Here is a 70,209-nt window from a genome sequence, read left to right as displayed (position 1 = left end):
GTTCCCGGACTTTGGATTGGAACAGTACTCTGCAGTACTCAGGACGTTTCATTAGGACACAAGAACGCATATAGAGAAAGGGCCAATGAGTTGAGGTTGTCCTTCTCTTTTTCCTGGTAGATCCCAGTGGAGCCTCCTGTGTCTTTGGGTTGGAGATATCAACTGTGGGTTGGAGATATCAACTGTATCAGTAATCCCAGTTTATTGATCTGGTGTTGGGAGAGAGAGTTGATCTGAAGCGCTGAGGAGCAGCGAGAGATAGACAGTCATGACCTTTAAGTCACCATCACAGACAGACAGAGACTGTCTTCCTTCCCCTTCAGTCTCATCTCAGGGTTCTGTCTCCTCTCATAACTAGTCCCCATGTTTTAATGTTCGTTGAATACAATAAGGAGGGTATGATTCGTCTGAAAGCATTTCTCTCAGGGAATTTTGACTAAAGTGTTTCTTCTCAAGGAAGACAAACGCTTCTGGGTTTCTTCTATTTATTATTTATTTTAGGGTTAAAACCTGAAGCTCCAGATTATCTACAGACCCCCAGAGAGACCCACAAAGACCAGTATTTGCTCCCCGAATGTCAGCAGGTATTTAGGCTGTTAGTCAGATATCCAGCTCTTACTGTGGTGGTCTGAGGACTAAACAGGAAGTAATTGTGAACCTGTAACCAGAAGCCACAGAGGGACTTTTAGTTGGTGCGACCACACACAGAGAAACCCCGCCGTGGTTAGAAGGTTAACATCTGAGCTGCTGCTCCACCCTGCTTCTTGTAGAAAGAGCTAAACTGGTTACTGACCACAGGAACACAGGGCGGAGCTACTAATGCTAACTCTACTCTCTGAGAACACGTAGCCGGGTGGAGCAACTAATGCTAACTCTACTCTCTGAGAACACGTAGCCGGGTGGAGCAACTAATGCTAACTCTACTCTCTGAGAACACGTAGCCGGGTGGAGCTACTGATGCTAACTCTACTCTCTGAGAACACGTAGCCAGGTGGAGCTACTAATGCTAACTCTACTCTCTGAGAACACATAGACGAGTGGAGCTACTAATGCTAACTCTACTTTCTGAGAACACATAGCCAGGTGGAGCTACTAATGCTAACTCTACTCTCTGAGAACACATAGCCGGGTGGAGCAACTAATGCAAACTCTACTCTCTGAGAACACGTAGCCGAGTGGAGCTACTAATGCTAACTCTACTCTCTGAGAACACGTACCCGAGTGGAGCTACTAATGCTAACTCTACTCTCTGAGAACACATAGCCAGGTGGAGCTACTAATGCTAATTCTACTCTCTGAGAACACATAGCCAGGTGGAGCTACTAATGCTAACTCTACTCTCTGAGAACACATAGCCAGGTGGAGCAACTAATGCTAACTCTACTCTCTGAGAACACGTACCCGAGTGGAGCTACTAATGCTAACTCTACTCTCTGAGAACACATAGCCAGATGGAGCTACTAATGCTAACTCTACTCTCTGAGAACACATAGCCAGGTGGAGCTACTAATGCTAACTCTACTCTCTGAGAACACATAGCCAGGTGGAGCTACTAATGCTAACTCTACTCTCTGAGAACACATAGCCAGATGGAGCTACTAATGCTAACTCTACTCTCTGAGAACACATAGCCGGGTGGAGCTACTAATGCTAATTCTACTCTCTGAGAACACATAGCCAGGTGGAGCTACTAATGCTAATTCTACTCTCTGAGAACACATAGCCAGGTGGAGCTACTAATGCTAACTCTACTCTCTGAGAACACATAGCCAGGTGGAGCTACTAATGCTAACTCTACTCTCTGAGAACACATAGCCGGGTGGAGCAACTAATGCTAACTCTACTCTCTGAGAACACATAGCCAGGTGGAGCTACTAATGCTAACTCTACTCTCTGAGAACACGTAGCCGAGTGGAGTAACTAATGCAAACTCTACTCTCTGAGAACACATAGCCAGGTGGAGCTACTAATGCTAACTCTACTCTCTGAGATCACGTAGCCGAGTGGAGCTACTAATGCTAACTCTGCTCTTGCGTTCAGAGAGGGTGATGTCATCAGCATGTAAGGAGAGAACGAGGCGACAGGAAGTGTGTGTCATCTGAGTCCTAAACAAACAGGCCTGGGACTTGGGAGGAGACACACTCACCTCCCAACTCCCAAACACACGCTGTCTCAGGCAGCCAATCAGTTTTCTTTTTTGTATGAAAGAACATAACTTCTCCTCTCCTCCATTAGCACAAAGTGAATTAGCGTTTATGAGTCAGCCCATCTGCTGCAGCCTTCATAGTGCCCTGATCTCTGACTGATGACACGTCGAGGAATAGAACAGAATTCAACAGTAACCGAGCTGGCTGCACCTGCCTCTCTTCTTCTCTGGGGATCGGATGCCACCAGAGAGGGAAACGAGTGCTCTGATTGAGATTCATATTGATGATTATTATGAGGAGAGGCCTGCACCTGTTCCTCTCTGTGAAGAGGAGCTCCGTTTGGCTTCCTCTTCCGGTAGAGCATCCTATTACTCACTCACTCAGAAATGAAGCTTTAAATTGTAATATTTCATCACAAACAAATGCATTCTAAATCCCTGCAGAAATAAAATGTTTCCTCCTTCTCTCGTAGGCGTTGGAACAAGTTTTTTCTCTTGTTGAACTAAACCTGGTGCAAAAGAAATACCTTCACGCACTTGTTATATTATTATATTTGCATGTGTACTTTGGGGGTTATTTTTTTAATTCTTTTAAATTCAATTGTTAATTTAATTGTAAATTATTGTCTGTTTCTCCAATGTCATGCATGCTCCACCCGCCATCAGAAATTCCTTGTATGTCCAACATACTCTGCAAACAAAACAAATGATTGCAGTGGACTCCCGTCCAATCACATCGCTCTTTCAGCGCAGAGCGAGGCCATTGATTGGTTGGGTGCTGTGAGAAGGAGCGTGAATTTACTGATTTAAACTTTTTATATTGCTCTGGCAGCGGTGTATACACAGACACACGCACGCACACACACACACACACAAATTAGTCAATAATCAGTATTTCATGGTCAGATATTAACCGCGGTTGATTGGTGTCTGATTGGAGGAGGAAGCCTCACACCTGGTCTCAATGCGCGCGCACACACACACACACACACACAGATATCCACGTTTCCTCAGAAACACACAGACACAGATAGGGCAGCAGCCTTAGCAGAAGCATTAGCAGCATTAACATCAGCAACAGCAGCATAATTATTAGCTCTTTAGAAGAAGCAGTATTAGCAACAATATATTTAGCAGTTTCTTGTTCTTCTGAGTCCGTATCTCTTTGGTTGAAATGCACTTATTGTAAGTTGCTTTGGATAAAAGTGTCAGCTAAATGACATGTAATGTGATGTAATTGGCTCTAGCAGCACTAGCGGTAGAAGCCCTGCTTCTCTCTGCCTCTTTCCTCCTGCAAACAAACAACGGGAAGTAAAATAAACAGACGTTTAAAGGACATTTTATTTACTGCTCTCCCTCCTCTGTGTTTCCACCAGGTTCTTAGCTTTCAGAGGGGGGGCTGCGTACTGGAAAATTAAAATGTCAGTCTTGCTGGTAGGGAAGCACTGCTCCTTGTGTTTTTATTTCAACTGGAGAAGCATTTTAGGAACCAAAATAAACACAAAATGATTCATGTACACAAATAAATACCATCTGATAGTAGTATGTGGCATGATTAGCAGCAGTGCTTAACAAAGTCAAAGTTTAACTGTCATCTTGTTACGTTAGAGACAAGCTAATGTAGCTTTAACTCACTGTGATACTAACCATGGATATTGAACTGTTAGCTTAAACAAGCTAATGTAGCATTAACTCACTGTGATGCTACACATCAATAGAGTTCTATGAGAGCTAAGACAAACTTATTTAGCTTCAGCTGGCTGATGCCAACCATTTGGTGAGTTCTTAGAGTTAAATTACTCATGGTACATGCATTAGGAACATTGTGTGCGTCTGCCTCAGCAGGGGTTGTTTGTGTGTCTTCAGTAGCAGCAGCTGGTGTGTGCACATGCACGGCTGGTAATGTTAGCGCTGTGCTAACAGGTTTCAACCTGCCAGAGAGCAGAGTAATGGTTTACTCTGTTTATCTAACTGTTTGACCCCAGAGTGTGTGTTTAGTGTAACTATTTAATGCAGCGACTCTTAACTATATGTGTGTGTGTGTGTGTGTGCGCACGCATCATCACCTTGGGGAATGACTTCATCTCTCTTTGTCTCCTTTACCTTATTGACCGTGTTTTACAGCAAGGACAATAAAGTTTGTCCCACAGGACGTTTTTTAGCTTGGTGTCAAAGACACACACAGGCACGCACACACACACACACACACACTAGTAAAACAGTGTGTGGTCCAAATGAAAAGTGTGCGAGTGTTTCTGCTTCCTCTCTTTTATGGATTGTCTGCAAAATGTGCTATAAAGTGTGTGTGTGTGTGTGTGTGTGTGTGTGGTGAGCTGCAGCCCCACCCAGGCTAAATGTGAACATGGTTAGACTGCTGAAAAACAACACTGGTCCCGTAAGTGATATTTTTATTTCCCTGGATGGTGACGTGGGGACCCGCCCACCTCTGTCCTTTGATTGGCTAAGCCAGATGTCCTGGCCAATCACAGGCCTCCAACCAGTGAAAGTAACGAGTGCCAATCAGAGGCAGAACAGGCCTTCATCGTCCTGGAGAGACAAATTAGAACGCTAGATGTTTAATTGTGAATGTTATCTGACTGGTAGTTTTTTTCATGGGTTCATGTGTGTGTGTGTGTGTGTGTGTGTGCCTGCCTGCCTGTGCCTGAGGGGTTAAACCATCACTTGGTGGTCTCAGGGTTGTGTACTGGGGGATTGGTTGGAACTAATAGGCTTAACTACCACCCCCCCCCTCCCCAGGCCTGTTTCACCCTTCACTGCCCTTTGTCATTCTCCCCCCCCCCCCCCTCCCTCTTTGTCCGGTCAGGCCTCGTGTTCCATAGTGAAACCTGAACGATGTGAATAGTCTCATTCAGACAGACTGGGAGCAGAATCCTCTTTCTAGTCCACTTCATGTTCATGTGTGTGTCTGTGTGTGGATCAGTTGCTGCTGTGTAAGGCTGATAATACCAATGCTGTGTATTCTCTGTAATCAAGTTGGTTTATCTCCGATGATACACATGAGGAGCTCGCCTACACACATACATACATGTGTGTGTGTGTGTGTGTATGTGTAATATATATATATATATATATATATATATATATATATATATAACTCATCTAGGAGGTATTGCATTACAATGGAATGTCGGGCAGCTGGCTTCAGGCGTGTGTGTGTGTGTGTGTGTACATTACATGTCATTTAGCTGACACTTTTATCCAAAGCGACTTACAATAAGTGCATTTCCACATAGAGATACAAACTCAGAAGAACAAGTAACAAGAAAGTACATTAGTGCTTAAATAAGGTACTTTTTAACAGCAGTATTCTGAGGACCTGGGACCACTGGGACCTCAAGAACCACCAGGACAACCAGGAACACCAATAAAGGATAATAATATTGGATAGTTAAATATCTATACTTCTGTTGTACCTAATCTCTTCCATTTTGTAATATCTTTTTTTTTTTGTACGTACTTTTCTCTCCAAGACGCACAATCTGTTGTATTGTTGAAACTCTCACCAGTCAATCACAATGGGCTTCATTGGCTACGTATGCTTACACACACCAATAGATTCACTCCAGGTTTCACTTTGTACTCTGCAAGGTGCTGACTGTTTGAGTCCAGGCCACAAGAACCATATCGCATATATGTATAAATATTAGGGCCGGGACTCAATTAGAAATATTAATCTAATTAATTAGAGGCTTTGTAATTAATTAATCGAAATTAAACTTTTAATTGCATAAATATTTGACCTGAGAACGGTGGGAAGTAATTTTTTGGATAGTTAACACAAATGAGTGAAGACGCCACCTGACGTCAATAAAGTGTCGAGCGTTTCCACCGCCAACAGTATCTTACTTGATAGGCGCGGTATTGGACGGAAAGTAGATTGACGTCATTCGATCGCGCAAAAACTGAAAGCTAACCGCAAACAACAATGGAGACATACAGCCGATCCTGTTCTTGCTTCTCGATATGTGGCTGTTAAAGTAAATGCTGCGCGGCGACGGTGTTGTAGTTTAAATATAGCGCCTCGTGTGTTGTCTTTCCCCTTGCGGCCCGCGCAAATGACGACACTCTTTCAACCAATCAACGGTCTGCAGTGAGTCTAGCTCCACCCTTTAGTACTAAACAACTGTGCCAGGTACCCCAACGGAAGGGTACCCAAAAAGTGGTACGGTGCTGTCGGATTTTTGGTACTTTTCTCAGTGGAGACACAAATAAAAGGGTACCGACTCTCTGTGGAGAACCACGTTCGGTGGAAACGCACCATAAGCTATCCTGTTCCTTAAACCAGTCATCTGGTGCAGTGTGGGTTGGGTGTGGGTCCTTGTACGTCCACGCTAGCTGCTAATTGTTTTGCGTTGAGGTGATACTTGAGGCTCGATGTGAATTCCTTGTTGCACAGCTTGCACACAACCACGCTCTTATCGACGCTTCCATCCGTGTGTTTATTATAATAAGATTTCCCATTCACGGGGCCACCCGACACGGTCTCGTCAGCTTCTTTGTTCATGTTCACTGTGGTTTGTTGTTTTCTGAAGTCATGAACGCTAGTTGGTGCTCCAGTATAATCGGTCCCCCCGAAACTCATCCAGTGAGAAACGTTCCGCGGTGCAAAAAATAAGTGTGTGTATATACGTACGTATGTATACGTACATTACGTACGTACGTATGTATATGTTATATATATATATGCATATGTATGTAAATGCACATATAGGGCTGTCAATAGATAAAAAAAATATGAACTAATTAATCATTTAACGTTTTTCAACTCCATTAATCTTGGTTATTGGCGATTAATGAATGTTTTTCTAAAAACTAAATCTTAAAAGTAATAAGTAATCACTTTGGAAAACGTGTATTTTAGGCACTGTTGTTTAATTGTTAATGCTATTTTCAACACAAAACTACACACATTTGATCATCTTGGAGGCAGAATTTCAACCTGGTTGAACTAGCGACTCTTCCAGCTAGCTTAGCATAGCAGTGCTTTAAGTGGTTTGCCACTCGCCCCCCTTCTGTTTGACACGTGGAGTAATTCCTCTGCTCAGTTTTCTGCTGTATGTCGTGTCCCTGTTTTACTTCCAATGCAAAAAGCTCTCTCCATCTTGATGAAATGTGGTCTTCTCCGGGTAGAAATGATTCCTCGTGTCATAATTTGAGTCACTTATCCCCAAGCTTTGATGTTAAATTCTGTAGTGAAAAGTGACGGATTACAACTTTAAATCCATTTTCATTGCTCAGATTAAGGAGTGTGTTGCTTTCGCCGTCTGCTGCAGTGTCCTACTTTCAGGTCTCCTCCTCCCTCCCTCGTGTGTGTGTGTGTGTGTGTGTGTGTGCACCGCCCGTGAAACAGGATTGAATAACTGGGTTCTGATGCAAGTCAGACCTGCTGCATCACAACTGTGTGTGTGTGTGTGTGTGTGTGTGTGTGTGTGTGTGTGTGTGTGTGTGTGTGTCGTCAGTTTTAATGAAGCTCTGCTGCTTAACGAGCAGACAGCTAATTAACACACACACTCCTTCATCTTTTTCTTCCCACTTCCTTTCCTTCCTTCCTCTGGTCTTCTTCCCCTTTTCATCTACTCTCCTTTTTCTTTCTGTTCATCCTTATTTTCGTCGGTCTTCTTTTCCTCACTTGTGTTCGCTTCCTTCTTTCTGTTTCATCTCCTTCTTTCCTCTTTTCCTTATATCCTTACCTCTTATTTCTGGCTCTTGTCCCGCTCCTTTCCTCCAATCTTACTTTTCCTAATTTTCCTCCTATTCCTCTCTCCTTCATCCTTCCATCTCTCTTAACTTTCCCTCCTTCCTTCTGGCTGACTTATTTTTTCATTCTTGCTCCTCATTTCCACAATCTTTCATCTCCCCCCTCTTTTTACCCCCACCCCCTCCTTTCTCCTCCTCTTCCTCTGTGGTGTTTTTCTGGGTCAGACACAGGGAAGGAGGCTGCACATTCACAAAGAGAATGTTCGTCACTATTATCGTCCTCATCATCATCACCATCATCTTCATCACATCATTATTATTATCCCCATTGTCCTCATCTATATCATCGTATTATCGCCGTCATCACAATCGTCCTCATCGTCACCTTCATCACAATGATAATCACCTTGATCACCATTGTGCTCATCTTCATCACATCATCATAAATTAAATAAATTATTTTTAATATGTTTTAATCCAATTAATTTATCCTCGTCCTTGTTTACTTCCGTTGCTCACGTTGGGAGGCGGAGATTGGTGATGGTAGTGGTTTCCGTGGTTACTTGTGCTGGGTGCTTTTGATGTTAACGCTGTTCGGAGCATCTTGTTTGATTGAAAACTCTTTTATACATTTTTTTATTTATTATTTTGTCATATTGATAGTGAGAAAGAAACTTGGTTGGCAGATTTAGAACAGAAGTCTGGCTCAGGTCACAATGTCATGAGGTCACAAGGTCAGTAGAGCTGCAGCTCTGCCTGGACCTCCTGATGGTCTCCAGTTTTTAATCTTTGGCTTTCTGTTGATCCTCCAGCTTGTTGGCATCAGGTTAACCATTGCTAACACTCTTTGTGCTAGCGTTCCTCACGGCTCCCTGTTAGCATCAGGCTAACCATTAGGCCCTTTGTGTAAGCTACCTCGGGGTCTTCTGTTAGCATCAGGCTAACATTAGGCTCTTTGTGCTAGCGTTACTCATAGAATCAGGCTAACCATTAGGCTCTTTGTGTTAGTGTTCCTCATAGTGTCCTATTAGCATCGGGCTAACGCCTTGTTTCTACTGCTTGTTCCAGATCCGTGTGGATGGGATTACCCCGCCGGCCCAGAATGCATTGCTGTACGAGACGGTCATGGTGGTGGAAGGGAAGCCGATCCTGAGAGACATGGTTTTCAGTCCAGACCACCAGTACATCTACCTGCTGAGTGACAGACAGGTGAGAAAGCACCATACTGTGTGTATGTGTGTGGAAGCAGAGTGGAGTTAAGCTGTTACTAAGTAATTAGTAATAAGTTTGACTGTCCTCCATGAGAGATGCATCATGGGTAATGCTGTCCAGAGACATCAAACTTGTTCTTTTTTTTTATACAGACATTTAGTTTGGTTGAATATGTTCATTTGCACCTTTGTGTTTTTGAAATGAATTTAACATGCTACACACGGGTCACTTGTATATATCACGTTATTGGACACGTGTGTCACATAAATTTCATCTGCCGGGTTTCTTAAAGGAACATTTAAATAACTCATCACTTTAGAGAAAAAACTGAATGGATGAGGAGGAAGAACTGCACAATCAGCAGGTTAGAGGATGAAGATGCAGCCTCACTGTCCCTTTAAAGAGAATGAGGTCAGAGAGGAGACAGGACCCCTGTGTGTGCGTCTGTGTGAGACAATGAATGTATTCATGTGTGAGACACAGACGGACACTTGTGTTTACTGTCTCTGCTGCAATGGCCTCTGGGTAAAAGACACGACAAACACACCCACATTGACTGACTAATGTGTTACACACAGCCCGAGGCCTGTGTGTAACACATTAGTCAGGTAACACACACTGAAGTAACGTTGAGTGTTTTTGATGAAATATGAATCTTACTTTCTCAACGTTCGTCAGGGGAGGCGTTCAGGGGCCGTGGGAGCGACGTACGCTCACATCGAGAAGCTGCTCCTGGAGACCTTTGTTTCCATAAATGTTGCATGTCATTGACCTTTGACCCCCTGTGACCCCCTTCCTACCTGCTCCAGGTGAGCCGGCTGCCGGTGGAGAGCTGTGAGCAGTACAGCAGCTGCTCGGCCTGCCTGGGGTCCGGAGACCCCCACTGTGGCTGGTGTGTCCTTTTCAACAAGTAAGACCCTCTGCACCTCGAGGGGGGGGGGCACAGCAGGACCCTCTGAACCCCCGCCAGGACTGCAGGATAAAACATTTAACTTTATATATATCAATTCCTATCATTCTCTTCTGTGTGTTCACTCCTGGAGGTTGGATGCTTATGTTAAGACACTAAAAGCAGCATTTTATTGTATGTTCAGGAGCTATGGACATTAAAAATGAGATATGAGAAATTATATGATTGCAATTTAGAAATGAATGAAGAGGTTAATATTGAAATCATTAAAAAAGAAACACCAATCATTGAGGTTGGATGCCCTTTCACCCCCTCCAGGTGCTCCAGACAGGAAGCATGTGACAAGTGGGAGGAGCCTCAGCACTTCAACACCCGGCTGGAACAGTGCGTCGACATCACCGTTACCCCGAGCAACATGTCTGTTACTTCCCCGCAAACACAGGTACATACACACACTGAGGAAGGTAGTGATGAGGATGAGGATGGTGGTGGTGGTGAGGATGATGATGATGAAGATTCCCCTCTCTCTAGTTGACCCTCTGGGTGAGGAACGTCCCGGCCTTGTTGGGGGGCGTGTCCTGTGTCTTTGAGGAGCTGAGTGAGACCCCCGGAGAGGTGCAGGCCAAAGGTCAGGTGATGTGTATGTCACCGTCACTGAGAGACCTGCCCACACACACACACTCCTACGGTGAGAGACACACACACACACACACACACACACACACCTTTGTGTGAACAAATGAATCAATAAAGTTGTATCTTCCAGGAGAGAAGCGAGTGGTCCATCTCAGTCTGCGCTCCACTGAGACGGGACTTCAGTTCATCAACACCAACTTCATCTTCTACAACTGCTCTGTGCTCAACTCGTAAGTCTGACACTGTTACTCCTACCTCCTTACTCCTACCCTCCTTACCCCTACCCTCCTACCTCCTTACTCCTATCCTTCCCCCCAACGCCAACCCTCCTCACTCCTACCCTCCTCCTTACTCCTACACACGCCTTATACATACTTCCTTACTCCTACCCTCCTTACCCATACCCTTCTTACTCCTACCTTCCTCCTCACTCCTACCCATACCTTCCTACCTATTCACCTCCTACCCTGTCTCCCCCTTCATCCTCCTCTAGTTTCTTCTTTGTTTCCTCCTCTCATCTTGCTTCCTCTCCCCTTGCATCTTCTCCACCCCCTCGGGGGAGCAGATTTATAGGGGTAACATAATCTGTGCGGCAGACTCGCAGGTTGCCATGGTAACAGCAGCTCTGCGCATCAGACCCAGAAACGCCTCACACGCACACACATGTGCACACACACACACACCACTGGAGATTGGCGTCTTCAGTAGGAACCAATGAGACACAGACAGGAAGTGAGACGACCATCATGAGATAATAGAATACGATTTATTCTTGGCGGTTTTGTGTTTATCTCCATGACAACAAGCGTTTTTACCCCCACCTCCCTCCAGGTGTACTTCCTGTGTCAGCAGCGTGTTCCCGTGTCATTGGTGTAAATATCGTCACGTCTGCACCAACAACCTGCAGGACTGTTCCTTCCAGGAGGGACGGGTCAGCAGCATGGAGGTACACACTACACACAGACACACACTGAACACTTTAAAAGGTTCAACTCATGAGGGTCACATGACATCGTCACGTGACCCTCGTTGAGCCCAATCTGCTCCAGAATTAATTGGATTCTTCATCAGCCCAGTTTCCTTCAAATCTGGACAAACAAACATCACTCCTCAAAGGGGGCTTCAGAAGGTAGTGATCTCTGATCCTCCTCATCATGTTGACTTCTTCTCGTGTGTGGTTTAATGGTAATAAAATAAAGTGAATTATTAAGAAGAGATGATGACATGGATTTTCTTGGTAGGTTCATCCAATAAGTTTCAGTAAACCTCCCAGTATGATTCAATGCAACAAAACTGTTTAACATAATACGGACATCATAATACCATTCAGTATATCAATATATATGTATAAAACTATTCAAAATATGATGACCACCGTATCGTAACTATTATAAATATCATATAATACATCTATTAAGGGAAATGTATATATTGAGACGCACCTATGAACCCAGTGTGTTGAGGAAAGACTCAAAAGCCATTTATTATTTTGGATAAAATGTGCCCGAGCCCAGCTGAGACAAGCAGACAGGACAAGCAGATATCTTCATTTACAAATATTACCGGGTTGCTGTCAATAGATCAAAAATAATACATTTTTAAGACTAATTAGTCTCACATTTAGAAATTCATTAATCTCGATTAATGAATGTTGTTGTTTTTAATGAATGTTTGTCTTTCTTCTAAAGACTAAATCATACAAATAATGAGTTATCACTTTAGAAAGCGTGTACTTTAGACACTGTTGTTTAATTGTTAATGTTATTTAACAGCAGCTAGCTTAGCATAGCGCTGCCACAGACCCCCCTTCTGTGGGGACAACTCCTCACAGCAATATAATAAATACAATTAATAGTAATAATACATTGTTTTGCTGATGGTGGGGCCCCATTGCCCTCTGTGGACCGCTTACTGCTAAAGAGTGATGGGCTGCTCCCTCGTTAGCCATCAGGTCCCTGAAGAAGTGATTGGTGCTCGGTGACATCGCTCACTAACTACCTCTAATTGGCTAAATGGCCAATGGAAGATGAATAGACACTTAATTGACACGCAAGCACCTGATCACAGTAATTCATGTTAAATACCAGGCAATTAGTGTGACTACAGAGAGAGAAGACACACACAGAGGGACAGGAAACGGGGGGACTTTCACAATAAAACAGGATCCTGGGTAGAATACAAAATAACATTATTCATTCATATAATAAAACAAAAATAAATTAGGCTTTCAATTGATCTGTAGGTTGTTCATCACTCTTTTACAGTCTCACTTTCCTCCTCTTCCTCCTTTTTTCTTCCTCCTCCTCTCCCTCTCCGTCCTCCTTTTCTTCTTCAGAACAAAAATGGTCTCTAACAGGTGAGCTACTGTTCAGAGCCACAGTGGGTCTTTATCTTCAAAACACACACACACACGGTTCGCTGATGGCGTCCGCTGTGTTCTCAGCCACTTCCTGTTGAGCTGATGGTCTTCCTGTTACTCGAAAGGCAAATAATTACCGCTGCGACGCTCATTAATAAAGATTTCACCCACTGTGAGATGCAACAGAGTGTGTGTGTGTGTGTGTGTGTGTTCAGTGATGGACAGCTGGTGACACACACATAAAGACACACACACACTTTTTTACTGCATGTTACGTTATGACATAAAACACAGAATTGGATCCAGAATGTATTCTAAATAATCCACATAAAGATTATTCCCAATATCAAATAAGTCTGTCAATATAACCTTCACATTGTCTTTAAACCCTCGTTAATAATTGAATAAACTCACCGACCCTCAAGCCACAGGTTCTGATTGACAGGTCGGTTGATAGAAACACATAAAAGGGTGATTAATAATTTGTGATGCTGCCGCGTTCAAAGCTTCTCTGATCAATAATTAATCGATTGAAGTGAAAGTGTCTCACTCCTGTGCCCATGATGTCATCTCTTATGCATCAGCGTCCTTTTATTTTTACTTATTTAGGTATTTATTTTAGATATAAATGATTTAAGAATAAAAAAGTGAAATAAAAACCTCAAAGGTTGGCTGTAAAATAAATAAATAATTCATTTGTTTGCATACTAATTACTAATGAATAATAATTTATTTGTTGCGTATATTTTATATATATATATATATATATATATATAGTATTTATATATATATATATATAAATACTTGCAAGTCAAAATCCTTGTATGTCTGATCTATTGTGGCAATAAATTAAATTTCCTGACTCCTGAAAATCAATCTGCACAATTCTTTTTTTATCTATTACTCATTTATAGATTTACGATTATAAGAAGTAAATCATTAAATGAATGAATGCCTCAACTAAATAAATGTGCAGGTTAACATGAAAATAAATATACAAAGTTCTATACACTATATTAATTGAAGTGTCTTTGTTGCTTTGTTCTTTAATCCTTTTATTGAGTGGTTTCTTTCTTTACAATAAATCAGTGCTCCACATCAACCTAAAGGCAAAGAGATGCTCTGAAACACTGGGTTCTTTTCCCCCCCAGGGCTGCCCTCAGATCCTCCCCACCTCCGACATCCTGGTCCCGGCCGGGATGGTTCGACCAATCACGCTGCGGGCCCGAAACCTCCCTCAGCCACAGTCGGGTCAGAAGAACTACGAGTGCGTCTTCCACATCCAGGGGAAGGTGCAGCGCATCCCGGCGGTCCGCTTCAACTCGTCCTGCATCCAGTGCCAGAACACCTCGGTGAGCACGCCGCTACCCAGCATGCACCGGGCCGGGGGGCGGGGCTCCTCGCCCTTCATCTTCTTTGTGTCGGCCGGGGGCTATTGGTGTAGTAGTAGTAGTAGTATAACAAGTAGTATAATCTGACTCCAGAGTAGTTTTATTAGTGGAAGTATGAGCAACTGTAGTACTAGTGGAAGTAGTAGTACAGATAGCAGTACTAGTATTACATATTGTAGTGTTAGTAGTACATATAGTAATAGTATCACAGATTGCAGTAGAAGCCCTCCTTCTCTGTGGTTGACCTCTGACCTCCACACACACACACACACACATTGTTGTCTCCCTGCTCAAACTCATTTCCTGTTCTGTCTTCCTGTCGGTGACACACACACACACACAGATGGTCACTTAGTGTGTGTCTGTATTTAATTAACTTACTATTCCCAGAGGAAATTGGCCATTAGTACAAGAGTACACACACACACACACACACACACACACACACTGCTCAGACTTCAAAATAAAAGCCCAGTGTTTTCTTGAGTTTTAGTTCAATTTGCTGAAGTGTTCTTATAGAAAGGGAAATTCCTCTTGAGGATTCAAGTCACTTATGGTCTCAGTCTCTAGTTTCAAGTCTTTTTCAATACAGAAGATTCAGATCATTGCTTCCTCTTTCCTGGTTTCCTCTTCTTCTCCTTTTCATATGAATAAATACATTATTTACTGTTGATCCCACATGGTGGTGAGTTCAAAGACAGTTGGACAGTATTAGAATGATCAATAATGTCAATCGATGGAACATGAAGCAACTGGACGTTTTTTAAGCATTTAAGTTTCTTTACATCTGTGAATGATACAAAAAGCTTTCTAAACGACGCGCATACACACGTCTGCTGTTGCCGGGTGCCTCTGACCCCACAGCGACATGCCTAGCGACCAAGCTGGAGTTACCATGGGGACGACGGATCCGCTCACACAGGCCTGTTACACACACACACACAGTGTCCAACAGCTCTGTGGAAACGGCGCGCACACACACACACACACCCACGATGAACAATGTGGTTGTTCCTGTGTGTGTGTGTGTAGTCGACTCAGGTCTGTCTTTTCATCAGCGCTTGGAGACGAGCCCCCCCTCCTCACACACACACACACACACTTTGTTTATCTAAGATGAGACCAGCAGGTGGATCAGGTTCCCATCAGCTCCAAATCCATTGTGTTGTTTCTCTGGCTGCTTCTCATTGGTTGCCGTGGAGACAGGCAGCCGCCACTAGAGTGTGAGTGTGAGTGTGAGTGTGAGTGTGTGTGTGTGTGTGTGTGTGTGTGTGTGTGTGTGTGTGTGTGTGTGTGTGTGTGTGTGTGTGTGTGTGTGTGTGTGTGTGTGTGTGTGGTAGCCTACTGTACAATAATATGTGGTAACATGACTTGCAGTAGAGTTGTTACACATTTAAATTGTCACACTGGCTATGTCCATCTACGGTTTATTTATCCAGAAGGGAAATATTTACACTGTTTGTCATTGACTTGCTGGCCCTAAAGTTTGCTTTACGTTAGCATAATGGTATTTTATTCCTAGCGTTAGCTCAGCGCTAGCATGTTAGATGATAATATAAGGTTTTATCTCTTATAACGTTAGCATGAGGCTAGTATACCGTTAGCCTAAAGCTAGCACATTGTTAGCTCTCTCATAGCTGAGCTCCTGTTGTGAAATCGTTTCTAGGGTCTGTCTTATTCGCTGGAGCAGTGGACGATGTTTCTATTGATGCAAATATCATAAATAATAAGTATTACCACATATCAAAGTTGTCTTAAGTCTGTCCTCTGTGTGTATCCGTAGTACTGGTACGAAGGGGACGAGGCTGGAGACCTCCCAGTGGACTTCTCCATCGTGTGGGACGGAGACTTCTTCATCGACAAGCCTTCATCTATGAAAGGTAAATAATAAATATGATTAAAAAAATGTGCCAACAGTATGACAGTAGTTCAACTTTAATGGATAAAGAGATTTAGAAGCCATTGGGGGGGGGGGGCGTAGACCACAATGCAAAACTCTCCTCAGACCCCCCATCGAAGCTTCAGATTGTGTCATTCCATTAAAGAAGTGTCTCCCCCCGTCCCTCCCCAGCCCTGCTGTACAAGTGTGAGGCTCAGCGCTCCAGCTGTGGTCAGTGTCTCAAAGCTCCCACGGCCTTTGAATGCGGCTGGTGCTCTGACAGCAGGCGGTGTCTCCTGAGGACACACTGTCCCTCGGCCGAGCAGAACTGGATGCACCACGGCCGACACAACCTGCGCTGCAGCCACCCGCGCATCACCAGGGTATAAATACCTGCTCTTCTCTTTGTGATCTCTATTACTGGTTCCAGATCATTCATCTGTGAACTACTTTCATCCTAAATATACTATTTTAAGTTCCTTCCTGACTTACAGCCTGTGTAATAACTGATGAACCTCGTGCCATAAGCAACATAATCATCTAAATATTTAACACGAGTTGCAAATGTTGCAAATGTTATTTTGAAGAGTTAGTTCATTATAAAAGGTGAAATTCACAGAGGCCCTGTATTGATTTAATAAGCTATAGATCCTTTGATCCCTGCCGAACAATCAGAATGGAGTATTGTCAGTGTGAGTGAATTGAGAGCAGGTGATCAAACATTATTGATGAATGGTTGCCCCCCCCCCCCCCCACACAGATTGACCCTCTGACCGGCCCCCGGGAGGGGGGCACGCGGGTGACCATCGAGGGAGAGAACCTGGGTCTGCAGGTGAAGGAGATCGCTCACGTCCAGGTGGCCGGCGTCCGCTGCAACCCCGTCCCCGCCCAGTACATCAGCGCCGAGAGGTGCGTTGCTACGGCCATGGTCACGTGATGAGGCTGCCTGTTGTCCCCCTGTCTGACGCTCTCCCCACCCCTCAGGATAGTGTGTGACATGGCTGAGGCCCTCCTTCCTCACTCTCCTGGAGGTCCGGTGGAACTTTGTATCGGCGTCTGCAGCTCCGAGTACAGAACTCTGTCCACTCAGACGTACTCCTTCGTGGTGCGTCTACCCTTATTATCTCATGTCAACTACTCAAGAGATTACTATAGATTACCAAACCGACCAGTGGAATTGATGACTCCCTCTTCTTCTCCGCCCCCAGAGCCCGGTCTTCACTCGGGTCCTCCCCGAGAGGGGCCCCGTCTCCGGGGGAACCAGGCTGGCGGTGACAGGCCGTAACCTTGACGCTGGCAGCTCGGTGACGGTGTTTATCGATAAGGAGGAGTGTCTCTTTGTCAAGTGAGTCCGGCCTGTCCACTTATTGATACTAAACCTCATCCATACGCCATCCTGTCAATCAATGTCTGCCTCCCTTCCAGACGGACCAATCGGGAGATCATCTGCATAACTCCCGCCTCCCTGTCGGGCCCTGGCCCCGCCCCCATCCGCCTGATGATTGACAGGGCCGAGGTGACGAGCACGGAGACGAAGTACGTCTTCACCGAGGACCCAACGGTCTCCAGCATCGAGCCCAACTGGACCATCCTCAAGTAAAGGCCTCCCGAGGACTAATCGCATCGCCAATCCGAGTGTTGATCTGCAACTGACTGACTGTGTGTGTGTGTGTGTATGTGTGTGTGTGTGTGTGTGTGTGTGCGCAGTGGCAGCACGGTGATAACAGTGACAGGAACCAACCTGAGGACCATCCAGGAGCCCAAAGTCAGAGCCAAGTACAGAGGCGTGGAAACCAGCAACGTAAGGACCACCTGACACTTCACACGTGGGGGGTTATCTGCATGAGGCGCGCGGCCCTCAGGGGTCACAGGATACACTTGAGGGGCCACAGGCAGAGAAAAAGACAGTATTTACTCTTAATATTAAAGATACGGATTTAGTGCCAAAATGCTGAAATAAACTCTGGAAAAGTGTTAAGACAACCTGTCAATCAGTGTGTAGCCCCGCCCTAAAACATGCGTTACGCTTTGTTCATTGTGCGCACGAAGAAGGCAGCTTTAACTGATGACTCTCTCTAGTTCTGTTCCGCCCTGAACGACACCACCATGACGTGTTTGGCTCCCGGTCTGATATATGGCAAACCCGACCCACCAGAGGGGGCGCTGCACCCCGATGAGTTCGGCTTCATCTTTGACCAGGTGACACACACACTCACACAACACACACACAGGTCCATGGGTCAAGTCAAGTGGCTCCAGAAGTCCTTAACAAGGTCCAGTTAGTTCAGTAGTAGTATTAATAGTAGCATTAATGGATTTGATGATAGTAGTAATGATGGTAGCAATATTGTTAGTAATGGTGGTTGTAGTAGCATTGTTAGTAATGGTGGTTGTAGTAGTATTGTTAGTAATGGTTGGGGTAGTAGTATTGGTAGTAATGGTTGGGGTAGTAGTATTGGTAGTAATGGTGGGGGTAGGAGTATTGGTAGTAATGGGGGGGGGAGTAGTATTGGTAGTAATGTTTGTAGTAGTATTGTTAGTAATGGTGGTAGAAGTAGTATTTGTAGTAATGATGTTTGTAATCGTATTGGTAGTAATGGTGGTAGTAGTAGTATTTGTAGTAATGATGATGGTAGTGGTATTGGTAGTAATGGTAATGGTGGTGGTGGTGGTGGTAGTGTTGGTAGTAATGATGTTTGTAGTATTGGTAGTAATGGTGGTGGTGGTGGTGGTGGTAGTAATGGTGGTGGTATTGGTAGTAATGATGTTTCTAGTAGTATTCGTAGTAGTGGTGGTAGTAGTATTGGTAGTGATGATGTTTGTAGTGGTATTGGTAGTGATGATGGTGGTAGTGATAGTATTGGTAGTAATGGTGGTAGTAGTAGTATTGGTAGTAATGGTGGTGGAAGTAGTATTGGTAGTAATGATGGTGGCAGTGGTATTGGTAGTAATGATGTTTGTAGTAGTATTGGTAGTGATGATGGTGGTAGTGGTATTGGTAGTAATGGTGGTGGTAGTAGTATTGGTAGTGATGGTGGTGGTAGTAAGGATGTTTGTAGTAGTATTGGTAGTAATGATGGTGGTAGTTTTATTGGTAGTGATGATGTTTGTAGTAGTATTGGTAGTAATGATGGTGGTATTAGTAGTATTGATGGTGGTAGTGGTGGCAGTAATGGTTGTGGTGGTGGTGGTAGTATTGGTAGTAATGATGGTGGTAGTGGTATTGGTAGTAATGATGTTTGTGGTAGTAATGATGGTGGTGGTGGTGGTAGTAATGATGGTGGTAGTGGCATTGGTAGTAATGATGATTGTAGTAGTATTGGTAGTAGTGGTGGTGGTAGTATTGGTAGTAATGCTGGTGGTATTGGTAGTAATGATGTTTGTGGTAGAATTGGTAGTAATGATGTTTGTGGTAGTATTGGTAGTAATGATGTTTGTGGTAGTGGTATTGGTAGTAATGGTGGTAGTACTAGTATTGGTAGTAATGATGGTAGTATTGATGGTGGTAGTAGTATTGGTAGTAATGATGTTTGTGGTAGTAATGGTGGTGGTGGTAGTGGTGGTGGTAGTATTGGTAGTAATGGTGGTGGTGGTGGTAGTAATGATGTTTCTAGTAGTATTGGTAGTAATGATGATGGTGGTAGTGGAATTGGTAGTAATGGTGGTGGTAGTAGTATTGGTAGTGATGATGTTTGTAGTGGTATTGGTAGTGATGATGGTGGTAGTGGTATTGGTAGTAATGGTGGTGGTAGTGGTATTGGTAGTAATGATGGTGGTAGTGGTATTGGTAGTAATGATGTTTGTAGTAGTATTGGTAGTAATAATGGTGGTAGTGGTATTGGTAGTAGTGGTGGTGGTAGTGGTATTGGTAGTAATGGTGGTGGTAGTAGTATTGGTAGTGATGATGTTTGTAGTGGTATTGGTAGTGATGATGGTGGTAGTGGTAGTAATGGTGGTAGTAGTAGTATTGGTAGTAATGATGGTGGTAGTAGTAGTATTGATAGTAATGATGTTTGTAGTACTATTGGTAGTAATGGTTGTGGTGGTGGTAGTGGTATTGGTAGTAATGGTGGTGGTGGTGGTAGTAATGATGGTGGTAGTGGTATTGGTAGTAATGGTGGTGGTGGTGGTGGTAGTATTGGTATTAATGATGGTGGTAGTGGTATTGGTAGTAATAATCTTTGTAGTAGTATTGGTAGTAGTAGTGGTGGTAGTGATAAAGTATCCTCTGTTCCAGGACTAGTAGACTCCGCCCCCCCCCCACTTCATCGGCATATTTACTGTTCATATATATGTACCTGTACACTGTGTTTTATATCTGCATTGCACTTCTTAGTTTAGTACACTGCACGGTTTTGTCTCAGTGCCTGTACTCTGTGCAAGGACAGTTGGATCTGATATTCCGTCCCTGATGTCCTCTCCAGGTCTCCTCTCTGCTGGTCCTGAACTCCACCTCCTTCACTCACTACCCCAACCCCACCTTTGACCCCCTGGGGAGCTCTGGCATCCTGGAGGTAAAACCGGGGTCGCCAATCATCCTCAAGGTGAGTGTAGTTCTTTATCCTATACTTCATCTCAGAGGTACATGTAGTACTTTATCCTGTACTACATCTCCGAGGTACATGTAGTACTTTATCCTGCACTACATCTCCGAGGTACATGTAGTACTTTATCCTGTACTACATCTCAGTGGTACATGTAGTACCAGAATGTAGTGCTTCCCTCCTACATACTCTGTTCTGTGGTAGAGTTACCTGTGCTGTAGTAAAAGTACCTCTCGGGTCCCCAGGGGAAGAACCTGGTCCCTGTTGCCCCTGGCAACAACCGGCTGAACTACACCGTGCTCATCGGGGAGTCTCCGTGTCTCCTCACCGTGTCGGAGAACCAGCTGCTCTGTGATTCGCCAGATCTCACCGGAGAACAGCGAGTCCTGGTGAGTGATAGGAGCTTAGTCCTTAGTCGTTAACTGCAGCCCCAGGGGATCATGGGTAATTGGTCTGACATATCAGAGGGTGAGACACACACATGTTGAAAGTGAACATACTATTGATACATTATTAAGTATTGATCACTCGCCATTTATGTATATATATATACATGTATATATATATACATATATACATATACATGTATATATGTATATGTATATATATGTATACATATATATACATATATAAATGATATCGACCCCTGTGCAGCTCTGACTGTCTCCTGCCCTCCCCAGATCCTGGTGGGGGGTCTGGAGTACTCCCCGGGCACGCTCCATATCTACTCGGACAGCGCGCTGACGCTGCCCGCCATCATCGGCATCGGGGCGGGCGGCGGCGTGCTGCTCATCGCCATCATTGCTGTGCTCATTGCCTACAAGAGGAAGACCCGCGACGCCGACCGCACGCTCAAACGCCTCCAGCTGCAGATGGACAACCTGGAGAGCCGCGTGGCGCTGGAGTGCAAGGAGGGTGAGTCCAAGGTCAGGGGCGGCCTCGTTGCCGCCGGTAACCAGATGTTCCGGTTTCCTCTGCTTCTGAACTCCCGTCACGTTGTAGACGTAGAGGGAACTAGAACTTGTGTTTAGTGCAAAATTACACATCTATGGTAACACATATTGTACTGTGTAGAACCATTAAATATTAGATATTGATATTCACCGCCTCCGCTCTGTGTTCACTGAAGTCCACTCAGCTTCTCTGATGTATGGTCACATGACTGTTTAATTCATCTTGATGTCGTAGATTCACTGAGGAGCTGAGAACTGTTTTCACCAGAATCTGATTGAAGAAACGGGTTTATTCAAGAGAAGAAGAATGAAATGTCACACGATGTGTTCAAGGACCGTGGGGCTCCCCATAAATAACCTCCGAATGACATACAAAGTGTTTTTTCTGTTCAAACGGGACCTCCTCCCCCCCCCCCAGCCTTCGCCGAGCTGCAGACGGATATCCAGGAGCTGACCAACGACATGGACGGGGTGAAGATCCCGTTCCTGGAGTACCGGACCTACACCATGAGGGTCATGTTCCCGGGGATCGAGGAGCACCCGGTGCTGAAGGAGCTGGATGTAGGGACCCCACACACACATCTGGATATATGTGTATACTTGTGTGTACATCTGGTTGTCTCTGCTTCAGTCTCCAGCCAACGTGGAGAAGGCTCTGCGTCTCTTCAGCCAGCTGCTCAACAACAAGATGTTCCTGCTGACCTTCATCCACACGCTGGAGGCTCAGAGGTCGTTCTCCATGAGGGACCGCGGCAACGTGGCCTCACTGCTGATGGCCGCTCTGCAGGTACTCGTATGATGACCTAAATACCTGTAACCTCTGCAGATACCTTAGTGTGATGAGTTAAAGTGTTAATGGTGTTGACTGGACTGTGTGTGTAAGTGAGGGCTTTGTGGTTAGAGGACGCGCCCCAGTATTTGACTCCCTACTGGTCTCTAGGGTCGGATGGAATACGCCACAGTGGTGTTAAAACAGCTGCTGGCCGACCTGATCGAGAAGAACCTGGAGAACCGAAACCATCCCAAGCTCCTGTTGAGGAGGTCAGTGCCCCTCCTTTGACCTTTGACCTTTAAACCAGGCCACACAGTAGAGCTCTCTGGAGCTGACCTTTGACCTCTGTATGCATGTGTTTTCAGGACGGAATCCGTGGCTGAGAAGATGCTGACCAACTGGTTCACCTTCCTGCTGCATCGCTTCCTCAAGGTAACTCCTCTTTAGGCCCCCCTCTTCGGACCCACTGCGACCAATCAGATCACAGCTCTGCTTGATTAATTCACAGGAAATGAGAAGGAATCCCCCCCTGACACTGTCTCTCCACCTGTCTGTCTCTCAGGAGTGTGCGGGCGAGCCTCTCTTCATGCTGTATTGTGCCATAAAGCAGCAGATGGAAAAAGGTCCCATCGACGCGATCACAGGAGAAGCTCGTTATTCTCTAAGTGAAGACAAACTGATCAGACAGCAGATCGACTACAAGCAGCAGGTAACAGGCACACACACATGTGCACACATACACACACATATAAAGCCACTCAATAAACATGCGTCTCCGCCCCCCCTTCCCCCAGACCCTGATGTGCATCCCTCCGGAGGGCGAGGCGGTGACTGAGGTCCCGGTAAAGGTGTTGAACTGTGACACAGTGACCCAGGTGAAGGACAAGCTGCTCGACGCAGTCTACAAAGGCATCCCCTTCTCTCAGAGGCCTCAGGCCGACGACATGGACCTCGGTGAGGCTCCTTGCTCCTGTATTACTTCCTGTCACGTGACCACATCATGTGACCTTTGTGCGCTTGTCATGTCATAGAGTGGCGTCAGGGTCGACTGACCAGGATCATCCTGCAGGACGAAGACGTGACGACAAAGATAGAGAGCGACTGGAAGAGGCTCAACACACTGGCCCACTACCAGGTACACACTAACACACACTGGCATGTGCATTCTACCACACACAGACCTGTTTCCTGTTGTTTATGTCAATGACATCAGCTGACGGGAAGTAAACAAGGACTGAAGCTGTTGTTTAGCAGCACAATTTGTTTCCTTGTATTGATGAATTCCCAACACACGGTAAATGAACCGGAAGAACCTGAGGAACCAGCACAGTGGTAGAATGAAGATCTGGTCCTGGATCAGCTGAGTGACAGATATGTCTCCATGCGTTGCTAGGTAACAGACGGCTCTGTGGTGGCGCTGGTCCAGAAGCAGGTGTCTGCCTACAACATTGCCAACTCTTTCACCTTTACCAGATCTCTGAGCAGATACGGTACACACACACACACACACACGAACACACACACAATACACACTTCCAGTCAGGTAACATTTGTCTCTTCTTCAGAGTCGTTACTTAGAACGTCCAGCAGTCCTGATAGTCTGCGATCCAGAGCTCCTATGATCACCCCGGACCAGGAGACAGGTACTGTAGTACTAGTGGTGGTTGAAGTAGCAGTAGTACTAGTAGCTGTTGTAGTAGAAGTCAATCACATATACTATGTTTACATGAAAAAAGACAATGGAGCTACCACTGTAGTGGTGTGTGTACTTTGCGTACCGTGTGTACTCCATTCTACACCTGTGCTTCCAGGTACTAAACTGTGGCACCTGGTGAAGAACCACGAGCACAGTGACCAGAGAGAAGGAGACCGAGGCAGCAAGATGGTTTCTGAGATCTACCTGACCAGGCTGCTGGCTACCAAGGTAACCATCTAATAACCTGTGCTCGTTTAAGAGCTGGATGGAGAGGTTGCTATTTTCTTCATAAAGTGATACTTGTATGTTGTAATGATTTAGTCCTTTGAATTGTGGCTAAGATAATAAACCTCATGCTTTGGTCGTGACGCACCAGGGGACGCTGCAGAAGTTTGTGGACGACCTGTTTGAGACAGTGTTCAGCACTGCCCACCGGGGCTCCGCTCTCCCATTGGCTATCAAGTACATGTTTGACTTCCTGGATGAGCAGGCCGACAAGCGACAGATCAGTGACCCGGATGTCCGACACACTTGGAAAAGCAACTGGTGAAGAAAATCAAAAGAGAGTGATGATTCTCACAAAACCTGGAGAAAAACAGTTTTACTAAATGTTTATTTTCTGTGCATGTGCAGCCTTCCTCTCAGGTTCTGGGTGAACGTCATTAAGAATCCTCAGTTTGTGTTTGACATCCACAAGAGCAGCATCACCGACGCCTGTCTGTCGGTGGTCGCACAGACCTTCATGGACTCCTGCTCCACTTCCGAACACCGGCTCGGCAAAGACTCCCCGTCCAACAAGCTGCTCTACGCTAAAGACATTCCCAACTACAAGAACTGGGTGGAGAGGTAGCTAACAGGCTAACTAGCTCATAATCAATAGTACACAGTGTGAGAGCTATGTGACGAGGTAGCTAACATGCTAACTAGCTCATAGTCAATTGTACAGTGTGAGAGCTGGGTGGAGAGCTAGCATACATGCTAACTAGCTCATAGTCAATAGTACAGTGTGAGAGCTGGGTGGAGAGCTAGCATACATGCTAACTAGCTCATAGTCAATAGTACAGTGTGAGAGCTGGGTGGAGAGGTATTACGAATTATCTGAGATAATAAATCATAAAACAGTGTAAAGTCCTACACTTTGTGTGTGTCCTGCAGGTACTACAGGGACATTACGAAGATGCCCAGTATCAGTGATCAGGACATGGACGCCTACCTGGTGGAACAGTCCCGTCTACATGGCACTGAGTTCAACACACTGAGCGCGCTTAGTGAGCTCTACTTCTACATCAACAAGTACAAGGAAGAGGTGATGATGACGTCATCAATGTTCCTCTGATCATGTGACATTGTGAACAACCAATCAGTGTTTAAAAGTCTGTAAAATGTAGTTTCTGTGATAATCCTAAATGTTTTCACCAGAATAGATACATTTTAGATGGATTATGATCTGTATATAGAGGTATGCTAACTAGCTTTTGTTCTAGATTCTCGAGTGCGCACCAAGCGTGTCCACTCAGTTATTGCTGTTTTTTGTTGAAGTGTTGTTTTCAGATTCATGATCTCTTTCCTCCATCTCTGCAGATCCTGACGGCGTTGGACCGCGACGGCTACTGTCGAAAACACAAACTGAGGCACAAACTGGAGCAAGCCATCAACCTGATGTCTGGGAGCAGCTGAGACGACGGGGTGGGGACATATTGACCGATGGACCAATGGAGGGGGGGAAGGGGGGGGGGGTGGTAAAGAAAGGGGAAGGGGGACGTGAATGTGTTTCGGAACTGTTTAAACAGTCCATCAAACCACTGTCAGCCATTAAGCAATCCATCCATCAGCAAGTCGTTGGTCAAGTGAGCGATCGATTTGATTTGAAGAACGATCGGCTGGATGGCTACGACCCAAACTACCTCCGTTCCATCGGGTTTGGGGCAGAAAAATCTCAAACTTTTGAGATGAATCCGTGGGTTTGGATTTCCATTGTCGGCAGGGATAGAAGCTAAGGGTTGTCCGGGGAGACGAGCCTACAATGAGACCCGCGGACTCCCCAATCCAACTCGTCAGACCCTCCGTTGAGAAGCAGATCGGTCGAGTCAAAGCCTCAGATCCGGTCTGAAGGATTAAGGGGCTGAGAAGGTCACAGGAAGAACCTTTACCGTGAGAGTTCACACTAATCCGGCTGGATCCCTAAAGGTCCCGTTTTAAGAAACACGCTCCAAGGTCAGATCTGCTGCGACGGACTTGTGAGGTTGTTTCACGCTTCAATGAAAGCGAACGAAGCAAAATATCTCTGCCTCACTGCCTCACCTGGAGCTCCCTGCTTATTCCCAGAGGAACCAGGTGGAGAACAACGGGACTCATCTTCAGGGGGAGCCGAAACGGTTTGACTTGACCTTGGACCGCTTCAACTGAGCGTCTTCAGGAAGTCTCTAAGTTGCTGTATGACCACTCAAAGCTTTCTTCTCTGGACAATCACTCCGTACCACAGCACACTGAGCCCGATGCCTGCTGACTGACCGGTACCTGTGTCCCTGACCCCTGACCTCTCCTCCTCCTCGCTTCATTCCTTACACACCCTAACTTTAGCTCAACCCGTTTCTTCTCTCCCTTTCATCCTTGACCGTTTCCTCTTTGTCCCCCCTACTCTTTGGTCAGTCCCGCTGGCCTCTGGTCGTCCAAATGGCCAGAAAGACTTTTAGTAACGTACTGCCCGACCAGTCAAGACTGTGGAATCCGCCAGAACCGTAAATCTTAACTGTATCCAGAATCACATTTTGAATACATTCCAGCTCTGTAGACGGGCGGATGGACGTGCTAATGCTAATGCTAAAGCTAAAGCTAACACTGACTGATCTGCCACTTGTCAGGACAAGAACCGCCCTGGAAACGGATTTCGGGCTCATCGCCAGTTGGCGAGCCTTTGCACATCCGCCCACACAGCCATGCTAACCGCGCCCAGGGGAAATACTGTGCCATGTGAAGAACCGGACCGGATCGTGTCAGAACTGGACCGGACCAAAACCGGATGAAAAAACAGCCCGGAGTGGCGTTTTTACCGGACTGGACTCAAGGACTTTTAAGACTTGTGGCCATAATTGTAAACTACAAAAGAAAAAAGAATTAAAATAATAATAATAATGATGATGGTGATAAAGTATAAGTAAAAAAAGACTACAAAAAGAAAGGAAAAAATAATTATGAAATGTTAACTTGTAATAAGAACATTGTGGATTTTAAGGAGGTGAACTTGTATAAAGCTGAATATTCTGGAGGAGGAGAGGGGGGGTAGACATGTTGCGCCTCTGTTTGGGTGATATGGTTGTTTCAATAAGGTCACCATGACAACGTGATCGTTGGACCTCTTTAACCCCAAGACCCGTCTTCAGAACACAACCCCCCCCCCCCGTGCGTGCGTGCGTGTGTGTGTGTGTGTGTGTGTAGGTGTGTGATTTCTTAGTGGGGGGGAGATGAGTGAATCAAAGGGTTAAAGAGAGGAGGAAGAACCTAATTAAATGCAGAAAGGGGAACACAGAAGGAGGAGGTTGGAAAGATGAGGTCACATGGTCTACTTGAATGCTAAAGTGGGAGGGGGGGTCCTTGAATACTGATCAGTGAGGAAACGCCTTCATCTAACTGAGGAAGAGGAGAACAAGGAGCAGAAGATGGCCGAACTAGACCCAAAACAAGATATATTAAGTTTTATGAATAGTTCAGCTTCACTTAAATGCTAGAAAACAAAAAATCTGAATAATAATAATAATAAAAAACTCGTGGCAGAATCTATTCAAGTCGGATAGTGATGATTATTAATCACAGGTTATAAATAGTTCAAAAGAAGCTGTTTGTTTACAATGAGTCTGATGTCATTGAGCCACAAAAGGGGTGTGTGCGTGTGTGTGTGTGTCCGTGCTGGGGGGAGGTAAACCAGACTGAAGAGGCCGTTGGCCGCGTCTAATTCCTGGAACAGAATACAAAGCAATGTGGGTTTAGATACCCATGCATCACTACACACACACAGACACGCACGACTCAGAGATCAACGTTCTCCTGCAGTTTGATATTTATTGTTTTTATTCCTCCTTTAATTTATTTTTTAGATGAGTGATATTTATTGTTGGTGGACCAACACAGTTTCATTGGTTAGTAGAGCGGTGAAGAGAGGACACGCACACACACTGGTGCATTCTGGGGATGATCTATTTTCTGACTTTTATATTGATCATAGATCAAACATAACAACCCATCCGTAGATTATCATCAATACCTTGTTGCACTGACCTCCCATTGAATAGCAATGGGAGTTTCCTGACCCCGCTAAGGCCCTCCCACTCCTGGGATTGTCCGAGCTGCCCTGTCTCATTGCTTGCTGAGTGTGAAGGAGGGGTCAGATGTCTGTACCATACCATACTATAATTATTATTATCATTATTATTGCTTTATGTTGATTGATCGGCTGATAAGTTGACCTGTGAAGCCCTTTTCTGAACAAGTCCCCTTCTGGTCCTCTTAGGGGTCCCCGGGCCGCGGGGTGAGGCCGCCGCCTCACTCTGGACCGTCTCTCATTTCGAGGGGTTTTGAGGTTCTTATCACCGTCGTCTGTCGTTGGCTAATCAATACATGCACGTGATGACATCACAGCCACGTCGCCTTCATGGAGCGCTTTCCAGGATGTTGGCAGGGCCCATGTTTTGATACCATTCTCCATTGCCTTGTTTTTTATTTGGTTGAATTTAGTTGAACATGTAATGATGATGAGTGTTCTTCATGTAATAGCCTGTGTCCGTTTTATACCATTGCCATTGCCTTCTGCTGAGTTTGTATATTTGTGTGATTTCACTAAAGTGTAATGGAAACGTTTCATGTTTTTAATGTTTCAGACTAATTCCACTTTTAACGAGTTAAAAGCTTCTGAATAAACAGATGCGCTGTTCAAAGAGCAGGAAGCTTCTTGGTCAAGAGTTTCACAATAAAAGCATCAAGTTCTACAGGTTTCTGTCACAAAACACAAGAATTTCATTGATATAAATATTAACGTTTCTACCCAATTGAATAGTTATTGAGAGAGAGCTGCACCGCACACAGTGAGAGAATATGATGAAACATTCCATTCCCATCCAGGGATTAGAGCGTACCAACCTCCCTGTTAAGAGAGGAGCTCCAATGTGTCCTTACTTCATCTGAGATGCTTCTTTGTAGTCCATCTAGAAAGCGTAGTTTGCAGCATGTAAATTTAAAGGTTGCTGTCGCAAGAAATTGTGGGAAAATTATCTCCTTGAAGCTCCTTTTCTCAGTCTTTTTCAATCCAGCTCCTGCTGTTTGTGGTGAGATGAAGATCCCCTCAGTCCCAGGGTAGCGTTCCTCTCCAGAGATTAGACCTGGCCGAGGCTTGCTGTTCAGTGTAGGGATATTTAGGCCATCATCAATTCAGATCTGCAACCAAGCAATCAACGTTTCCCATCGGGCCAGGCTATGCTCTCCAGGGTGTGATTGTAATGGGAAAGTCTGTTGTCCAGAGAGTAGACCAGACCAAAGCCTACACGCCATGTGGTGGAAAACACAAGCCACCTGAGGGAAGCCGGTTTAGGCACCAACTAATCCCTGGAGACTCTACAGCTCTATGATGTAGAATGCGGAGGATGAGAACTGATCTGAGATCCTTCAGTTTGTATCATTCGAGTGAAGTCTGCTAGTTTAGGACTCTTACAAATCCGTCTAGTTAGGACTGGCTCAGGTTAGTCTGGACCAGCTGCTGTAGACCTGGACTGCTGGAGGACGTCTTAGGACACACCGAGCCCCTCTTCTCTCCACGTCGGATTAATTCCTCCATCAATCTATTGATCCTTTGGTTGAATAGTTCTTATTATTTATACATTAAATACAGTCCTCTATCAGCAGCCCCCTTGCCAATTAGCTAACGGTTTGTTAAGGACGGCGTCCATTAGGGCGTCTAATAAATCAATTAGTCAGAACAGCCCTTTCAGCTCTGCTACTGATCAAACGATGGCTTCTCCGTAGCAACGACACATTGGCGCCTCCTGTTTCCACTCATCATCCTTGAAATGTTTCTACAACCTGATTGGAGTCCACCTTCTATATTCTGCTGATTGGACGTGATGTAGAAAGAGTGTGTCTGTCCAATTGTCTGGAGGGACAGGTCTGGTACAGTGACATGTCTGCAGCACTGAAGGTCCATCACTCGGGAATGGAACCAGCAGGACTCCTCCAGTCGCCATGGGGGGGGAGGGCTTTCCTCAGGGACGTGTCCCAGGACACGAACATCGGAAAATGGCTGTGAAAACATTTAGATGAAGCTTTTTTCACTTTGTCATTATTTGTTGTGTGTAGAAGGAGCAAATGGAATTTAATCCACTTTGGAATGTGTGTGTGTGTGTCTGTGTGTGTGTGTGTGTGTGTGTGTGTGTGTGTGTGTGTGTGTGTGTGTACTCATATATGCCATGCAACACATAAACCCAGAGACTTGTCTCCTTCACATGTTTCCTTTGCTTTTAATATTTCCTTCCATTGTCTCTTCTGCATCTCGCTCTTCTCCCCAGAGTCTTCCTCCTCCTCATGGTTGTGTTTCTCTAATGCTTTTATGCGCGCACACACACACACACACTTCAGCAGAAGGACACACTGCCCCGTGCATGAAGCGACTCGGCTCCGCCAGGATCGGGGGGGCTGCACAGCACTGATAACGACACACAATCCCACATAAACACACACAGAATGTGAACAGGTGAGTCTTTAGTGTGAAACTAAATGTTCTGTACACACGTCTACATGGGCCCAGTCCTTCAACAACCGAGTCGGGCATCCTGCCGCTGCTCCCGTTGCCTAGCAACCTGCTGCACTTAGCACCCCAATAACATTTTCTGGTTATTTTGAATTCAAATGAAATGAACTTAAGATATTACAGAATGTCACACAGATGGTTCTCCTTCAGCTTGATTCTTCCTCCTGCTCCATAAAACACAACTAAATGTAAAGTGACGAAGGCGTCCTTGAGGATGCAGCTTGAGGATTTGGGACACAGCTGAAGCTTCATCACAGTGTCTCCCTCTGGTGGTTAGGAGAGAACTGGACTGAGACACTCCGTCCATCTGTTTCTGACTGGGTTTGAATTGTCCAAAAAGGACCTTCTGACGTCTTCTACTAACCAATATTCCTTGATCTCACAGAGCCAAGGTCCTCTTCTCAAGACCTAATTTCCCCAGCTGATTTGATGACGTCACCACATCAGCTGGTCTTGTTAATGAATTTTGATACAGTTCTTGAATGTTAAGTATTTCACTATCAAGCTTCATTTAAAATAAAAAAGTGGTATATATATGTCAGTCCGGGTGTCTTCGCGGGTCTCTTCCCAGGTGAGTGTCACCTGCTGACACGTAAGTGCTGACGTTTAGCGGAGACCCCAGAAGCTAACCTCGGCTAATATGAACACTTTAACTTTAAATGTACTTTAAATAATAACGTGCGCAATTTTACACCGATTTTTAAACGGTTCGGTTTGTTATAAACGTGAGAGATGTAGTTATGACACTGCATACTATTGAATAATGTTCTGTTTGATGACGTTTTCGAATGAAACCCATGGTTATAATTATAATTATTATTAAGTATGCAGTGTCATAAATACATCTCGTGGGGAATTCAACATGCAGCATTTCTTGATGTATATTTGTAAAGGGAAATCTTGTAGCCATTTTAGAACATTATATATAACATAATTATTCATAGTATGTATGCAGAGTCATAACTACATCGATGACGTTCATAACAAACCAAACGTTTAAAACTTGGTTTAAATTTGAGCAAGTTATGGTTATTTAAAAAGTACATGTATCACTACCAATACAGTGTTATGAGTGAGCGTGCTGACTGTACCAAGATGGCCGCCATGTGCGGACGTTCGACTCTGTAGGCCGACAACGCGGACGAGACGTCTATCCTTTATGTATATATATCACGTGTCGTTAACCGGAAGTAGAAAGTGCTTTTGAACCGGAAGGCAGGCGCACCAAGAGGCTGCGTAACAGCTAACCTGCGGCCTGAGCTCGGTGCTTGGAGCTCCTCACTAGCGTCCCCCTGTCAGTCCGAGTGTCTTCGCGGGACTCTTCCCAGGTGAGTGTCACCTGCTGACGTTTAGCAGACACCCCAGAAGCTAACCTCGGCTAACTGCGTTTATTAGTGGATGTTTTAAAACATCAGAGCCATGTTTACGAGGGGACAGGTATAACACACCAGCAAGTAGACGGAGCCCCCAGCTAGCTAGTTCACTTCCGGACCGGGCAACTTTTCAACGAACAGACGGTAACGAGCTAAATAGGTTTGCTTCCAGTAAATATACGGGCCAATGTCCTGGTGTTATACCGACGGTTTTAGCTCTTTTAAAACAGTCTTGTGGATGTTACAGAATGTGACGTCTTTCCGGCTGCGTTGGTTAGCTTCGGGTGCTAGCTGTTTATTTGAATCGCCTTTTATTAGTAGTACGCTTTATTTGATGCATGCGTTCGATTACTGTGAAGTAAGTTACTCATCGTGTTGCAATCTGAAAAGACTTGTTTCTTTTGCCGTGACGTCAGCAGCTGCCCCGCCCCACTGATCAGCTGATTACATCGAGTCATTCATGATCACGTGGTCAACCGTTAAAGAAGCGATTCCATCACGATCATTGATTGTGTTTCAATGTTAAATGTAATATTTGTTTTAACGCTGTAAAATAAACATGCATTCAGTATATTTATGGAACACTACTTTAATGGGTTTTAAAAAGAGTTCTGAGGTTCAAACCCATAACTATTACATTTGATTTTGTAGTGGAAACTGTACCGTTCTTTTAATTTTAAACACGATAAATTCATTCTGTCTAAATTTCCAAATATCAATGTTTTGTTTGGTGAAAACGGAAATGAATTGAACGGAAGTTATATAAAGTGTTAACTGAGAATATGATATTTAACTGAATACATCTTTTTTTGTCCAATTTATATTATTTGAAAGATCTTGATCTGATTTCCTTTTCGTGTAGTAGCGAACTGGTAGAAAACCAAACATTAAATGATTGAATCATCCAGAGTTTTACTGGTTTTATCTCATCAGGCCCTGCCTCTGATCGCTTATTGATCGTCTCTCACGTGGGCCCCGCGTTCGAAGGCCACATAGTAGTTCCTGTTGTAGCTGTAGTTGATGCATGGGGGATAATAAATGTTTCATGGTGGCTTCATGCAGAGTATTCTGTGTTTGATCTTCAGGGGACGAGATGAGTCTTCAGTGGACGGCCGTGGCCACCTTCCTCTACGCAGAGGTCTTCTTCGTCCTGCTGCTCTGCATCCCGTTCATCTCCCCCAAGAGGTACCGAGCTCCTGCTTGTTCATCAGAAGGAGGGGAGTGTTTTGTCTAGACAATTCTTAACCACTATTGCTCGACCTCTGTGCAAAACGTCACAGGGTCACAGAGAGATGGTGAGCAGAGTTCATGAGTGATGCTAACAGTTAATCACATGATCTGCATTTCACTTTCACTACTTGACTTCCTTTCACTCCGTGAGGAACCTTGCTGAGAGGAAAGGACTGTTCCGTCTCAGTCTGTTTCTCATAGCTTCCTTTCATGCTACTGGGTGCATCTGACCTCTATCAGCTGTGATTAACTCAAGAGTCAGAGGACCAATCAGCTCCCAACACAACCTTTGTTTTCTGGTCAATGATTCAACTCAGACGTTCAGTTAAAAAAAGAATTCACAAACTGGTATTTTTAAAATATAGAAGCTTAATTTGCTCTCAAAACAAAAGTGTGTGTGCCTTTCCCCCCTTATGAGTTCTGCAGGTAGGCTTTATGTGTTCTGTGTATATTCATATGCAGCAGTAGATGGCGTCAGAGCTGCAGTTCCCCATCTGCTCTCTTCTTCCTGCTGGTTTCTGACCAGATTGTTTTGTGCTCCAGGTGGAGTAAGATCTTCAAGTCTCGGCTCATCCAGACCATCGCCATCTATGGGAACACCTCCTTCATGGTGGCCATCGCCATCCTCGTCTTCCTGCTCATCGGTACATTTTAGATATTTACCTTTAATTCTCTACGCAGCTGTATTTATTTGTGTTTGTGACCAGCAGGGGGCGACTCAACTCATTTTTACATGAGTCCTAATCTCCTTCAATGCAGCATGATGTTCATTTAGTGAATGGTGGTCCATGTGGACTCAAACAGACCATAAAGCAGTGGATGCTTTAGGCCGGGGCTACACATGATTGACAGGTCTAACAGACGTATAGTAAACAAAAAAGGTGGAACATGTTGAACTAGTGACTCTTCCTGATGTCCTCGTGCACTTTTCTCTCATCTCTCCATCATTTAATTGCCAACAATGTGCCACATTCAGCAGGACGCTTCCAGCTAGCTTAGCATAGCGGTGCTTTAAGTGGTCCCCCTTCTGTTTGACACGTGGTGGACATCCTCTGCTCAGTTCTTCTGTTTTTACTTTAATGCAAACTGCTATCTGCATTAAACTGACTGCAGCACGAGGGCTTCAGGGGTCAAAGTTACGTTAACTACGTAAAAAATATTTTATGGCATTAATCTCGGCCACATGAATCCATCCATTCATCTTCAACCGCTTATCCGGCGTCGGGTCGCGGGGGCAACAGCTCCAGCAGGGGGCCCCAGACTTCCCTTTCCCGGGCCACATCTACCAGCTCTGACTGGGGAATCCCAAGGCGTTCCCAGGCCAGTGCAGAGATATAATCTCTCCACCTGGTCCTGGGTCTTCCTCGGGCCTCTTCCCAGCTGGATGTGCCTGGAACACCTCCCAAGGGAGGTGTCCAGGGGTCATCCTTTACCAGATGCCCAAACCACCTCAACTGGCTCCTTTCAACGCAAAGGAGCAGTGGCTCTACTCCGAGCTCATTATAACCTGGAAGGCCTCCTTCATCAGTCGGACGGCTTCCCTGAGCACCGATGTCCACCACGGGGTTCGAGGGTTACCGCCCCTTGATGCACCTAAGACTTTGAGGCCACAACTCACTGCCGCAGTTTCAGCAATGGACCTTTTGAACATGCACCACTCTGGTTCACTGTCCCCTACCTCCACGGGAATGTGAGCAAAGCTCCCTCATTAAAAATCTTTTGGAGTGGAGCCTCCTCCAGACGTTCCCAGTTCACAGGCACTACACACTTGGGTTTACCAGGTCTGTCCTGATTCTTCCCCCATCCTCTGACCCAGCTCACTACCAGATGGTGATCAGTTGACAGCTCTGCCCCTCTCTTTATCAGAGTGTCCAGAAAATGCGGTCAGATCAGATGATACGATTGTAATATCGATCATTGATCTTTGACCTAGGGTGCCCTGGGACCATGTACACTTATGAACATCCTTATGTTTGAACATGGTGTTTGTCTGTGCATATGCACCAAACAGCATAACAGTTTCCCCCCCCCCCCCCCCACCACACGAAGGCGTAGGGAGGCGACCCTTTTGTCCACCGGGGGTGAACTCCAATGTAGCAGCATTCCGGATCCAACTGATAACACTCCACAAGCTCTGGTTCACCCCCCCCCACCCCACAGAGCCAGCATCTGCCGCCCAGGTCTGTTCAATCTAGACCCCCCCACTGTCTCTGCAGTGCACCCGACCCCATCGGTTTCCTCCACAGGTGGTGAGCCCTTGGGGGTCAGAGTCTTGGGATGCCGGCCCTCCATCTGGGCCTGGCTCTAAATGGGGGCCCCGGGCTTCTTACAGGCCGCGTAGCTCCTTTCCACTTCCGCTTTTTCATAGGGTCTTTTGGACCATTCTTGGTGTGGCCCCTCGCCTGAGACCACTTTGCCCAAGGTAACCCTACCAGGAGCACAAGGCTCCTGACAGCACAGCCCTCAGAGTCTTAGGGTCACACAAACCTCTACAACGATGCGGTGATGGTCCCCCAGGTCACATAGGTTCATGTGTTCATGTTGACCTCCCTAATAGTAACCTGTGGCTCTTGACACTCAAGATGTTAATGTCTCTGTAGATGCCGTCCGTGAGGTGAGGAAGTACAGCGTGACAGAGAAGGTGGATCTGACCAACAACCCGACGGCCATCGAACACATTCACATGAAACTGTTCAGAGCTCAGAGGAACGAGTACATCGCCGGCTTCGCCCTGCTGCTCTGCCTGTAAGACACACACACACACTGGTGTTAGCTTAGCCTAGCATCAATACGTTGGCTAAAGGTCGACCTGTAGAACCCCCTCACTGCTGGTCCTTATGACATCACATGAGTAAGATAAGCACACCCAAGCTGGGAAATGTCAGAGGTAACACATGCGCTGTGAGGGGGGGTAGTAGTGAAAGGCTATATTTGGTGGTGTATGTTGGGTGGAGATATCCGTGTGTGACACACACACACCAGGTGTGAGAGAAAGTGAAATCTATTTTGGAAAATATCTAAACAAAGAAATTAATTTTGTTTACATCATAATTGTTCAGCTCATCAGTTTGTTTCCAGAGGATCAGGACTTTTATTTTGAAGATCCAGACCATACTGAGAGGACTTCCTTGTTGGTGAGACTCTTCTTTGTGTGTTTCAGGCTGCTGCGGCGTATCGCCACCTTGCTCTCCCAGCAGGCCACGCTCATGGCGTCCAACGAGGCCTTCAGGAAGCAGGCGGAGGGCGCCAGCACCGCCGCCAAGAAGTACATGGAGGAGAATGAGCTGCTGCAAGAGGTGCAGGCGCGCGCGCACACACACACACACACGCGCACTGGTAATCTGACCTGTTTTACAGGGTGAAAAGATCACCAAGTCTTTTACTAAAAGAAGAAATTGCTTCATCTGCATGTGACACACACACACACACACACACACACACACACACACACACACACACACACACACACACACACACACAGTAAGAGTCAAAAGTTTGGACACAGCTTTTGACAAACATTGTAAGTTATGAATGAAATCTACAAGGTAACGGCACCCATCTCAACTAAACTATTTATTTATTTATTTTTTCATTATTGGTGTGACCAAATGAGAACCCTCGTACCTTCAACACCTCACACCATTATTTACACATACGCTCCCTCCTCATCACGTTTTGGTGCTTTTAACTATTAACAACAATTATTTCTGGAGTGCTATGCAGACAGGAAGTGCCGTTTACAATTGGAGCAGGGGGGGTGAACAAGTTTACATGATGTCACGACTCATCAGCCAATCAGAGCTGCGGTTCTGTGGTATGAGCAGCTGCATTCTCTCCTTAAAACAGACACTACTGATGAACTATGACCCGACGCGTGTGTGTCCTCCCTCCCTCCCTGGATTCTTATTCCGCTGCAGATGTTTCAGATCATACAACAAAATTTCTAAATGTTTTTTTCAAATTTTGATTCGAACAGAAACTCCAAGACGCTGGTGTGGCGGGGCTGGAGGGTGGAACCAAAGGAGGCGCACAGGGGGAGAGCAAAGGTCTGAAGGAGGAGGTGAAGACTCTCAAGGAGGAGCTGGAAACTAACAGAAAAGGTGGGGGGAGGAGGCGCTAGTCTCCTACAGTGATATACCGTAAAACTCCCAAAATGATACAAAATACAGTGATGTAAATGTTTGGCCGCACAGGGAGGAGAGAACTTTATTTAAACCTTGATGGTTAACAGGGATCTGAGTTCTATCAACTGGTCAAATGTTTAAACTGTTGATAGACCAGGAACTCCTGGTACTGGGTACTCTGCTGATGTACTTTCTGTGTATTCGTGTTCTTCAGCTCTTCAGAAGTCGGACAGTGACGTTCAAGCGATGAAGAAACAGGCGGAGAATCTGACTGTAGAATATGACCGACTGCTGGAAGAGCACAGCAAGCTGCTGGTAACACACACACACACACACACACCCCCCCACACACCAAGTTGAACCAAACTTTTGAGGTGAAAGCGACCAATCACAGAACCCACTTCCCCCCCCGTTGTTCTCTGTCTGCAGGCATCCAGCGACAAGAAGTGCGACTGAGGAAGGAAGGTGGTGTGCAGCGTCATCGTGATGTCACTTCCTGTCTTGCATCAGCTGACTGGTTAAAAAAACAAAAGCAACGAGTCGGCGCTTCAGGAGGAGATCTGCATTTCTGAATAATTCCACATGTGAAATCCAACGTTTTACCGACTCAAAGTCGTGTTAATGATTCTAAGCGATGAATGTTTGGAAGTCTTTGTACGAGTTCAACAAGTTATAAATAAAGTCCAAACTCTGCTGTTGGACTTGTACAAAGTTCCATCTTTATGGAGATAAAAGTCTTTTTCTTTTTGGGGTTTCAGTTTATATTTGATTGTTTACGCTTTACTTTGGTTTTCTGTGTCTCAAAGCTTCTGTTCGTTCCAACTGAACTTCCTGTTCATTGGATGAGCAACAATGTTCTGTGACATCACAAGAAGAAACTCATTTATTAGAAACCTAATGAGGTCCACATGACAACGAATAATTATATTGAAGCCATTTGACTTTATAATCTCACAATGTTGAAGGGGAGAACCGTTTATTTTTAAAATCATGTTCCTCCCCTGTGGTCTGGTTGATGTTTCACTTTAAAATCAGACGTTGTTTTCAGAGAGCAGAATCTTTCCAAAGTCATTCCAGTCAACTTATTGATTAGAAGTTATGACCGGTTGAGTCCTTAAGGTTCTCACTCGTCTGTTTACGTTTATTTCTACGGTTTGTCTGTTTTCTCTGGACTGGTTTGAAATGTTCTGGTAACAGAAAAACTGTTCTGTGTGAGGGATGTTCATGCAGACGGTTTCTACTGTTCAGATGCATCATGGGAACTCTGGTTAAAGTGATGAAATAAATAGTTCTACCGATTTCTTTGTCTCTTATCTACAGAGAATTTGCTAGAAGATACTTAGTATTCCACTCTAGTAGTACTTCACTATTCACAGTATTACTCCTCAGGGTCTAAACTAGGCGCCGTCCTCTTGGAGCAGCTGTTGGTCTGATGCTGGGAAGGGGGGGGGATTTCCGATTAGTCTTCAGCGTACTATCGTCATGACAACGGCATTTCAAACCTAAATAGCCTTCTGTTGGAATGATACCCCCCCCTGCCCCGCCTCTCCATGTGTCCTGTCATTCCCTCCTTTCTCCTGTGGTGAAGTCATGGAGAAGCTGGTCCTAGTAACCATGGAGACGGATTAATTTGTCATGACGTTAGTTTATTTTCCTTGTTGACAGCACAGTGATCACAGCATGGAGACCCACGCAGGGGTCAAAGGTCATGAAACGCCACCAGGGCTCATTTAACAATGACGTGTACACAGCTACTGATCAATACGTCTACTGACGGCTCGAATCGATCATCTCGAGTCACAAACCACAGACCAAATGAGAATGAAGGTTCTTCAACTACAGCTCCCATGATGCTTTGCTAGAGGTAAATAGTGAGTGACGTTTTTTTTATCCCATGAATTTGACACCTTAGGGAGTCTCTTCCCCCCCGTTCAGAAGGAGAGGGCTTTTGGACGGACTGTTTTAGATGTAACTTATATTATTTGGAATTAGTTTCTAAATATTCAATATTTATTAAATTTCTATAATTTTATTTTCAAGACTGAAATCTCGGTGGAAAGAAACATTTTTATTATGTTTATATTCATATTTGTTTTCTGAAAACACTGAATTAACTTAAAAATAATTATTCAGTCACATTTTTTTTTTGATTTGATGTTTTTTATCTTGTTACCAAAAATACAACCCAAGAGAATATTTTGTGCAAAATGTTATTTTTCTACTTTAAATGATATCACCTTGAATAACTTTTAACTTTAAATGAAAGTAATATTTTAGTTTATTAGGATGAAGAAGGAAACAAGTCACCCATTTATTTTGTTGATTGTACGTGACTTCCTGTCATCTCATGAAATCTAACTGAAATATTTTGTTTTTTTGGCAGAAGCACAAAGACAAAATACCATGAAATGTCAGATCTTAACTGTTTCTTTTAGAAGATTTTTTTCTTCTAGATATTTATTTTCTTAATGCAGATTTATGTTCATTTTCCACATCTGACACAATATCCTCCAGAGATGAGACCTTTTCAAAATAGAAGACTCACAATATGCTGTTAGTTTGATTAGTGAAATTCTCAGCGGCACGTGACCTTTGAACTATAATCTCATTTGTTTTAATTAGTAATTATTATCATGCCTCAGCAATAGCTCACTCTTTAATTAGTTTGATTCAAACATTTAATTAACTACCACTCTTATCTCCAATTATAATAATTTTGATTCAAACTTTTTTATATAGAGATATTCATTTTCTCACTTAATTGATATAAACGAGTCTCAACTGGCTGCTGGGATATGTAGTTCTTATTGTAAACTGCATGCTGATTTGTGTAGTTCATACTGGACCAACTGACCTTTTTGAGGTAGCGTTGCTACGGCTACTGCTGGTCTATTATTATCATTATTATTATTATTATTATTATTATTATTATTATTCTGCCTGTTATTTCACCAGCTGACAGATTGTAGAAACATGGTTGTTCTTCCCCTTTAAATAATCATAATCATGAACGGGGGTTGGGGGGGGGGGGTAATTAAGTAAAACACAGAACGAAATAAAATCCTCTTGGAGCACTTTGAAAACCAGAAATCAAAAAAGTAAAAAAATAATTTAAAAAAAGTCCCTTTCTTTGTGCATTCAAAAAACATCACTGCATCAAAGGCAATCCTCGCCAAAATAAAAGCCCCGTTCCCCGCTGCTTGTTCACATTAGCCGGACGCGGTTTAAAGGCCTTGCAGCACCAACGTGTAAATAGATATAAAATATAATACTTCAAATTACATTGCATTAAATGGGTGGTATCATAGATTTGTTTCTTTTTAAATGTTCTTCTTTGCATGTCACATTGTCAATGCATTGATCGGTGTTTAATGCAAATACTTCCCAGAAAGCACTCCTGCAGTCTCATTTGCATAAATAGGTGAAAGAGATTTATTTAGAAAATCTGAAATGAGGTAGCCTGAGGCCAGAGTTTCTTCGTCGCTCGTCTGACTAAAACGTGAACAATCAGCCAGAGATCATCGTCATCACATACTGCATCAAATATAGATAATCAATATATCTGTCATACTCACAAAATAAAAGCCTCCATAAAATAAATCTCTTGTTCATTTTACATTATTTAAAACAATACGCAAGCTTTTTAAAAGCAACATTATCGTACAACAATGTGCAAATGTTATCTTTTTTGTCTCTCCCTATGACAGCTGGATGGTTGCTAGGAGACAGAGTTGTAGACGCGCCCCCACAGACTGCTGATCGGTTGGACATGTGGCTCGAGAGTTAAGACGTAAGGCAACGCTAGGTTGAGTCCTCAGGCTTTCATCGCTCCAGCAGCAGGTTAGCACTGATTATAGCAGTGAAAAATGATTATGGTCAATCACTAAATAATGATAATTATTAACTATTAACTAATAATAATAATTATTTACATTATTTTTTATTATTTATTATTATTTATTAGTACATTCATATTTTAATCAAATTATTAATAATTCAATAGTCAATAGTCAACAGTGACTAGGACCCAAACTGGATACTATCTGTGTTCTTGTTGGGTTTTTGTATATATTTAGATTCAAACACTTCTGATCAGATTCCATTTAGTTCATTCATTCATTTTAGTTTTTCTTTGATATCATTTTCATTTTTTTAAGTGCAAAACAAAGATTTATCAACTACATTTTGTAACTTTTCAGGTCCAAATATTCTGGTCTTATTCTCTGAATGTGAGATAAAGCTTTTATTATTTTATTAGTTGATGTTTGGAGGAGAGCGCGGCGTCTGGTGGGAGGAGCTCAGTGTTGAAGAAAAAGAAGAGTGAGCATCTTATTGGTCTGGGATCAGCACCGCTTCGTTTGGCACTTTAGTTGACCAGAGGGGTCAAAGGTCAGAACCGCGACAATAGAGCAGCTGATCCAGCGTACAATAATGTCGGATTTCTTCAATCCGGGAATAATTATCAAAGATCTATCTATTCATTTTTTAATATAGTGTCCCAAACTCTTTCTGTAAATTCATGGGGGGGGGGGGGTTCTGAACATTCCAGAACCCCCTCATGAAAAGAAGGAGTTCTACACGGGTTTAGAGGTCTGAAGAGGAGAAGATCTCATCCAGAGGCGTCACGCCGACCAGAGATGGATGAAACTTCTGAGCTTCCTGTTATGAGACAAATGACCGCGACAGCCTTCTGGGGTCCGACTGTCTACAACCTTGTCAGAATGACAGCCATCACACACTGTGTGTGTGTGTGTGTGTGTGTGTGTGAGAGAGTGTGATTCTCTTCGTCCCTCACGGAGGAAGCCCGACGTTCAACAGTGTTTTTTACTCTATTTTCTTTTTTCAACCTTCTTCAGCTCTTCCGTTGTTGGACATTTTGTGAAGAAGTCTATCATTTGATCCTTGAAATAGAATAATATGAACAATCCCCCCCCCCCCCCCCCCACCACCTAGAGGAGCAGAGGAGTGGAAGCCCTTTACAGCGAGCTGCTGGTTTGAATCTCGAGATCGTGGATGTATAAAAACTGCCCCGCTCTCTTCTTCTTTTTCTTCTTGTGGAACACGGCGGAGGACGGGAGGCAGCCAATCAGCGGCCATCCTCCGAGGAGCCCCACCTACATGACGCTCTCAAAAATAATGACCTTGTTGTCGTCGGCGGCGGACAGGGAGCTCAGCGACTTGATGTCGGGGGCCATGTACTCCAGGTGGTGGGGGCCCCACACTGGGGTGGTCAGGTGAGCCCAGCGCTGTAACACACACAAAGGATGAACATACCCGTCTACCTGTCCGTCTACTTGTCCGTCTACTTGTCCGTCTACTTGTCCGTCCACCTGTCCGTCTACTTGTCCGTCCACCTGTCTGTCTACCTGTTCGTCTACCTGTCTGTCTATCTGTCCGTATACCTGTCCGTCTACCGGTCCGTCTACTGGTTTGTCTGCCTGTCTGTCTACCTGTCCGTCTACCTGTTCGTCTACCTGTCTGTCTATCTGTTCGTCTACCTGTCTGTCTACCTGTCCGTCTACCTATTTGTCTACCTGGCTGTCTACCTGTCCGTCTGCCTGTTCGTCTACTTGTCCTCTCCGTGTCCACACTGACCTCCTTGAAGGTCCCCTTGGCCCTGAAGAGCTTGTAGAGGAGGCTGACAGGAATGCAGAGCATGGAGGACAGCGCCATGCACCATCCGATGACCTCGCCCCACCATGGGTACACGTACTGGTTATTGTAGGTCAGCGGCTTGTAGTTCACCAGGTGGAACATGAAGATGCCCTGAAGAGGGAGGGTGAACATACATGATATACATGACTCACATGTGTAATTCATGCATGAGGTTCATCTTGAGTCTCACCAGGCAGACACACGGGGTGATGAAGGACCAGCACCACTTCATCCAGGGAAAAGGCCGGTAGCCAATCATCCGAGCCACGTCGTCCATGAAGCGGTCAGCACCTGCAACAAAGTAGAGTCCTCAATAGAATGTATTAATAGAGTCCTAAATACTATGTGCCTCTCCGGAGACCATCCCTGTATCTCGTTGGAGAGGTTGGTGTGTCCCTATGAACCTTAGAGGTGTGTTGTCTGGAGCCTGGTGCTCCTGGTCGGGTTACCCGTGGCAAAGTTGTCTCAGGCGATGGGCCAGACTAAGTACTCCATGGAAGAGGGAAAGAGGAACCCAGGCCCCCGTGTGGAGCCAGGCCCAGGCAGCCGCAACCGGGTGGGCACAGCCCAAAGGAGCCCCTTACCCGATGGGACCCCGATGGGTTCCGGGGCGCTGCGTCGTAGTGACAGGCGTGTCTAGGCGCCAAGCAGACATGGGGGTACCCACAAGAGACAAAAGGGTCGCCTCAATATGCCTTTGGGTTGTGGGGAGGTGGGGGGGACTCTGATTGTTGTCTGTGGGTCTGCAGGAGCTTGGGGTATACAGCCTTTTTGGAGACCCTGAATGGGCCTGCCTTGGGCTCTAATAGGGGACTCCATGGTCCTACTGGACAGGTGTGATCGGGAGCAACGGCCTCTCTGGTCTGAACCCCAGCGGTCATGTGCCAGTCACGGATTGTCCATCATGTTGAATATGAGGCATACTTGCCAACCTTGAGACCTCAGAATCCGGGAGATATTCTAGCGGTCAACGGTGGGGGGGTGGTGCTAGCAGTCTCGACGGGGGGTGGGGGTAGGGGGGTGCTAGCGGTTGACGGGGGGTGCTAGTGGTCGATTGTTGTCCGGGTGAAAATCGGGTGGAATTCGGGAGAAAAGTCGGTCCGGGAGATTTTCGGGAGGGGCTTTGAAATTTCTGAGTCTCCCGAAAAAATCGGGAGGGTGGACATATGATATGAGGATGTGTACGTGGTACTAGAACCTTGGCCACAGATCAATGATGCATTATATAATCGTATATTTAAACATTCTCACTCCAGCTTTAGGATCCAATTTGATTGCTTTGGTCCTAATTCTAAACTACGACATAAAATATCAATCTTTTCATGTCTTGGTGAAGCAGTATTTAAGTTGATGAGACCAGAGGAGATGAAGATGTTTCTCTTGGGCTTCGTTGATCGTTTTGTTTTGTTTGTTGTGGAATAAAATGATTGTGTTTCTGATTCATAAGGTATTCATCATTTTTTTCTCTTTTCTGATCTGATATCTGATTAAACTATATGGACTGTTTTTTATGACTTCAACACACTAAAAAAGTATGTTCTTTTGCCGTGGATTAGTACTTTTAGTACAGTAGGACTCTTCAGCCCTTCTTCAACAAACTAAATTTCATTCTATGAATTAGTCTTTTCACTTTCTATGACTTTTTGTATTTACATTTTCATGACGTAGAATGTTAATACAGTACTCTAGTTTTATATACTAATATTATATACTATAATATATATATAAGTATATATAGTATTTCATAAAGAAGTAAATATAACCCATAGTTAAAATGGCTGAACTGTGACCTTTATATACAGTGACATCAGATAACTATTCGCACACTTATTTCCAGAACGCACACACAGCCCTGAAACACGACACTGCGTGTGTGTGTTACCGACTACATCGTGACTAGGCAGCACTTATTTAGTTTGGCTTTCTTGAAGAAATTGTACTTTCTCGATTCTTATTGGTCTGGGTGTGTGTTTGTGTCTATGTGCGTGTGTGTGTGTACCGTAGACCCAAGACACCACGATGCACTCCCAGAAGGCCTGCCACAGCAGAGTCATCCCGCTGGCCGAGTAGTAGTCAAACAACTGGAAGACGTACATGCCGGCCTGCAGAGAGAGACATGGGGGTCAAATGATGACATCACAACTGCTGTCATTAGTGGTCTGGTGATTTAGACCAGAGGTGTCTTTCAGGAGTCTGACCTGCGTCACCATTGAGAGGTCGATGATGAAGCACAGCGAGCAGCACACGGCCACAGAGATCTCCCTCTTGTAGCGGTACTGCTGCTTCCCAGGGAACAGGTCCAGGATCCCAGTGACGAAACCCTCCACCCCGACGAACTGGAGACATTGAGAGCGTTACTGACGAGGTCGAAGTGGAGAGGAAGAAAGGAAGGAAAGGCCCGCTATGACGACGCTAACCTGCCCCAGCTCAGTGTGTCCAACTGTCTAAGTGATGCCGGGCAAGGCATTATGGGACAAAATGAGCTAATAAGGAGCTAATAAAGGAAGCATTGAAGCACCTTTGCTATGCTAAAGGAGCTAGTAAATAAAGCATTGAAGCACCTTTGCTATGCTAATGGAGCTAGTAAATAAAGCATTGAAGCACCTTTGCTATGCTAAAGGAGCTAGTAAAGGAAGCATTGAAGCACCTTTGCTATTCTAAAGGAGCTAGTAAAGGAAGCATTGAAGCACCTTTGCTATGCTAAAGGAGCTAGTAAAGGAAGCATTGAAGCACCTTTGCTATGCTAATGGAGCTAGTAAATAAAGCATTGAAGCACCTTTGCTATGCTAAAGGAGTTAATAAAGGAAACTTTGAAGCACATTTGCTATGCTAAAGTAGCTAATAAAGGAACCAGTGAACCTTCCCAGCCCTTGGAGGACTGTTGGAATGCTGCCCTTAAGGAGACAGATTGATCACCTGACTGTCGAGTCCCAGCAGCAGCAGCATGAAGAAGAAGAGCGCGGCCCAGAGAGGAGCCACCGGCATCAGGCTGACGGCCTTCGGGTAGGCGATGAAGGCCAGACCAGGACCTGATGTAGTAATAATAATAAAGATAAGTATAAAGATACTGCTGCACGCCCTCACAGTCAAACTGCCGTCCAATCAGCAGCAAGCAGCGCCTACTCTTCTTAAACTTTAATTTACAGGAGAATGAAGATAAGTCACAAGTCAGCCGGTGAAAGGGCCTGTTTAAACAACACACACACACACACACACACACACGCACAAGCACGCACACAGACACACACACACGTTTGTATTTATATTTATAGTAGCCCGCTAACATGGTGAACAAGGAATAAATGCGCCTCTGAAAGTGTGTTGCTGAATATAAGTTTGTGATGTCACACCATGTGATGAAAGCTATTTATAAACATCCAGTTGGCACAGACGCACACACACACGCACACACACAGACTGAAGTAAAGTTGAGTGAGTGTAACGTGTGCTCGTAGGAACTCAACACTGCTTCAGGGGTCAGAGGTCATGTTTTTAACATTCAGCCCTCGTGTGCACTTATGGTCGAAATGCACTTATTGTAAGTCGCTTTGGATAAAAGCGTCAGCTAAATGACATGTAATGCAATGTAATGTGTGATAGCATAACATTTGTGACTAGTGAAACATCACCTGACTCGGCGACCTGCGAGATGTCGACTCCCTGCTCGGCGGCCATGAAGCCCAGAATGGAGAAGACCACGAAACCAGCGAAGAAACTGGTCCCACTGTTGATCATCGCCAGGACGAAGGCGTCTCTGAGGGACGGGAGACGAGAGGGTCAGTGGACAGAGGAGCTGACGTAGCTTAGCAACGCGTCTCACACACACTCAGCAGGACGTACCACATCATAGTATTACTACTTTGTAGAGATACTATCATCACAAATCCATTTGAGTGCACACAAAGGACACACAATGTACCTGTCAGTCCAATAGTACATTTACGACTGTAGTAGTAGTACACGTCTAGTTATTTGACCTTCTATTTCAACTTCACTACATCTCACAAGTACTGCATGTACTTGTGAGATGTAGTAAAGTATAAAGTAGATGTAGTATGTTATACTTTACTACATCTCAGAAGTACATGTAGTACTGTACTCCATCTCAGAAGTACATGTAGTACTTTACACTGTACTCCATCCCAGACGTGGAGGTAGTACTTGTAAAGGGAGCTCAGTACTTGTAGCAGTCGTTGTTGAAGCGGTTGTAGCTGCCCAGCGCCGTCAGAGCTCCGAGGCCGATGGCGTAGGAGAAGAAGATCTGAGTACCGGCATCAATCCACACCTGAGGGTCAGAGGTCAAAGGTCAGAAGTCAGAGGTCAGGGACCATTGGCTTTTTTTCTGGTTCTGGTCCTGCACCCACCTGGGCCTCCCCCAGCTTGGACCAGTCTGGTTTGATGTAGTACATGATGCCGTCGTAGGCTCCAGGCAGCGTGACGCCTCGGACCAGCAGGATGACCAGCACCACGTAGGGGAAGGTGGCTGTGAAGTACACAATCTGACACACACACACACACACACACACACAGGAATGTGGAGGGTCAGCACCATGGAGAGCGGTCGGTCTCAGGTTGAGTCGAGTTTCAGTCAAATCACAGCAGAGGACGAGAATCCCCCCACACACACAAACTGACACACACACCCACATACACACACACTGACAAACACACCCACACACACACGCTGAGGTAGTTGAGTTCATTGTTTCATTCATAACCCTCCTGACTCTCAGTCCCCTGCTGACGATTAACAACAGTTTGTGTTGGCACTGAGACCCGTGTGAACGCTGCTGACTTACACACACACACACTGAGGTCTTTGAGTTCACCGCTTCATTCATAACTTGAAGAACCTATTTGTTAAAATGAAACTTTACTGAATAGCCTTTAATTGTGTTAAAACTGTGTGTGTGTGTGTGTGTGTGTGTGTGTGTGTGTGTGTGTGTGCTTCTGATGATGACACTATGAACACAAAAACTTATGTGGTAAATACTACTAATACTACTCAAAACACACAGTACACATACAGTACACATATAGTACATAGACTACCCACAGTACACATACAGTACACGCAGTACACATACAGTACACACACAGTACACACATAGTACACAGTACACACAGTACACATTCAGTACACACACAGTACACAGTACACACAGTACACACAGTACACACAGTACACAGTACACACAGTACACATACAGTACACACAGTACAAATACACTACACACACAGTACACAGACTACCCACAGTACACAGTACACACAGCACACAGTACATACAGTACACATACAGTACACACACAGTACACACACAGTACATACAGTACACAGACTACCCAAAGTACACACAGTACACACACAGTACACAGACTACACACAGTACACACAGCACACAGTACACATACAGTACACACACAGTACGCAGACTACCCACAGTACACAGTACACACGCAGTACACAGACTACCCACAGTACACAGTACACACAGTACACAGACTACCCACAGTACACATACAGTACACAGACTACCCACAGTACAAAGTACACACAGTATACAGTACACACAGTACACAGTACACACAGTACTTCTCCCTCTGACTCAGTCACGTCCCACTGCAGTCGAGCTGCCCTCCCACACCACAACCAATCAAGACGCGCCACCTCACAGCCCCTCCCCTTCCTCCTCCCTGTTGTAGCCACGGCAACGCTATGGCCAGCCATGTGACGGCAGTGTGAGTGTCACCGTCACATGGCTGGTGAGACTCACACACACAGTGAATCTCAGCAGCGTGAAGGTCGAACTCTTAAAGGAACAGTCACACATTTCTTCTTCGCTGACCAAACCGGCCGTTCTTCTTCTTCTGTTTTAAATCAACCTCCCGCTGGTTCAAAATGAAAGAACAGCGGGCCAGCGCTCTGCTCTCTTATTGATGCAGCCGCACAGAAGCCGATCAATCAGCTGTCAGGTGACCTCTGACCTTCAGCCGCATTACATAAATGACCCCCAGCTGTTCAGCCGGCCCGTGTTCTGGAATGTATGACATTGTGGGGACTTAACAATTATGATCACGCTAAAAATTCCTCAATGACAACAATGTGACAAAGCACAACCTGAAACTATTGATTAACAAAAGCAATATGTGACAAGTTGGCAACATGAGGTATTTAATACACAATCACAAACCTTAAATTAAAAACACAAATAAACAAGTTTTGAAAAGATTGGGACCTTTCCTTTAGTGTTTTACACATTCTAAGGTTTCCATCAACATTTCATCTGACTTCTGTAGCTGGAGGCTAACAAACAAAACTAAGTGATATATTATTTAGTTGTGTTCTTCAATTGGTGTGTTTGGATTCCTAGTGACGGAAACACCATCCGTGCTTTGTGAATTAACCGGATACGAGTTCAAATACAGCAGAACTGGAATAAAAAAGAGGTCTAAAGCTTGTGTGTGTGTGTGTGTGTGTGTGTGTGTGTGTGTGTGTGTGTGTGTGTGTGTGTGTGTGTGTTTGTGTGTGCGTATGTGTGTGTCACCTTTCCGGTGGATTTGACTCCCTTCCAGACACAGAAGTAAACCATCACCCAGACGGCCATCAGACACAACGTTAGCTCCCAGTTGAACTCTCCAGTTTCACCCAGGCCGGATGAGATGTTGAGCACCTTTCTCCTGCAGAGAGGGAGAGGACATTGTTTACATCACAACAACAACAACAATACTGACTACTGTAAATATGTGTTCATGCACAATTATGAACATTAGATAAATAGCAGCAATAATACAGTAACAATAACAACTTTATCCCTGTGTGCGTTCATTGATTTGATCAAACTCTGTCGCCTTGTTAACTGCTTGCAGCTGCATTAGTTAGCATGCTAAAGATAGCTGTGAAATGGCCCTCCTGTCGCCGCTGCATTTATCCTGAAACGTCTGGTTGCTGCTGGTGACCCGATGTCTTCTCACATGGACCGAGGTGACTGCCTTTGATCTACAGTTGTTCAGCAGATTGAAGAAACCTCCCTCTTCATCCTCCCCGTTTTCACAACCCAAAGAAAACACAGCCTGACCCTGGAACCGGGACCCAGAACCCCGACCCGAGCAGAACTCACTCCCAGAACTCAATGATGGGCGACTGGGCGTTGGCCAGCTGGGCGCAGGTCATGTTGCCGCCGACAACGGTGGCGTTGGCAATGCTGCCGTTGACGCAGTCCTGGTGGCGGAAGTTCTCGATGCAGCTGGGCGTGTTCCATTCGTTGTCGCAGGTGGACCAGGGGAGGGTGGAGTTGAAGGACTTGATCAGGTAGTAGAAGCCCCAGGCCAGCACCATGATGTAGTAGGTGTTACAGAAAAAAACGATCACCATGGAGGAGTAACCGAGACCTGAGGAAGAGGAGGAAGAAAGGAGACAACAGGTTTTCTCCATGTCAAGATTTTTCACAGAGCAGAAACATGAAGAAACTTTAGTGAAGATGAAGAAGAACAGGAGCACAGGATAGATTATAGAGAAAGACCTAAAATGAAACCTAACCGAAATGACTCATGTTCCGTCCTCTAGAAGTCAAACATGTTATGAAGCAAACAAAGGGAAAACAAAATGGGGCCCAGAATCATGAGGACAAACTAAGATCACTGTCCTCACATGTCCGTCTGAACAACAACTAACACAACTCTTACAGCTGTACCACACTTGGTAGGTGTGGTCTAATCCGCCAGTTTGTCTCTAACACAACGGATGTTGTGATGAATCTACGTCGCTGTCCTTGGTGCTGAAGTAGCAGATGGAGTTTTCATTTGAACTTCTTATCTGAGGGAGATTTAGCATTCAACCTTTCTCTTCAAAATAAGGTTAGGGTTAACAGAAACAGAACCACCAGGATTGGAAGCAATAGTTAACAATAGTTAACAGAATCTGATCTGGCGATGGATTAAAATAAAAGTCTGACGATAGTTGAACTTCTCTGGCTGATCAGCTGTTGGTCTTCAGGGTTCGAACTAAATCCACATTGAGCCTCGCGTGTTGACTGTTGGCGTGAACTTGAGTGAATGTCAAGGTGCAGCTTCGTCTACACGCAAGTTTAAAGGTCGGAGGGAGGTCCGTGTAGTAAACGGAGCTAATGACACCGAGTCATGTGCAGACGGCTGATAAACTCTTTATAGAGCTTACAGAGATATGAGTGTGTGAGTGTGTCAGAGTGTGTGTGTGTGTGAGTGTGTGTGTGTGTTGCTGGTAGTTTTCCAGCCGTGTCTGGAGGCACGTAGAGCAGCAGGATCACAGATTATTGCGTCCAGATAAATCTCCACAGAAAGCTGGACGTGTGTTTGCAAAACTCACCCTAACATCAACAGTTACCACGGCAACGCAACTTTATTGATCTGACATACTTTCATCCAGAAAAATGTTTTTTTTAGGATTGACAATATTTGAAGTGAGGAAGCAGAGGGAAACACATCTTTAAGAACGTGGGTTTGGGGACAGAGGATGTCACAGGTCTACAGACTATAAAGCCTTCTGAGACAAATGAGTAGTTTGTGATTAAAATAAAATGAAAAGTTCACAGTAAAAGATGATGACTTTTTTCTCTGCCAACAAACAAAAGCAAAAAGGCATCAAACAGCCTTGTGAAATGTTTAAACATCTTTCAATCCAACAGCTTCCACTGTACTACGTAGTACTATATATACTACGGCGTCTTTCCTCATCTGAATTCTTTTGAAACACCACTGTCCTCTGCAAAGGACAGGAGGCTGCGTCCTGGACAGGACGCTGCGTACTGTACCTTTAAAAAGCGGTGCGATGTTCCACACGTTGATGCTGCCGGCCTTCATGAACTGACCCAGAGCGATCTCCAGGAAGAAGATGGGGATCCCACCCACGAACACGATCAGCAGGTATGGGATGAGGAAGACACCTGCCGGAGGGCAGGGGACACGGGTCAGAGGACGCAGAGGACATTAAGATCAGAATAAACAAAGGAAATGTCCTCTCCTCCGGCTGACACAAACACAACAGAAGCTAACTGGGTCATAGTGCCATCAGGAGCTGGCATGAATGGAATCACACTGAAATGATAGGAGGAGGGAGGAGGAGAGATAGGAGATAGGAGATAGGAGCTAGGAGCTAGGAGCTAGGAGAGAGAGGAGGCTGTTACATAACAGCTGCTGTTACTCTTAGACAGAAGAGAGACTCACGAAAGTCCCTTGAATCTTTTAGTAAAGCTACTTGAGTCAAAACATCAATGGTTTGATTCTCAAAGGATGTGACTACGTGTTCATGTGTGTGTGTGTGTGTGTGTGTCACGGTGTGGGTTTGTTTCCTGTTTTATTTTGTAGTTTTGTGTCTTCCCCTGTAATTGTCTGCCGTGTCCCGGATTGTCTCCAGCTGCGTTCAATCACCTGCACCATCCCAGTGTATTTAAGCCCTGTGTGTCTCTTGTCTCTTGTCACGTCATTGAATGTCTGTCCTGAATGACTTTCATGTGTTTTGTGAGTTCCTGGTCCCCGTCCTGTTTGCGTTATTGTTGTAATGAAATCGTTTTGTTGAACTCTACATTTGAGTCCTGCGTCCGCCTCCCCGCTGTGACAGTGTGTGTGTGTGTCTGTCTTTGTGTGTGTGTGGTAGTGAGTGGTGCGACGAATAGAAACGCACCAAAGAAGTGTTCATTTTGGGGAAAGTCCCTGCTAACATAGCTTAGCATGACAACACTGCTTGTGTGTTACATGTACACACACACACACACACAGGCTAAGGCTAAGTGGTGTAATGCTGTTAAATTGTCAGTAACTCAGTGTGGATTAGAGCACTTCTTTAGTCAGCTGTACACACACACACCCGCTGTTGAAGTAAAGAGACAGACAGACTGCAGTTAGCCCGCTAATCTGCAACGCTACAGTTAGCGAGCTAAACTGGCTAATCCGAGCTAATCCCTGACTGATGACAAGAGCATGAACTACCTCATCATCATCATCATCATCATCATCATCTCAACCATCATAATCATCATCATCACCACCACCATCATCATCATCATCACCACCACCATCATCACAACCATTAACATCACCACCACCATCATCTCAACCATCATCATCACCACCACCACCACCACCACCATCATCTCAACCATCATCATCATCTCAATCATCATCATAATCACATCATCATCGTCATCACCATCTTAACCATCATCATCACCACCACCATCATCGCCATGTAAACCATCATCATCATCACCACCACCATCATCTCAACCATCATCTCAACCATCATCATCACCTCAACCATCATCAACATCATCATCATCATCATCAACATCATCATCCCCATCATCATCATCATCATCATCACCATCTCAACCATCATCATCATCACCACCATCCTCCAACGCTTCATTTCTCTTGATACCCAAATGTACCTCTAATTCAGCTGCTGTTAGCATGCTAGCATGCTCTTGTTAGCATTAGCCTTCACGTGTTACATTATTATTTTATTTATTTATATCCTCCTGGACCATGAGACTGCGAAACCCTTCAAAGACCACTGGACCACCCGCAATGATCCCTACTTCTTCTCTTGAACCACTTAAAGAAACAAAACCTATGGAAAATCTTACAGAACTACAAGGAACCTTCTACGGGGCATAATGGACCTCTTCGATGAACACTAGAAGCTCTCGACCAGATGGGACCGCCAAAAGTTTCACTGGAACCTTCTCGGAACTCCTCCTGAACCTTCAAACTTCTACTGGACCCTTCAAAACTATTTTAGGATCACTGGATCCCCATAAGGACCCCTGACACCACTTCATGGACCTTTAGAACCTCCTCCGCATCTCTTGGAAAGGCCCAAAGGAACTTTTCTCAGCCACCTCTGGAACCTCCACCAGAGAAGGGGGAGGAGCAGTGAGTGCTGCCAACAGGATTAAGAGATTACAGGTCAGTCCGGTTAATCTGTGATCCACGTGGCAAAAGGGATGACGATGTTGCGCTTGGCGTCCTTCCTCGTTCACACTCAGCCGCCATGAGAGAAAACCCACCAACCAGAGTCCAGACCAGACGAATCGATGAAATCAACAGAAATCAATTATTTAACATGTTGGCAACAAATTTCATTATCGATTCTTACATCACTCAATGAGTTGCGGAGAAGCGGCGGTTATCGTTGACAAATATATTTGTGTGTGTTGTACTTTTTAATCCTGTCATGTACGGTAGTCTAGTGCACATCTACTGTGGGTTTACGGTAGTTGGTGTGATGCCTGTAAAAGGAGACACCTTGTAAACCATTTAACTAAGAAGCCTCTAATGCATTTATTTACAAATGCCATTTTAAATTCATCTCATAGCACTTGGTTATTTTTTAGCTGTATAGATTTAATTAACTTGCACTACAACGATGGTAATAATTGAATAAGTAAGCTTCAAGGGAGTGATGCGTCTGGGTGTGTAGTATAGAGAACAAGTTCTGATGTAAAAACAAATCATGTTAAATTATCTAATTTGTTTTTTCCTTTTATAAACTATTATGTTCCAGAAGAAACCTGTACTTTCTGTATACGTATTTTTGCAATGTGAATTTGCAGTTCTGTTTTAGAATAAAGGGTTGGAAATCAAAGCTTTTTAATGCTGTTTGTTATTTGATTCATCGAAAAGATAATGAATCGATTAGCAAAATAAGCGTCCTGAGGTCGCCTCCTCCTGAGACTACGTCCTCCTGAGACTACGTCCTCCTAAGGTGACATGTCATTCATCGACCTCATGCATCACTTGGGCTGCAACTCTGATGTCCCGTTCTGTGGGATCCTTTTATGCGGTCGAAGGACGCAGCCCCCCATGGGGCGGTGTGGAGGACACATCTGATCTATCCAATGAGGCCCAGCATATCCCATCATGCTGTGCGGGTCCGAGGAAGATCTCTTTATTCAGGATGGAGGCAGGCGAGTCAACAGCGAGGAAGAGTTCACTTTTAAGTAATATAATTCACTTGAATATCTACAGATATAAATGTTATAAGATAATAAATAACATCACATCTTAGCTTATAAGGTCACTGAAGTTTCGTGCCGTAGGTAAACGATGTCGTGTTTAAATACAGTTGGTTCTCACAACTTATGTGTTTAAGACGTGAGAATCAACTGCTCTTAGTTAGAACTCCGTCATGACCATGTGTTTTATGTTCTTCTACATCAGAGAGATTCTAAATCACTGAGTGAGCAACAGAGTCGTTACTTAGTTACAAGTGAACTTCAGACGCACACACACACACACACACACACACACACACAGCAGCAGAAGAAGAGTTACAACCTCATATCGTCTTTATACTCTGTGACAGAAGAACAGTGTGAACTCCTTCTCCCCCCCCCCCTCCTCCCTGTGAGAACATGCAGACCTCTCCCGTCCTACTGTGAGAAGGAGACCTTTCCAGTGGAGAACAAACATGTGTCCTCTCAGCAGAAAGAGGAGAGGAACCCTGCTGGGACATCAGACTGAGACCAGAGCGAGTCCGTCCATCAGTGTCCCATGAGGATGTCTCCTGTCCCTCATCAACACTTGCTGTGGTCTTTTAATTCATAAAGCTTGAACAAGGAGGGTGAAGAAACATGTTCCCTCAAGGTGTTTCAGTATCAATTTGAAAAAGAAAAACATGGATCCATTGAGGACAAATAGGATATTTCATATCTGTAAAGACTACTTTATTTTGAAGAGGCCGTATTATTACTCATTTTAAAGAAAACACTTAATAATAATAATTTGACACAAAGATTTGTTTTTCTGTGCATGCACGCACGCACATACGCACACCCACGCACGCACGCACGCACACGCACACACACACGCACACGCACGGTTGAACCTGTTGCTGCCACTCAGATCACGCTAAGTCCCGCCCACTCCTTGCCCTGTCACTCAGACGTGGGCTCTCACCTCCTCCGTTCTTGTAGCACAGGTACGGGAACCTCCACACGTTCCCGAGTCCCACCGCGAAGCCCACGCAGGACATCATGAAGTCCATCTGCCGCGTCCACGTCTCCCGCTCCGGGTAACCGGGACCCGGTACCGGCACCGCTTTACCGGGGGGCCCGCCGCAGGAGCCCGGGGCCAGCGGGACGAGGCTGCCGTTAGCAGCCGAGGGGGGGTAACCTCCTCCTGCCCCTCCATTGGTCAGGAGCAGGGGGTTCTTCTTGGTCTCCTCCAGGAGAACCAGGGAGCAGGAGGAGGCCGGCAGGGTCTGCTTCTCCATTCCCGGTCCGATTCGGTTCAGAACCGGTCACTGCTGGGTCTGGTCCCCAGGTGGGTTCTGGTAGGACACCTGTCTCTAAAAGTCAGCTGCTCTAAAGTATTTAGGTTCCCTTAAGTAGTGGACCAGTAGTGGACCGGCCGCACTAGTTCACGCACAACGTCCCCTTTAAATCTGCAGGTTCTTTATAACCTTTAATGCTGGTCCTCGTCTGTCCTACTGGAGCGGAGTCCCTTCGGGTCCCGTCAGAAGCGGAGGACTGAGTCCGGTCACGGGTTTCTCCTCCTTGAGTTACAATAAATATTATTGTTATTAATATTATTATTATGATGATGATGATTCGGAGACGAGGACGCGATGATCCACAATCTGTTTTATTTATTTATCCCGATTAGTGTACAAACGTAGAATGTTCTAGTAATAATCAGGAGACATTTCTGTCCTTCGATCCAAAATGAGAGACACGACAGTGAAAATAAAAAAAACAGCTGATAATAAAAAATAAAGCGAGTTAAACCGGCGCGCGAGCGGCGACCTTCAGAAACAATCCACAAAACACTTGAATGTGAGTCTGAAGAAGCGCATGAGCGCGGAGAGGCACGAGGAGGACGCAGAGGAGCGCGGGGGCGTCGGGACCACCGGAGACACCGAGCGGCTGCAGTCCAGAGGCACGTGAGCGCGTCTCGGTCCTCTGTGAAATGTCCCGTTGGCGGAGCTGCGAGGTTTTTAAGGTCCGTCCGTCTGACCCGCGGCTTTACAAGGAGACGCTGCTGCACTGCCTGACGTCACGCGCGCAGCCCCGCCCCTTCGTCTCTCCTCTCTGTTCCTACGTCATCAGGAAAACCCCTCCCTCTCTTTCATCACGAGGCGCCCTCCCCCTAAGACCCCTCCAAATTTAATCTGCTCTTGTGACGTCACAGGAGTACCCCCCCCATCCATCTACGCATGCGCGCGCCGCCACACGCACCACGCAGTCTATATTTCACTGTGTTAAAACGTATTATGTTTCATGTCGCATTTATAGTTATATAACATCAGTACTTTAATAATTATATTTTAATATAAGAACCATAATAGCTATTATTAAACACTAAAAGTTGTCATATGATGAATTATGAATAAAAAAAAATGAATGATGTTTCAAGGTGAACATTTTAAGCTCATTAGAAACAGTATGAATAATGTTCTGAAGAACAAGAAATCAAACAACACAACCCTCCCTCACAATTCCTGTGTTTTACAATTATAATTGATGGGATTTATTTCATACTTTTTAATCTTTCAGGTTCTTTCCTCATAAGGAAAGTACTTGTTTAAGCAACATTTCTGTAGCCTTTTTAACTATGAGCAATAACTTCATGTTTTATTTCAACGTCTTTTCGGTGTCCTCAGCGAGGCTTGTTGTTGTCTGTCGTTGTGCAGTAAAACTATGCTTTAAGGACATGAGAAGTCATCGAGACTCTAAACCAGGGTGTCAAACTCATACTGGACCATTGAAATCATAGGGGGGGGGGGGGGGGTGGAACGACCCGGCCCCCCTGGTTTAACATGAGCTTGCTCACGAAGTGGACTTTTTAGCAGCTTCATCGAAATGCAATTTAAAGTCTCCTGACACGGACATCTACAGCTAACATTAGCATGACGGACACTCCTAGCTCCTTAACTTTTGAGCCAAATACTGTTTTAATTGTGAAAGTAACAATTTTGGTAATCAGAGTCTGTAAAATGATGCTGTCCATTGTCATTGTAAGCGTTTTTCAAACAAACGTTGATCAAAGAGCTTTTATTGCGCCATTTGGAGGTGTTGAAGCAGAATATATTCATGTGAAAGGTCAGAGTTGGGTTGACAGCCTCAATGGTGATTTTGGCGACCTTTTAACCAACGTCTAACATTTACAGTGACGATGGACGTCTGTCCGGGTCAGGGCCATAGCAGCACGCGGCTAATTCACCGGCGTTAGCAACATTTTACAGACTCTGGTTACAAAAACTTTCATGATTACAACAGTATTTGGCTCCAAAAGGTAAGGAGCTAACGCCTACTTTAACACTGTTAAATCACCTGAAAACTTTACACATTTATTTTCTGCAATAGTTTTACCGCATAGTTAGCTAAACCGTGTCCAGGTCCAGACCGTGACGTTGAAGTCATCTGGACTTTGACACGTGTCCTCTAAACCAAGCAGGACAGTTTCAAAGGGACACAGTGACTATGATATATATTTAACAAAAAGGAATACTGTATTCTTGTATGATATTAAATACTATATTAGTCATTGATGATGTCACCGATCCAACTGTTGCATCATTGCTCCCTGTAGGTTTGTGTGTTAAAATATGAACGGATTCATTGTTGTTACTTCATCAAACCTCGTCTGTACCTGATGAAACCTTTATAAAGTACTGCAGTGTGATGTCATACAACAGCCTCAATGAAAGGTTCACCTCAGTAATGTGTCAGGTGAATAAATATTATATATACACATCTGTCAGTGTCAAACATTACAGAGTGGACACCAGTTCTGATCTCAGTCACATCTCTCACTGAGGTTTCTTCCCCTTTTTCCCATTGAAGGGAGAGTTTTCCCTGTGCCGATGTGAGGGTCAAAGGTCACAGGATGTCGCGTGTGTACGGAGGATCATTTGTGATTTTGGCCGTTGATCGACAACTAAAATAGAATAAAAGTTTAATATCTGGAATCCAATATATGCTGAAGACTAAACAAAAGTCAGCTGATGATTTTACATTGAAATCAATAATCAAAGAGCTAGTTTGCTTGTGATGATTTATTAATTTACTTTGGATATAAAACAAAACATGGATCAAAAATCATGAGGATCGGACTTTAGAAAGAAATGACTAAAGTTGGACAATCAAAATTATTTCTTTTTTTTTCAGAAACTGGAGAAGTTAAATTCAATCTCGCTCCACAGTGTGAAATAACAGAAAAATACATTCTCATGGACAAATGTAAAAAAACTCACTTGAGGTTCATTTCTCTCCAGAAGACACATTCAAATCGTTTTGTTTTGGAGAAACTACACTTTAAGAATAAAATGATTTAAGATATTTTTGCAAGGGCATTATTTCGATTTAGCATCTTTTTGAATTTGAAAATCCTAATTCTGGATTCTGTCATAACAGGTTTAACAGTAAATATCATTTTTATTTTTTTAAATAATTGTTTGCTTTTATTTTGAAAGGATAGTAAATACATTAATGATACATATTTAGTAAATGAAGATAATCGGGTTCTAGATCACAATAAATATTTTTTAATTTAATATCTCATATTTATAAATCCATTTCATCGATGTATTGATATTTTGGGGGGGGGGGGTGTGGATCTCCCGTATTAAACACCAACCAGCTTGTTAGACTTCAGGATTGTCTTGGAGACATCAAAACTTGGAAGACCTGCAACTTCCTGATGCTAAACTCAGAAAAAACAGAAGTTATCATGATAGGCCCAGAGCGCCTTCGAAGTCATCTGTCACATGATACAGTCTCATGGATGGAATTGCTCTGGTATCCAACAGCACTGTCAGAAATCTTGGAGTTCTCTTCGACCAGGATGTGTCCTTCAACTCTCATATAAAGAATTTTCATCTACGTAATATATCGCAAATCAGGAACTTCCTGTCTCAAAGTGATGCAGAAAAACTAGTTCATGCATTTGTTGCTTCTAGACTGGATTACTTTAATTCTTTGTTATCAGGCTGCTCTTGTAAATCGCTTAAACCTCTCCAGTTGATTCAGAATGCTGCAGCACGTGTATTAACAAGAACTAAGAAATGGGATCATATAACTCCTGTATTAACTTCTCTGCACTGGCTCCCTGTTAAATCAAGAATATAATTTACTTCTCCTCACCTACAAGGCACTTGCTGGTGAGGCACCGTCTTATCTTAAAGAGCTTGTTACACCGTATTGTCCTACAAGGCAGCTACACTCCGTAGATGCTGATGCTACTTGTGGTTCCTAGAGTTTTAAAAAGTAGGATGGGTACCAGAGCTTCAGTTATCAAGCTCCTCTTTTGTGGAACCAGCTTCCACTTTCAGTCCGGGGGGCAGACTCGGTCAGTTCATTTAAGATAAAGCTTAGAACGTTCCTCTTTGGTACCTCTTATAGTTAGGGCTGGCTCAGGTTAGCCTGGACCAGCCCTTAGTTAAGCTGCTCTAGGCTTAGACTGCTGGAGGACTTCTTAGGACACACCGAGCCCCTCTCTCACTCTCTCACTCTCACGCTCTCCTTCCACAATAATCCATGTTTTATTAATGTACATCACTAATTCAGCTTCTTTTCAGGAGCTTTTTGTGTTTTCTCGCTTAGCAGGTCTCCGTAGATCATAGCATGGCTCTGATGACACCTGCTGCATTATTTTAAATATGATTCATATTACTGTTATCATAAACAAACATCTTTCTGCTCTCCCTCCCCACAGAAGCCTCTGTGGATGAAGGTTCTCTCTGATGGTGGTTCTATCTGATGGTGGTTCTATCTGATGAAGGTTCTATCTGATGGTGGTTGTCCCTGCAGTGGTCCTGCTGTACACTTGTTCTGCTACTTGCAATTATTTTTATCCTTTCTGTTAGATGAATTGAATGTATTGTACATCTTTTACATTGTTCATTCTGCACACATGACATCCATTGCAGTCTGTCCATCCTGATAGAAGGATCCTCCTCTGACCTTCTTACTAAAGCCTGGAACACACCAAGCCGACGGTCAGCCGTGGGGCAGTTTTTGTGCGTCGGCCGACTAAATCTCAGTGTGTTCCGCACCGTCAGCCGAAGTAGGTCCTCGTCGGCTTTGTAACGGCCGATTCGACATGTTGAATCGGCGTCGGGGCTTGTTGGTCAGTCGGGCCTTCTGATCATTCTGATTGGCTGCTCAGCCAGCGAACCAATACTGCCACCTGCTGGTACGGAAGGTATTTCCTCTTACGCTGGCGCAGAACGGACGTGCTACTTGGCCGTCGGGTGTTGAGAATCGGCTTGGTGTGACAAGGCAACTTTGGACCCGGGCGCTGCCGACGTGAGCCGATTCTGCAGTTTGCTCACGTCGCCACTAGTTCGTCGGCGTCGGCTTGGTGTGTTCCAGGCTTACGGTTTCTTCCCTTTTATCCCCATTTTCATTTTTTGGGGAGTTGTTCATGTGCCGATGTGAGAGTTTTTGGAACAGATGATGTCTCATGTCTACAGACTGTAAATTCCTCTGAGGCTAATTTGTAATTTTGGGCTCTACAAAATAAAATGAATTGAATTAAATCATTTATATCTTATCTTATATCTTTTTTAATCGAAACAGTTGGTTGTAAATATTTGATTTATAAGCTGAGAGCAATATAAGTTCTATGAATAATACTTGAGATATTTGTTAAATCTATTAAATAAACTTGAACTAAAAAAAATATAAATACTGTTACATGATAGTATAGTAGAATACTTAGTTGTACATAATACAGGGATAAAAGTATACTACAGTAGTACATACTGCTACATGAGTATGATCACTAGCAGTAGATAGTAAAACTACATATTAATACTAGTAGTACCAGCAGGGGGCAACAGCAGCCGTCTGTCACTCAGGATCCTTTTTGTTTAACTGAACACCTGAAAGAGAAAGGAGGAAGGAGAACAACCAGGAGCAGAGGAAAGAGAACCAGGAGGAGAAGGAGGAGAGGAAAGAGAACAAGAAGTTACTTGCTGTTCTGTTATTTCAACAGTTTTCATTGCCCCGTTATTCTGAAACAGGTTTTTATTACAATGTGTTAAACATTGTGTCACAAAATGAAATTGTGAGTCGCTTTGGATTAAACGTCATGACATTTGATGTGATGTAAAGTACACACACACCTCCATCAGGACACCTACTACCTTACGCCTCCTTCTACCTTACGCCTCCTTCATCAGGACACCTCCTCCTTCATGCCTCCTTCTACCTTACGCCTCCTTCATCAGGACACCTCCTCCTTCATGCCTCCTTCTACCTTACACCTCCTTGTCAGGACGCCTCCTCCATCATGCCTCTATCAGGACGCCTCCTCCTTCATGCCTCCTTCTACCTTACGCCTCCTTCATCAGGATGCCTCCTACTTCACGCCTCCTTCTACCGTACGCCTCCTCCATCGGGACACCACCTCTTTCACGCCTCCTACCTTACGCCTCCTTCATCAGGACGCCTCCTTCAACAGGACGCCTGCTTCAACATTACGCCTGCTTCACGCCTCCTTTAACCGGACACCTCCTCCTTCATCAGGACACCTACTACCTTACGCCTCCTTCATCAGGACACCTCCTACCTTATGCCTCCTTGTCAGGACACCTCCTACCTTATGCCTCCTCGTCAGGAAGCCTCCTACTTCACGCCTCCTTCATCAGGACGCCAACTCCTTCACGCCTCCTTCCACCGGATACCTCCTTCATCAGGACACCTCCTCCTACCTCGTCTCATTCTAGTCTTCCTGCGCTACACTCAACACTCACAGAGCAGTGATCAATAATTTAAAAAGGTTGATTATTGATTGATATGTTATGATTAACACCAATGACTGGGATCCATCGATGATGTTGATCACAGAGATTAACATCCGATCTACATGCGACAATCAGCTGGTTCCTCCAGAGAAGCATCATCTGGAACACATGAAACCATAGAACCAGCTGGAGGAGGAGAGCAGAGAAACGAGAGCTGGAAGAGGAGGAGAGCTGGAGGAGGAGAGGTGGAGGAAGAGAGCAGAGGAAAGCTGGAGGAGGAGAGCTGGAAGAGGAGGAGAGGTGGAGGAGTCCAAGTGATGAAGTTCACATTATCAGGTTTACTTTTCACCGTTTATTTTCTTTTGCAGATTTAAATCACAGATTTGATTGTTTTTACCTGTTAACTTTCAATTCAGTCTTTCATTGTTCCTTAAGAATAAAGAAACAGAAGCTGAGCAGATTCTCCTGCAGCACAATCAATAATCAATAATCGATCATCAATAATCGATCATCAATAAGGCTCCTCCTCTTCCAGTTCCAGTAGAGTTTTAAGGCAGAGACGCTGCTCCTCGGTTGTGCTTTCAGCAGTTAGTCTGTTACCAAGACGGTGGGGGGAGGAGCTACGACTCCCTGAGCTCTGAGGAGAGAGGAGAGTTAGTGTTCAGTGGACAGCGGGAGGAGTTAAAACCTCCTTTTTGAGTCAGAAGAGCAGTCTTTTGACCAAAGGAGGAGAGAAGTTTGAGGGAGACCAACAAGGAAAGTAAAGGGTCTCAACAGTCTCCTCCTCCTTGAGATCAGGAGGAAAGGAGGTTAGCTGGAGCTCAGGGGGTCAAGGTGAGGAGTAAGCATGAGGGAGAAAGGAGAAGATCAGGGGGAGGTCCTTTAGTTCAGAGGGAGGAGTTACTTCACCAGCACTGACTTTGGCAGAAACGCCTCCATCTCCGTCGTCGGAGACGCCACAGAGGCGGAGGTGGAGGCGGAGGTGGAGGTGGAGGCTCCTTTGGGGAGGCTGTACATGTAGACGGCGCCGATGACAAGTCCCGCCCCCACGGTGAAGAGTAGGTCCACTTGGAAGCCGAAGAGGTAGACGGAGGTCACCGTGGAGACCACGATGGAGAGCGAGGTGGCGAAGCCCTTCAGGATGTTGTCAGCGTACTTCACCACCACCGCCACCAGCAGCCCGCCGAAGGCCTGGTTGAACACCACGCACCACACGGCGCCGGTGTAGCCGAACAGCACGCCGCGCTCCGCCACCGCGCTGCCGTCCTGCCACCAGAGGGCGGCGGCGCCCAGTGCTGTGCCGAAGATGCCGAGCTGCACGTTCCTCACCCACACGGAGGCCGCGCTGCCCTTCAGGATCTTCTCAAAGTACACGCCGGCGAAGCCCGACGACAGGCAGCTGATCACCACGGCAACCAGGCCCACGGTGTAGTTCTGAGTGGAAGAGGCCGCCGACGTGACCTCCTTCTTGCCCTCCTGCTCCATCTGGGGACGAAGGGGAGGGGCATCAAACAGGACCGAGATCACGTCTCTGCTCATGGGGGAGTGTAGCTAAAGTAACGCTAGCCTTGGTAGCTTAGCACAAGGGTTACAAAATTATGAAACTATTAATGAATAATAATAAAACTATGATACTAAAGGTAAACAACGTGATCATTAAAGCTCTTTGAAGACTAAGCAGTGTGTGAGTTTGTTTTAATATTTAATGGATGGATTATAATTACATTTGTATTAACTTGGACTAAACCTTCAAAAGAAAGGGGCGTAACCATGGTGACATGGGGGGTGAAAGGGAGCAGGAGGTGAATGAGAGATGTTATTGGAAACAAACTGCTTGTTTCTAACAATCATTCAATTAATCAAAATAAAAAAGTGGATAGATGAATCAGTTACAACAATAATTGTTAGGTTTGGAGGAGAACAAGTACCTGGACCACGGCGACCCCGGAGAACAGCAGCAGCAGAGACAGCCACTGCACTCTGGAGAGACTCTTCCTCAGCATGATCACACTGAACAGAGCCGTGGTGAGGATCTTCAGCTGGTAGGTCACCTGAGGGATCAAACCACCGGGTCAGGGCTCTGCTGACTGGTGTGATGATGATGATGATGATGAAGAAGGTGAGGCAGAGGGGGTCTCACCTGGAAGGTGGCAGCAGGCAGGTTGGAGATGGCGATGTACTGCAGGTTGTTCTGCAGAGTGTAGATGAGAGAAGGAACGGCCAGTTTCAGAGTGTCTTTGTACTGAAACAAGATGGAGTCAACCAGGAAGTAGACTGTGTCCTTCACGTGGACTGGAGACAGGCGGGAGGGACACAGACAGGGCTTTAGTGAACATCTCTGGTTGGGATCAATACCGGTGCTTTTAATAATGAGTTGATTGGATATTCGCTCACATCTCTTCTGCAGCAGGATGATGAGCAGACAGGTGAGCACCTTCAGGATCTCGGCCATGACGACGGCCGACGTGGTGAAGAAGCGATCGCCTGGCAACGTGCGCACGTACCGGATGCTGAGGATGAGTGATGCATTCTGGACCACGAGCACTGCCAAGCTGATGTACTTCAGCTTCCTGTTGACTGGAGACAGGGAGGACACATGTTCACCTGTCTTTGTCCTGGCCTGTTAAACCAGTGTCTCTCAAACTGTGGGGCGCGACCCTCTAGTGGGTCGTAGTGGTATCACAGGTGGGGCAAATCTTTGATTTTGAACTTTGAGAACTTCTCATCTTACAAAAGTGAAAAGTACAGAGTGCTGTTGTCTCACAACAGAGAATGAAAGATGATCAACTTAATGAATGTTATGTTGAAATGTTCAGTGCTAAACAGGTTAATTACAGCCACAAATAAACTATTTTATATATATATATATATTCTAAATATTTGTCATGTTTTGCAGTGGTAAAACTCCATTTTCTTTGTTCCAACAAGAATGTTGAACTTTTAATGTCTGATGTCCAATTCTGTTAATGTGTGAACATTTTTCTTCTTCCAAAGTGGGAGGTCACACAAACACAACTGCACAAACCTGTCGGAACACCTGTAACACTTGTTAATCTTCTATGTCTCAAGTACATGTAGAACTTGTTAATCTACTACATTTCAAAGCTTTACTTCGTACTTCGAAGAGGATTTTAAAGATACTTTAAGATAAGATGTTGCATTATTAGTCCCACAATGCGAATGTGCACACAAGACAGACAGTAAAAAGAGCAGCAGTAATAAGAATGCAAAAATAATATTATATTATACTGATAAACTAAATTTAAAAAAAGGAGTGATTTGCTCTGCTGTAGATTCAAATAAACATTATTTAAAGTACAGGAATATAAACTCATACTCTGACTACACCTTTGTGTGTATTGTTACCACATCAACCACACCTGAAGGCTCCACGTCAGCACTGCTGCCACCACCACACCTGGATGCTGTTAGCATTAGCTGCAGAGCTAACTGTATTAACCAACTGTGTCAGTTAGCATCACACACTGTACAAAACAGTGCAGTTAGTCGTTAGCCTGTAGCTCAGCCATCTTACGTATTCTATTTAAATTAAAACTATGACAATATTCTATTCATTAAACAGTTGAAATCAGGTTTAATAGTACCATATCAGTTTCTTAGCACCCGAAAAAATGTTTAACTTAAAAAAACAAATAACAGGCCAAGTCAGCTCGTTAGCTGCTGGTTAGCTATTCCTCCCCGGTTCTCTCTCACCGTCACTCCGGCTCGACCTCTTCTCCTCGGCCGCTTGGCTGTGGCTCTTCGCGGCCATGCTGGGCTCCGTCTGCCCGTCGCCCGGAACCTTCACCCGCTACCTCGGCGCTAGCCTCTCAGCTAGCTCCTTTGCTAACGGTGCCGACACCGGACCGCAGCCCCGACCCCCGGGTGCTTTGTTCCGGTAAGAGAGGCCGTCAGACGGATTTAAAACCGGAGCCCACAAAACGAAAACTCGGGAGGAATCAGCTCTGACAGTGTGGCGAAGTGTTCCGGAAGTAAAGGAACTACAACTGCGGAGCACGAGCTGACAGGAGGAATCACTCTGAGGAATAAAACCCTGTCTGGGCCTCTGGAACTGTAGTTGGCTTCCCACAAACAGACTTCATCTCCAGCTTCCTTGCTCTTCACCGCTTTACTAAATGACCTTACTCTCTTCCTTTGCTTTCTCACTCAGTCCTTCACATCTAACCTCACTGCATCTCCACTTCATGTCTCTGACCACTTAGTCTCTCAAACGTCTGTAACATTTCACCTGACTCATCTGTGGGAACATTCTCTCCCTCCTCTCTGGCCTCCTTTCACTTATCAGCCCTCCCTTCAACAAACTCCTTCTCTCTCATTAACTCCCTCTCTTGATTCTCCTCTCACATCTCTGCAGCCAAAAGCTCTTTCCACCAACCTCCTCATTTCTTAATATGAACACTTCAATGGATAAAATAATCTGGATAAACTGAGAGTGAGACCTCTTTCATCATGATCTTCTCTGTTCTAGCCGACCCCTCCCACCCTGGACAAAAGCTCCTTGTGTCCTTTCCATCAGGAGGTCCATAAGGACCATGAGCTCCCTCCCGGGTCCCCCTCTGTGCACATACACTTCACACTACACAGTTTGCCTGTGCACTTTACTTTTTACGTTTTCTTTGTATATATATATTTTTATTCTATATTGCTGTAACCCATGGCCTTCTATTTTTCATTTTTTTCTATATTGTAAATTGAACATGATACTTTTCTTGCATTTTATTTGTCTTGTTGTCCATTGTCTCACTGTCCAATGTTATGCAACAACCGCCATGTCAAATTTCTTGTGTGTCTGACATATTTTGGCAATGTTCCTGATTCCTGATGATTCCTGCAGGTAGGACATGAAGGAATCCTATTGGCTGCTGGAGGGGCCTCACCTATCAGATCTCTACTAGGGCCACTTAGTAAATGATTGTAACAAAGTGTTTGATACTGTAATATATAACTATAACATTACATATAACTATGTAATCAATGCAGATCATCATAATGTAGCTAATCACAATGGCCGATGAAGTCTTCATATCAAATTACGATATTTTCCCTCATTAGAAGTTGAAGCTTTGTTATCTCTTGTCCTAATGGGTTTGAATACTATGAATTGTGGGTAATAAAGGGCCAGGACACGACCTGATCAAGTATATTGGATCTTTCCATTCCATAAGTGGTTATTTCATGTAAATGAAAGAACTAAGTAGCCAACGAGCCACTTTAAAATCGGCCAATGAGAAGCAAGTATTTTACAGCAACAGTGGTCATTCATCCAGAGCCTTGTATAGTCAGGGTCACGTTCACAGTGGTCATTTATCCAGAGCCTTGTATAGTCGGGGTCACGTTCACAGTGGTCATTCATCCAGAGCCTTGTATAGTCAGGGTCACGTTGGTGTATGTTCAGTTGGTCAGGGAGTCGTGGTCCTCATGCAGGTCTCCTCTTTCCCCCTCCTCCTCTACCTGACCCCCCTCCATCCAGGGGTGAGACAGGATCTTCTCCAGAGTGGGTCGCTCCTCGGGACGGTACAACAGACACCGGGAAATGAGAGACTGGCATTCTGGGGAAAAAATGACATCCAAATCAATGTGTGGATATTTAAGCCGATCCAAGGTGGCTGGTGTAGACCTGCAAGAAGGGAGTTACAATAGTCAAGGTTGGAGATGACCAGAGCCTGTACCAGAACCTGCGTTGTCTTCTGAGTGAGAAGGGGACATTTTCTCCTGATGTTGCGCAGCATGAATCTCCAGGAACGTGTTGTTGTTGTAATGTTGGCAGTGAGGGAAAGTTGACTCTCACACCCGGGTTCCTAGCAGTTGGGACAGAGTTGTCGAAGGTTACGGTGAGGTTGTTGATGAGTCTGTCCCTGGAAGGAGGAGAAGTTTGGTTGGGTAAAACTTCAGCTCGTGAGCTGCCATCCACTGAGAGATGTCAGTCCAACAGATTCGTAATAAAGGTACTAATGACTCACTACAGGTACGTACATGCAGTAAAGGTACTAATTGCTCACTACAAGTACTTACATGCAGTAAAGGTACTAATGACTCACTACAAGTACCAGCACGCAGTAAAGGTACTAATTGCTCACTACAAGTACCTGCATGCAGTAAAGGTACTAATGACTCACTACAAGTACTTACATGCAGTAAAGGTACTAATGACTCACTACAGGTACCTACATGCAGTAAAGGTACTAATGACTCACTACAAGTACTTACATGCAGTAAAGGTACTAATGACTCACTACAAGTACCAGCATGCAGTAAAGGTACTAATGACTCACTACAAGTACTTACATGCAGTAAAGGTACTAATGACTCACTACAGGTACCTACATGCAGTAAAGGTACAAATGACTCACTACAAGTACCTGCATGCAGTAAAGGTACTAATGACTCACTACAAGTACTTACATGCAGTGAAAGGTACTAATGACTCACTACAGGTACCTACATGCAGTAAAGGTACTAATGACTCACTACAAGTACCTGCATGCAGTAAAGGTACTAATGACTCACTACAAGTACTTACATGCAGTGAAAGGTACTAATGACTCACTACAGGTACCTACATGCAGTAAAGGTACTAATGACTCACTACAAGTACTTACATGCAGTAAAGGTACTAATGACTCACTACAAGTACCAGCATGCAGTAAAGGTACTAATTGCTCACTACAAGTACCTGCATGCAGAAAAGGTACTAATGACTCACTACAGGTACCTACATGCAGTAAAGGTACTAATGACTCACTACAGGTACCTACATGCAGTAAAGGTACTAATGACTCACTACAAGTACTTACATGCAGTAAAGGTACTAATGACTCACTACAAGTACCAGCATGCAGTAAAGGTACTAATGACTCACTACAAGTACCTGCATGTAGTAAAGGTACTAATTACTCACTACAAGTACCTGCATGCAGTAAAGGTACTACCACACTGAAAGTACAAACACCTACATGCAGTATTAATGACATACAAGTACCTACATGCAAGGGTACTAATACCACACAGAAAGTTCAAATACATACATGTAGTAAAAGTATTAATGTAGTTAAAGTATTAATAACATTACAAC

General features: G+C 44.8%; 4 protein-coding genes across 6 annotated transcripts in view; 2 read left to right on the top strand and 2 right to left on the bottom strand.

Moving 5' to 3' along the window:
- Nucleotides 1–25,935, top strand: part of plxna3 (plexin A3) — a 36,736-nt gene extending 10,801 nt beyond the window's left edge. Inside the window, exons 7-38 of one of the 2 annotated variants that reach the window (XM_037479765.2) lie at nt 8,933–9,073; nt 9,886–9,986; nt 10,305–10,428; nt 10,518–10,674; nt 10,753–10,852; nt 11,454–11,568; nt 14,133–14,333; nt 16,156–16,252; nt 16,444–16,634; nt 17,012–17,160; nt 17,236–17,356; nt 17,460–17,596; nt 17,677–17,847; nt 17,959–18,052; nt 18,331–18,450; nt 20,676–20,795; nt 21,041–21,184; nt 21,476–21,710; nt 22,167–22,309; nt 22,380–22,535; nt 22,689–22,789; nt 22,886–22,952; nt 23,083–23,229; nt 23,315–23,474; nt 23,552–23,655; nt 23,914–24,010; nt 24,086–24,163; nt 24,332–24,444; nt 24,593–24,762; nt 24,850–25,062; nt 25,372–25,522; nt 25,798–25,935. In XM_037479765.2, the coding sequence (XP_037335662.2) occupies nt 8,933–9,073; nt 9,886–9,986; nt 10,305–10,428; nt 10,518–10,674; nt 10,753–10,852; nt 11,454–11,568; nt 14,133–14,333; nt 16,156–16,252; nt 16,444–16,634; nt 17,012–17,160; nt 17,236–17,356; nt 17,460–17,596; nt 17,677–17,847; nt 17,959–18,052; nt 18,331–18,450; nt 20,676–20,795; nt 21,041–21,184; nt 21,476–21,710; nt 22,167–22,309; nt 22,380–22,535; nt 22,689–22,789; nt 22,886–22,952; nt 23,083–23,229; nt 23,315–23,474; nt 23,552–23,655; nt 23,914–24,010; nt 24,086–24,163; nt 24,332–24,444; nt 24,593–24,762; nt 24,850–25,062; nt 25,372–25,522; nt 25,798–25,893 (4,314 nt within the window). In that variant the 3' untranslated portion in view covers nt 25,894–25,935. Of the gene's footprint in view, nt 1–8,932; nt 9,074–9,885; nt 9,987–10,304; nt 10,429–10,517; nt 10,675–10,752; nt 10,853–11,453; nt 11,569–14,132; nt 14,334–16,155; nt 16,253–16,443; nt 16,635–17,011; nt 17,161–17,235; nt 17,357–17,459; nt 17,597–17,676; nt 17,848–17,958; nt 18,053–18,330; nt 18,451–20,675; nt 20,796–21,040; nt 21,185–21,475; nt 21,711–22,166; nt 22,310–22,379; nt 22,536–22,688; nt 22,790–22,885; nt 22,953–23,082; nt 23,230–23,314; nt 23,475–23,551; nt 23,656–23,913; nt 24,164–24,331; nt 24,445–24,592; nt 24,763–24,849; nt 25,063–25,371; nt 25,523–25,797 lie in introns of both variants that reach the window. The other variant, XM_062562092.1, reaches the window with a different exon arrangement.
- Nucleotides 25,936–32,187: 6,252 nt separating this feature from the next.
- Nucleotides 32,188–39,031, top strand: bcap31 (B cell receptor associated protein 31). The gene is made up of 8 exons (XM_037479804.2): nt 32,188–32,334; nt 33,465–33,564; nt 34,153–34,253; nt 36,210–36,354; nt 36,770–36,905; nt 37,586–37,709; nt 37,948–38,048; nt 38,163–39,031. The coding sequence occupies exons 2-8, from the start codon at nt 33,473–33,475 to the stop codon at nt 38,187–38,189; spliced, it is 726 nt and encodes a 241-aa protein (XP_037335701.1). The 5' UTR covers nt 32,188–32,334; nt 33,465–33,472; the 3' UTR covers nt 38,190–39,031.
- A 3,634-nt stretch (nt 39,032–42,665) lies between these two features.
- On the bottom strand, nt 42,666–57,446 carry slc6a8 (solute carrier family 6 member 8). Its single transcript, XM_037479784.2, has 13 exons — nt 56,324–57,446; nt 52,177–52,308; nt 50,509–50,779; nt 49,936–50,068; nt 47,753–47,887; nt 47,570–47,673; nt 47,018–47,142; nt 46,305–46,417; nt 45,587–45,724; nt 45,388–45,490; nt 43,579–43,679; nt 43,329–43,499; nt 42,666–42,979 (listed from the first exon to the last, which is right to left on the bottom strand). Exons 1-13 carry the CDS (start codon nt 56,637–56,639, stop codon nt 42,848–42,850), a joined length of 1,974 nt encoding a protein of 657 aa, XP_037335681.1. The 5' UTR covers nt 56,640–57,446; the 3' UTR covers nt 42,666–42,847.
- A 1,971-nt stretch (nt 57,447–59,417) lies between these two features.
- On the bottom strand, nt 59,418–67,417 carry slc35a2 (solute carrier family 35 member 2). 2 transcript variants are annotated; one of them, XM_037479800.2, is made up of 6 exons: nt 66,831–67,417; nt 65,511–65,693; nt 65,257–65,408; nt 65,045–65,167; nt 64,036–64,601; nt 59,418–62,252 (listed from the first exon to the last, which is right to left on the bottom strand). In XM_037479800.2, exons 1-6 carry the CDS (start codon nt 66,886–66,888, stop codon nt 62,225–62,227), a joined length of 1,110 nt encoding a protein of 369 aa, XP_037335697.2. In that variant the 5' UTR covers nt 66,889–67,417; the 3' UTR covers nt 59,418–62,224. The 2 variants fall into 2 exon arrangements, with proteins under 2 accessions (XP_037335697.2, XP_037335696.2); XM_037479799.2 differs by lacking the exon at nt 59,418–62,252 and adding an exon at nt 63,454–63,753 and having other exon boundaries at nt 66,831–67,145.
- Between the last annotated feature and the right edge of the window lie 2,792 nt (nt 67,418–70,209).

Source organism: Pungitius pungitius, chromosome 1 (assembly GCF_949316345.1).
Source record: "Pungitius pungitius chromosome 1, fPunPun2.1, whole genome shotgun sequence".
In the NCBI taxonomy this organism is placed as follows: domain Eukaryota; kingdom Metazoa; phylum Chordata; class Actinopteri; order Perciformes; family Gasterosteidae; genus Pungitius; species Pungitius pungitius.
The sequence above is the reverse complement of the archived record's forward strand: the minus strand, read 5'-3'. Positions and strand labels throughout refer to the sequence as shown.

Excerpts from the sequence above, each read along its gene's own strand:
- bcap31 (XM_037479804.2), top strand. The coding sequence starts at position 33,473 with ATGAGTCTTCAGTGGACGGCCGTGGCCACCTTCCTCTACGCAGAGGTC. Across the intron at positions 33,565-34,152 it reads CCGTTCATCTCCCCCAAGAG|GTGGAGTAAGATCTTCAAGT; the intron begins GTACCGAGCTCC and ends TTTGTGCTCCAG. Across the intron at positions 34,254-36,209 it reads CCTCGTCTTCCTGCTCATCG|ATGCCGTCCGTGAGGTGAGG; the intron begins GTACATTTTAGA and ends ATGTCTCTGTAG.
- slc6a8 (XM_037479784.2), bottom strand. The coding sequence starts at position 56,639 with ATGGAGAAGCAGACCCTGCCGGCCTCCTCCTGCTCCCTGGTTCTCCTG. Across the intron at positions 47,143-47,569 it reads TTCAACAACGACTGCTACAA|AGACGCCTTCGTCCTGGCGA; the intron begins GTACTGAGCTCC and ends CCCGTCCCTCAG. Across the intron at positions 46,418-47,017 it reads CTCGCAGGTCGCCGAGTCAG|GTCCTGGTCTGGCCTTCATC; the intron begins GTGATGTTTCAC and ends TTACTACATCAG.
- slc35a2 (XM_037479799.2), bottom strand. The coding sequence starts at position 66,888 with ATGGCCGCGAAGAGCCACAGCCAAGCGGCCGAGGAGAAGAGGTCGAGC. Across the intron at positions 65,168-65,256 it reads TGCCTGCTGCCACCTTCCAG|GTGACCTACCAGCTGAAGAT; the intron begins GTGAGACCCCCT and ends TTGATCCCTCAG. Across the intron at positions 64,602-65,044 it reads CCGGGGTCGCCGTGGTCCAG|ATGGAGCAGGAGGGCAAGAA; the intron begins GTACTTGTTCTC and ends CTTCGTCCCCAG.